General features: G+C 43.1%; 2 protein-coding genes across 2 annotated transcripts in view; one reads left to right on the top strand and one right to left on the bottom strand.

Annotated features, from left to right (window-relative positions):
• ZFP62 (ZFP62 zinc finger protein) overlaps positions 1-341 on the bottom strand; it is a 13,864-nt gene extending 13,523 nt beyond the window's left edge. Inside the window, exon 1 of the mRNA XM_032395752.1 lies at positions 1-341. This exon is cut by the window's left edge and continues 486 nt beyond it. The gene's annotated coding sequence lies outside the window, so the exon portion shown is untranslated.
• A 30,547-nt stretch (positions 342-30,888) lies between these two features.
• Positions 30,889-60,442, top strand: BTNL9 (butyrophilin like 9). The gene is made up of 12 exons (XM_032395823.1): positions 30,889-30,916; positions 31,034-31,091; positions 34,891-35,025; positions 36,840-37,187; positions 38,510-38,791; positions 44,891-45,019; positions 45,110-45,142; positions 45,487-45,507; positions 54,813-54,833; positions 55,042-55,068; positions 57,609-57,635; positions 58,475-60,442. The coding sequence occupies exons 3-12, from the start codon at positions 34,914-34,916 to the stop codon at positions 59,098-59,100; spliced, it is 1,626 nt and encodes a 541-aa protein (XP_032251714.1). The 5' UTR covers positions 30,889-30,916; positions 31,034-31,091; positions 34,891-34,913; the 3' UTR covers positions 59,101-60,442.
• The last annotated feature ends 11,647 nt before the right edge of the window (positions 60,443-72,089 follow it).

The raw sequence follows: 72,089 nt of genomic DNA, 5'->3' as shown, positions 1-72,089 counted from the left end.
GGGCGGGAGCGCCCCGGGACCGGGCTGCACCCCCCGGCCGGGAGGACTTTAAAACTGATCCTCTTTACATGAAGTAACATCTAGATGTTTTTCCTCTGAAGTCTGAGTAATTGCAAGGGACGTACTTTGGCTCGCTGGGAAGGCTGCCGTTTAAAAAAACAAAACCGCTGATTTCGGACGTATGCAACGGACTCTGAATCCACGGCGATGTAATACTCTCATTCGCTTTTAACAGAAAAATTTTACATCGTTTCAGATTTTTCCTTGAACCTATCTTTTTTATTTTATGTCCCTCACAGGATTTCTGTCTTAACCTGAAATATTTTCATTCTCACTGAACGTTAACCTAATGTAAAATAGTTTAATGCCTTAAATTTTATTGTTTAGCATACATCTCTGTAATGAAATTAGAAGTTTACTTTTTTTCTTCTCACTCAAATGTTAATTGTTTTCTGGATTATTAGTAAAATTATGTATATTGCTAAATTTTAATATCAGTTCTTAGACAAAAGTTGAAATGTTTGGAAGCAAACTTTTAATAAGGAACATTTTAAAAAACAAGTTAGGCAAAGTGCTTGGATGAAGGTCACTTCTAGCTGGAGTGAGCTCATGTTCAGCATCAATTCTGTCTAATTTTCAATTTTTATACACGTAGGTGCAAGGTAAATAGAGGGAATAGAGGGGGTTTCCTTGTAGCAATGGGTGCTTGATCACATTTGGCTCCATGCCAGAACTCCACGCCTCTCAGAGTGAGTCTGAGCCAATGTGATGTGTGCTGTGTTAGAGGAGACGAAGACAGCTGGGAGACCCTAAGAAGGAGTGGAGACCCGGCCCTTTCTCAAGCCGTGCAGTTTTAGGCAAAAGCACATGCAGGGATTGAAGCTTGGGAGTGGATTCCCCTAGAGCTACCCCAACAGGTACCCTGGCCAGTATGTAGCCATACACAGCCCTTCACATGGGACTCGTGTAGCTGAGGATCTGTTTTTTTGTGTTTTTTTTTTTTTTAGATTTTATTTATTTATTTTTATTTAAGAGAGAAGGACAGAGATAGAGCATGAGCAGGGAGGAGAGGGAGACGCAGGCTCCCTGCTGAGCAGGCAACCCGAGGTGGAGCTGGATCCCAGGACACTGGGGTCATGAGCTGAGCAGAAGGCATGTGATTAACCAGCTGAGCCACCCGGGTGCCCCTGAGGATCTGTTTTTAATTATCTTTTATTCCAATATGCACATGTAGGGGTGCCTGGGTGGCTCAGTCCCTTAAGCGTGGGACTTGGTTTCGGTTGGGGTCATGATCTCAGGGTTGTGAGATCAAGCCCTGCCTGGGGCTCCCTGCTCATCAGGAAGTCTGCTTCCCCTCTCCTTCTCCCTCCCCCCCTCATTGGGGCATTCTCTCTCTCTCTCTCTAAAATAAATCTTAATCAATCAATCTTAAATAAATAAATAAATAAATTGGCACATGTAGCTAATGTTCTCCATACTGGAGAGCGCGGCCCTAGAAGTTGCTTCAGGCGGTCCTCAGGAAATGCTGCCCGAAGAATTCACACGATGAAAGCTTCTGGTGTTAGTCGGCCTGTCACCTATGGCAGGGAAGACTGGGTTTTTCTCTTTAGGCAGCAAGGTGCCTAATATTTATGCCCAGGTTGGGAGGTTTTGCTCAATGAAAGATTGTATGCGTGTGGGAGGAATCACTGGGAAGCTGAATAAGTCATCTTAATTAAAGTGATATTATTTTATTTATTTATATTATTTTAGGTGATAGTTTTTCCTCCATGAGCTTTGTCATACTTCAGGCACCCTTTGTTTGGCCTTGTGTCTACACACACACATGCTAGCCTTTTCCAGTACGTGTCTTTTCTGGATATCTACAAATCAGAGCAGAACGTCTACCCTGCCCAGATCAGTATGCAAGCCATTTTTTATATATGGCTACTAAGCACATGAAATGAAAAAAAAATAAGCACATTGAAATGTGTCCAGTCTAAATTGAGATGCGCTGTAAATATAAAATCCACATCTGATATGTAAGACTTCGTAGAAAAAGAGAATGTGAAATAATATTTTTAAATGTTGATTACATGCTGAAATAATATTTTGGTTTTATAGGGTTTGATAAATATATAAAAAATACATATCATTAAAATGATATCATTTTATGATAAATCATTCAAATGAATTTCACCTATTTCTTTTTATTTTAGGTGTGTTTACCAAAAAATCGGAAGTCATTTATAAGGCTCACATTACATTCTATTAGATGGTGCAGCTCTAAGAGCCCAGTAGGTACAGCGATGACATCGTCCTGAGTTTGCTCTTGCTCTGGAGCCCATCTACCTCCTTTGAAGTAGTTCAAGTACAGATGAATGTTAAGTCCCAAAGGAACTTAATACCAGCTCCACTTTTAGTCATTGAATGTGGTCACGAATTATTAAAATAAAAGTCCCCCTCCCACTATAACATGTATCAAGCTCATTATATAAAATTTGGAAAAGAAAGAAAAATTAGAAACATTCACCACTTTTAATCCTGTTACCTAGTGACTACTGTTAACATCTTAAGAAACTTCCTTTTCTACTATCAATTTGCAGATGTTTTTCAGATGGTTGTAAGAGCACTACATCTGCAGTTTTTAGGTACTGTTTTTACAAATATTATACAGTATCATTTTCATGTAACAACTCTTTGTGATGCTCCATTGAACTATGATCTCTTTAACTCTTCTGTTGTTGATCTTTGAGATGCTTTCCAACGGGGTCTCAATCAATCAATCAATCAATCAATCTGTGCTGTAATAAATAGTATACAAAAGCTTTTACCATGCTTTCCTTGGAACAGTTGTCAAGAAGATTAGAGAATCAGACAAGGATGAAACCCATCACTACCATTATTTCCTACTACAGATGGATAAGGGGGAAAAAAGTAGAATATAAATAATGGAAAGCAGGAGTATAATTATCCTATTTGTAGATAAGAGGATTTTATTTGTGGAAAGCCCATGAGACTCATCAAAAAAACACAAACCAAAAAACCTCTAGAATAAACAATAAAAGAATTCTGTAAGGGGTGTGGTTTCAAAATTAACATGAAGAAATCAATATTTTCTTTATGTACAAACTACAATTAAAGTAATGGAAGGAAAGATTACATTAACAACAGAAGCCAACAAGCAAAAGACCAAATACCCAGGAATTAAGAAGACACATCCAAGACCTACGCAAAGAAAAGTTGCAATGCTCTAGGAGTCACAAAAGATGAAATAAATTTATGGAAACATTCTGGATGCACTATTTGCATGAATGGAAAGACTTGTTATCAGAATGATGTCATCTCTTTCTAAGTTAATCTATAACTGTAACGTTCCCAATAAACAATAGCAATGAAATCTTCAGCAACACACAGTTGATTCTAAAGTTCATGTGGAAAAAAAGATCATTTGTTTCTATCTAGAAAGTGCCTGAAAAAATAATACACGTGATGAGGTTGGGGCGTTATTATAGCATATGAACAAGCTGGTGTAATTCAAAGACACAAAGTCTAAAAATAAATCCAGTCAGGTCTTTAGTGTTTGATAAAGGTAGCATTTCAAATCAGTGGGGAATAGATGGTGTAAGGACAACTATGAAGCATTAAGGAAAAATGAGGTTGGATTTAAACCTCAGTCTTTATATCAGGATAAACTCCAGATGTATCAAAGACATAAAATGTGCCCACATTATGGGGCGCCTGGGTGGCTCAGTCGTTAAGCGTCTGCCTTCGGCTCAGGTCATGATCCCAGGGTCCTGGGATCGAGCCCTGCATTGGGCTCCCTGCTCAGAGGGAAGCCTGCTTCTCCCTCTCCCTCTTCTCCTCCCCTCTGCTCACATGCTCATGTGATCTCTCATGAGTGAATAAGCAAATTTTTTTTTTTTTTAAATGTGCCCACATTAATGATCCATAAAAGTAAAAACATACTGCTGCTTCTACCGCCTCCATAAAAGTATTAGGGAAAAAAAGAACCACAGACACACATACACAGGAGATTTCTTTGATCATTTTAGAGTGGGGAAGGTTTTGTTTTGTTCTCTTCTCTGCTATAACACAAAATCCAGAAATCATAAAAGTAAAAACTAATTAATTCATATACATAAAAACAAAATATTTTTGTATGACAAAACCACCATAAGTAAAAAAAATATTGGGGTCTTATATCAAAAAAGATAAATTGAAGGAGCTTGGGAAGATGTCAGACTAGGAGGACCCTAAGCTCACCCCCTCCCACATTTACAACTAGAGATCATCCACATCCAAGTCAATAAACAGGAAAGCAATCTGAAGACTAGCAGAACAAACTCCACAACTAAATACAAAGAAGATGCTGCAGTTGAAAGTTTGGGAAGGTCAGTGAGGTAGAAGGAGACTGTCTGCAGGGGGGAGGGAGCTGGATACATGGAGAGGGCAGAGAAACAGGCCCTGGCACCAGAAAGCTCACATGGGTTAGACTAATCCCCATAATGTTTGGCTGTAAAATCCAGAGGGACTGAATTCCATGAGTTTGTAAAACAGTGGGACTTGAAAAGTCAGTTAAAACCTGGAACTTTGAAAGTCAGCTCACCCCGCACTGGACAGGCGGGGAGGGTAAGTGACCGTGGGGTCACCACCCTTAAAGAGATAGCAGCCTGTGTGGAGAGGCAACCTAAAAATGGCAGTTTGCACAATTCGAGGGGCAAACAGGAGACAGATCTGTTCACACTGATTTCAGAGAGTGCTGGGAGCCTTCTCCAAACACAAGGGAGCTGGCAGGTGCCATTCTCCTCCCTCCAACCCCAGAATAAACACAGAGCCATCTAAGGGAGTCTGAAGACACCTGCTACCTAACTTGCTAGCAGTGCACCAAGCCCCACCCGTTCTCCTAAAGACTCACCCACTCCAAGCCTGCTAGCCTCAGCCCCGAGCTCTGGGTGAATTTTTTTTAAAGCCATGCCAACATCCAGACCAGTCACCTGGCACACAGCTCCACCCACTGTAGGGCTTTGGGGGAGCTGACATAGGACCAGTGGCCCAACTCAAATTTTACTAACACTGCGGCCCCACTCCCAAATTCCCCAGCAGCCATGCCCCCTCGGAGCTGGCCTGCTTGGGTCCTCCTAACACCACAGAGAGCAAGCACGACCCACAACAGGAAGACAGTCAGCACAGACAACAAGGGCACTGAAAAGAAAAGTGTCTCAGACACAACAGCAGGGTGTAAGCAACACACACAGGATACTCTCCTGAAATGCCAGGTTCTGGGGAACAGGGGGCACCGAATGCCAGGGCACTCCAGGATCTCTTCTTCATAAAGTCATTACTTTCAAGAGTGGAAGACACAGCTGACTTTCTTTCTTTCTTTTTTTTTTTCTTAAGATTTTATTTATTTATTTGTCAGAGAGAGAGAGAGACAGAGAGAAAGAGAGCGAGCACAAGCAGGTGGAGCTGGAGCGACAGGCAGAGGGAGAAGCAGACTCCCCGCGGAGCAGGCTCCCCGATGCGGGGCTCCATCCCAGGACCCCGGGATCATGACCTGAGCCGAAGGCAGACGCCTAACGACTGAGCCCCCCAGGCATCCCATAGAGCTGACTTTCTTAACGTACATAAACAGAGAGGCAGACAAAATGAGCAGACAAAGAAATTTATCTCATATGAAAGAATAGGACAAGGCCACAGCCAGAAATCTAAGTGAAACAAATATAAATAACATGCCTGATAGATAATTTAAAACATAAGGAACTCACTGGACTTGAGAAAAAAAGTGGAAGACGTGAGAGAGACCTTTAACACAGATAAAAGGAAAAAACATAGCAGAGATAAAGAGCACAATAAACGAAATGAAAACCCAGTTGATGGAATGAACAGCAGGCTGGAAGAAGCAGAGGAATGAATTAATGATCTAGAAGACGGAATAACGGAAAGAAAGGAAGCTGAACGAGAGAGAGAGAAAAGAGTTATGTAAAATGAGAAGAGACCCAGGGAACTCAGGGACTGCATCAACCATAGTAACATTTGTATTATAGGAGTCCCAAAGAAGAAGGAAGAGGGGAACCTGGTGGCCAAGTTGGTTAAGCATCTGACTTGATTTCAGCTCAGGTCGTGATCTCAGGGTCGTGAGATGGAGGCCCCTGTGGGGCTTCATGCTCAGCAGGGAGTCTGCCTGAGGATTCTCTTTCTCCCACTGCCCCTCCCACTCCTGCTCTCTCTCTCTAAATAAATAAATCTTTTTTTAAAAATGGGCAGAAAGGGGCGCCTGGGTGGCTCAGATGGTTAAGCGTCTGCCTTTGGCTCGGGTCATGATCCCAGGGTCCTGGGATGGAGTCCTGCATTGGGCTCCTGCTTAGCAGGGAGCCTGCTTCCCCCTCTGCCTGCCACTCCCCCTGCTTGTGCTCTCTCTCTTGCTCTCTCTCTCTAATAAATAAATAAAATCTTTTAAAAAAATGGGCAGAAAACATGAATAGACATTTTTTCAAGAGAAGACATACAGATGGCCAACACACACATGAAAAGATGCTCAGCATCACTCCTCATCAGGGAGATGCAAATCAAAACTACAATACCACCTAACACTTGTCAGAATGGCTAAAGTTCATAACACAAGAAAGAACAGGTGTTGGTGAGGATGTGGAGAAAGAGGAACCCTCTCACACTGTTGGGGGGAATGCAAGCTGGTGCAGCCACTGTGGAAAACAGTGTGGAGGTTCCTCAAAAAATTAAAAACAGAACTACCTTGGGGCACCTGGGTGACTCGGTTGGCTGTCTGACTCTTGTTTTCAGCTCAGGTCATGGTCTCAGGGTCATGAGATCAAGCCCTGCATTGGGCTCCTTGCTGAGCGTGGAACCTGCTTGGGATTTTCTCTCCCCCTCTCCCTTTGCCCTTCCCCCACTTGTTCTCTCTCTCAAAAAAAAAAAAAAATAGAACTACCTTATGACCCAATAATTGCACTGCTGTCTATTTACCCAAAGAGTGCAAGAACACTAATTCAGAGGGATACATGCACTCCTGAGTTTATACCAGTATTATTTACAATAGCCAAGATATGGAGGCAGCCCAAGTGTCCACCCACTGATGAATAGATAAAAAAAAGTGGCGTGTATATATATACATATATATGTATGTATATATGGAATGCAATTTTCTTCAGCCATAAAAAAGGAATGAAATCCTGCCATTTGCAATGACATGGATGAAGCTAGAGAGTACTGTGCTAAGTGACATAAGTCAGTCCGAGAAAGACAAATGCCATATAATTTCACTCATATGTAGAATTTAAGAAACAAAGCAAACAAGCAAAGGGAAAAAGGGCGGGGGGAAGAGACAGAGAGATAAATCAAGAAACAGACTCTTAACTAAAGAAAACAAACTGATGGTCACCAGGGGGGGGGGGGGGGGGGGGGGGGGGGGAGATGGGGGGTGGGGATTAAAGACGGCACTTGTCATGATGAGCACCAAGTGTGTATGGAATTGTTGCATCACTAAATTACACACCTGAAACTAATATAACACTGTATGTTAACTGGAATTAAAATAAAAACTTTTAAAAAAAGGGTAAGTGTCCCCGATACACAAAGAGTTCCTCCAAAACTGATAAGCAAGACCAACAACCCAATAGAAAAATACATTCACAGAAAAGTATTCAAATGACTCATAATAAAAAATGCAAACCCAAAAAAGCACAGAGATACCATTTTTTTCTCTTATCAGAATGGCAAATATCCAAAAGTTTGATAACAAACTGTGGTCGTGAGAACAGAGGGAAAGCCCTCTCCCTGCCCTGCTGGTGGGAGTGCAGACTGTCTCAACCTCCAAGGAGGTACTGGGCAGAATGGGTCACCACACACACACACACACACACACACACACACACACACACACCTTTTGCTGCATCAGTTCTGCTCTAGAAATCCACCAGTGCTGGTGTAGTTATACACCCGTGAAATCGTGTGTGGAAATTTTTGTCACCGAAGCATTTTTAAAAGTAAAGATTGAAAAAAACTCTGAACATCCAAGGTAAGGAAGTGATAAAAGAAATTATTATAGTTCTGTGTGTATTAGTTTGCTCGGGCTGCCATAACAGAGCACCACAGACTGGGCGGCTTAAACAAGAGAAACATACTGACTCAAAATTTTGGAGGCTAGAAGACCAAAAGCAAGGGGTCAAGAGGGTTGGTTCCTCCTGAGAGCTGGGAGGGAGCACCTGTTCCATGCGTCTCGCCCGTGGTGGGTTGCTGGCAATCTTTGGCGTTCCTCGGCTCGGTTCGTAACAACCCATCTTTGCCTTCATCACCGTACAGAATTCTCCCTGTGTGCATGTCTGTGCCCAGGTTTCCAATCATACTGGGTTAGGATCCCAACTACTCCCAAATGACCTCATCTTAAATAATGACGCCTACAGTGACACTATTTCCCAATGAGGTCACACTCTGAGATACTCAGGACTTCAAAATGTGAAATTTCGGGGGGACGTGATACAACCCATAACACCATGCAAAGGGCTAATATTCAGCCATAAAAAGAACCAGAAGGCTCTTTATGAGATGGTGGGAAAGTCTGTAAGATGCAAAGAAATCAATTCCAAATTACACTATGCTATACTTTGTGTAAGAAAGGATGAAAAGGACATGTACATATTTGTATGTGTTCATAAAAATATCCCTGAAAGTTTGCACCAGAAATCACTAACATGGGTGTCTGTGGGGAGGTACACGGGTTGCTGGAGTAGAAGGATGAAGCAGAATTTTTAGTGCATATCTTTTTTATACTCCTTGCATTTTGGACCATGAGAATGTACTATTTATTAAAAAATACATTTATGCATAATAAAATAAATTTAATCAGATTGCTAAACTATTCTCAAGAAGAATTATACCAATTTATGAAGCCCCCAACCATGAGTACAGAGTGTTTTATATGCTCGACTCTCCAGGATTGGGTTTTAGCAGGTTTGTTTTTTCCTAAATCTGCAGGTAAAAAAAAAAAAAAAAATCATATATGATTGTTTAATTTACTTACCCTTACAGTGATATCCTCCAGGGACCACCTTCCCTCCTTAGATCAAGTATAGTCTTTTTGTCTGACATAAGAACACATTCTGTTATCAAAGAAATTCACCTTTTGAATTTGCCATAAATGTTGCTAATGTTTTTAATGTCAGTGAGTTCCTTTCACATATGGAAGATTTAAAGGGATATGTAAAATCTGTGTGTGGCAGGTACACCGTTGAGCTGCCAGAGAGATAGGAATGAACCTGGAGTTACTTGAATTATCAGCGGTTCTTAAGGATTACTCACAATCCCTGGAAAAAGATCTAGAAGGAAGAGCAGCCCAACTACCATTCTCATTTGTGGGCCCTGTGCGAAAGGGGATGTGTCTTTTTTGCAGAAGTCCTGACTGAAACTGCATCTACAATGATAATTAACAATAGTGAGCACTTTTGGGTGCTTATTTGGTGCAAGGTTCTGTTCTAAGTGGTCTGCATATATGGGTAAACTACTTCTTAACAACCCTACGATGAAGGTACTGTCTATATAATCCTATTCTACAGGTGAGGAAACAGAGAAGGTAAGCAATTGCCCAAGGACACACAGCTGGGCAGTTTTGACACTGGGATCTTTAACATCTTTCGGGGACACCTGGATGGCTCAGTCGGTTAAGTGTCGGAGTCGGTTTCGGTTCAGGTCATGATCTCAGGGTTCTGAGATCCAGCCCCACATCGGGCTCCGCGCTCAGCGCAGTCTGCTTGAGATTCTCTCCTTCTCCCTGTGCCCCTCCCCCTTCTCTCTCTCTCTCTCAAATCAATCAATCAATCAATCAATCTTTAACATCTTTCAAATGCTCTGTCCTGAGAACATCTTTGGCACCTGCTGGTCCAAGCCCAGCTGCCTGGTCTCCTCCTGGAGATGCCATTCTTCTCCATTCGTCACTCACAGACCACAGGGCACCAATACCAAAAGGCCATGGAGATGCCACTTGGCAGGAGGAAGGAAATGTTTTTTAAAAAGAGGCAGAATTGAACTTCCTGTTGTATACATGGGCCAACTCACAGTTATATAAGGCTTTGGAGAAGTTGAAAATCAGAGGAATTGTACTTCATTCCCCTAATTCGGAGGGTGAGCTCTTGGAAAATGACATCCTGCTCTAAGGCATTTGTCTTGAGTCAGTGTTGGGCTCTGGGTTTCTTTTTTTTTTTTAGTTCTTTATTTAAATTCAATTTAGCTAACATATACTATATTATTAGTCTCAGAGATAGAATTTAGTGATTCATCAGTTGCATATAACACCCAGTGCTCATTCATCACGTGCCCTCCTTAATGCCCATTGCCCAATTATCCCTCGCCCCCCCCCACCCTCCAGCAACCTGTGGTCTGTTTCCTAGAGTTCAGTGTCTCTTATAGCTTGTCTCCGTCTCTATCTTTATCTTATTTTATTTTTCCTTCCCTTCCCCCATGTTCACCTGTTTTGTTTCTTAAATTCCACATATGAGTGAAAACATATGCTATTTGTCTTTCTCTGACTTATTTCACTTAGCACAATACCTTCTAGTTCCATCCATGTTGTTGCAAATGGCAAGATTTCATTCTTTTTGATGGCTGAGTAAGATTCCATTGTGTATGTATGTGTGTGTATATATATATACCACTTTATCCATTTCATCTGTCAGTGGACATCTTGGCTCTTTCCGTTTGGGTTCTGGGTTTCTTATGGGGCTAGGTAGCTGTGTAAACCTACACTGGTACTTCACTTCGCTGGGTCTCAGCTTCCTCACGAGGATAATAGGTAGGAACAATACCTACTCTGTAGGGTTGTTGTGAAAATGAAATTAGTATATGTAAAGCACTTACAACAGGCCTACCATACAATAAGCATTACATCAGTATTAACTATCATTGTTGCTGTGGTCACATTCCTACAGACACTGGGTCTTGAAGGGAGTGGATCATCCCCCTTTATCCACTGGGGAAGAGATAGGACCCAAGGACTTGGAAGAGAGACTTTATGCTGGGTCATAATTTGACTCCTTCTTCTCCTTGGATCTGGCTCTTTCGGAGTCCAGAGAAGCATGTAGGGGAGCAGGCCAGGAGCTAGCAGGGGGTGCCCTGTAGGGGCCCTTAAGACTGCCCAGGGTCTGTAGGTGTTGAGTCTTGTGAAACATGATAGCCTGGTCTTGCCTGGGCTATGGACAATCATGGTCAAGGCTCAGGTCCATATTTGTACCTGCATGATGGGCATGGTCCCTACAACCCTGGTGATAATCTGTCTATACAAAGAACCATAACTAAGCTGGAGCGAACAGCAGTGTAGACACACGCACAACCTGGGGAATATATGGAATACCCCAGTGACCCAGAGACAAGCTCTAGAAAGTACTAGTCCTAGAAGTACCAGAGCTACTACTTGTTACAGGTACTAGAAAGGGGCAATGGTTCCATCAGGATAGGCTAGACTAAGTGGCAGTAACAAATAAACCCTCTATCTCAGTGGCTGAACACAAGGTTTATCTGTTACTCATGTAAAGTTCTGTGCAGACCAGACTGTCCTTCTCCATCTTGCAGTCATGAAATCTGGAACATGTGAACTTCAGTGTTGTCACGGTAGGGGGACAGAAAGCTGGAAGATCCTCTGGGATATTTTTAAGGGACAGGCCTAGAAGTGCCTTATATCCCTGAGGCCCACGTCTCTTGGGCCGGAACCAAGTCATAAAGCTCCCTTCTAACTGCAAAGGCGGCTGGGGGTACGGAGCTTGTGGATGTTTGGTGAACACTAATAATCTTGCCACGGTCAGGGAATCTCAAAAAGGGGGAAAGAGAGAGGCCCTACGGCCACACTGAACTCTTGCACCCTGACCTGGCATCATCCAACGAGGTGGTCAGGAGGCCTCATCCATTACATGGGATGGTGACACTTACATTCAGGTACTCAGGAATCTTTCATTAAACTTTGGAGGGTTCTTTCCCCTCCAAGGCCCACTTATGTTATATTTTCATTTATTTTTTTTATATCTTGCTGTTTGTTCTTTGTATTAGCTGTGTGTGGCTGTGTAACAGACTACTTGGTAGCTTAAAACCACTAACATTTGTTAACTCACAGTCTCTTTGGGTCAGGATTTGAAAGCATCTTAACCGAGTGGTTCTGACTCAAGTTATCGCATGAGACTGTCGTCAAGATGTTGACTGGGGATGCATCCCCTCGGAGGTGCGCCTGGGGGTGGAGAATCTGCTTCCAGGATGGCTCCTCACATGGCTGTTTGCAGGCAGCCTCCGCTCCTCACCCTGGGTCTCTCCGTGGGCCTGCTAGAGTGTCCCCCTGGAATGGCAGCATGTGATCAGAGAGAGAGCAAGGCAGAAGCCATAGTGCTTTTTATGCTCTAGTTTCTGAAGTTGCACTATGCTCTTTGTTAGAAGCAAATCACTAAGTCCAGCCCACCCTCAAGGAGAAGGGAATTAAGCTCCATTGCTTGAAAGGAAGAATGTAAAAGAACTTGTGAACATATTTCAAAACCACAACAGTCTTCCTAGAATTCATTTTAGAATATGAATCTCTTTCCCTTTCGAAGAGCTGATTGCCGCATTTTTGTATCCCCTATTGATTTGAAATACTTTATTTCATCATATAAATTATTATTTAGAGGGGCGCCTGGGTGGCTCAGTTGGTTAAGCATTGGACTCTTGGTTTCGGCTCAGGTCATAGTCTTAGGGCCATGAGATTAAGCCTTGTCGGGTGCCACGGTCAGTGGCGAGTCTGCTGGAGATCCTCTCTCTCCCTCCGTCCCTCCCCTGCTCTCTTCCTCTCTCTCTGTCTTAAATGAATGAATGAATGAATGAATGAATGAATCTTTTAAAAAAATTCTTATTTAGAAAAGGGTCTGCTATAGGCATTGACCTGTTAGCTAGTCTCATGTTTAAGTAGCATTATTTAGTGCAGCAGTCCTAAAACTAACCCAGACCACAAATTCCAAGTATTCTAGGCTTTAGACATATAAGTTATTGCAATATACAGTACTGAGTGCAACAATAAAGTGGTAGGATGGGAATTGGGAGAGGTGGAATGTAAAGGCTCCCCAAGAGAGAAAGTTAACGCCAACTATCCTTGAGGGCGTAGCAACTAGAGTAGGCCTGGCAGCGATCATGCCCAGGGTGAGGTAAACCAGGTGTGTGTGTGCGTGTGTGTGTGTGTGTGTGTGTGTGTTTTGAAGGAAAGCTCCACATACAGGACTTGGTGATAGATCAGACAGACTATGGGGGAGGTGGCAGGAAGAATTGCAGTTGGACTCCATCTTTTGTTAGAAATTCTGAACTTTAGGTCCTGGGACTTCATTCTTCAGGTGTGGGGCACCATAAAAGATCTGAATCATGAAAGCAGCAACATCTCATCTGCATCCCGCAGAAATGGCCCCTGGTCCAGTCTAAGACGAGGCACTGCGTGGGGCACCGGGTCAGAAGATGGGATGGTAGGGGGAGAGAGGTGACTCAGGCTTCACCTGTGAGCACATCCAGGCCATTTGCCAGGACCAGCATGGGAGGGTAAGGTGGGAGTCTTCTGACTGCAACAGGGAGGGACCTGCTCTGGAAATGAGTGGTTTGCCCCGGGATCTGGGCAGATCCACAGAGCCACCAAGACAGATGGTCAGTGCCAGGACCCCCATCTTCCACTTTGAGAAGGACACCCTCCCCCAACCCCAAGAGACACAGAAACAGGAGAAAGAAGGCTGCCATCTGGGAATGAAACTATTGAAGTTCAAACATAATAAAGAGAATTAAGTTTTAGAAATAAGCCAAGAAATTGTCTATACAAATGTGATTGAGTTTATAAACATCTCAAACCCTAAAGATGCTAAGAATGCAGTCTCAGAGACGCAGGGCTAGACTGGGATTTCTGTTTGTGAACTATGTCTGATACTGTTGTATGCCCCACCCCTCCCTTAGCCATTCCATCTCCCTTCTCAGCTAATGGAGCCCCCAGATTATAAAGGGTAGCAATACTCCCAAGCCAATCATGATTAGTGTAAGATGACCAAATACAATGATTCTTACTCTCCTTTAACTGATACTCAATTTCCCACCCCCCACCCCACCTTTTTGCAACCAAAGGCCAGGTGACCATTTGGGGCCATTGGGGTGTGTGAGGAAGTCTGCTGTGGACCTCGGGAATGGTTTTTCTTAAAACAAAAACAAAAACAAAAGAAAAAAAAGAAAAGCAGCGCAGGAGAGAGCCGGCTGGTACTGCCTATTCCCTCTTCTTCCTGCTTCAGGGTCCGAATGATGCCTAGAGCTCCTCCTGCCTCCCTGTAAGCATAAGGCAGCACAGCACGATCTGAAGGCAACTCGCTGGGGATGGGGTGTGACGGTTAGTTTTGTGTCCACCTGACCAGGCCACAGGATGCCCAGATATTTGGTCAAACGTTACTCACATGTCTGTGAGGGTGTTTCTGGATGAAATTCACATTTGAATGGGTAGACTGAGCAAAGCAGATTACCCTTCCTGATTTCATCCAATCGGTTGAAGGCCTACATTGAACAAAAAGGCCGACCCTTCTGCAAGTAAGAGAGAATTCTTCCTGCCTGGTGGCCTTCAAACTGGGACACTGGCCTTTTCCATACCTTTGCCTTGGAACTGAAATGGTGGCTTTTTCTGGGTCTTAAGGATGCTGACCGGGGCTGGCTGCAGATTTTGGGACTTCCTGGCCTCCATAATCGCCTGAGCCTCTGTCTCTGTCCCCTATTGTTCCTGGCTCTCTGGAGAACTCTAATGCATGGGGCAAGCCTGATTCTCCATTGGTGCAAAGATAAAAACGCACGAGGAAATGCGGAAGCTACAGAAATACGAAGTGTTGGGAGAACAGACAGGTTTTCCGTGGAAACCACCGCAGACTTTGCAGATACTAGAGCACTCTCCAGCACCCTCAAGGACGGATTTGGCCCGCGAGCTTAAAAGGAATTTGTGGACTGGTGACTACGCGTCACACGTGTCAAGGGGACAAAAACTTTCCCTCTGTGCTTAGACGTGGCGGCCAGTAGCACGTGAACTCACAGAAGACAGACAAACAGGAGGAAAACGGCATAGAATTTTATTCAAACTCCGCCCACAATTCTACTCTGCCGCGCGGGACGCTTTCTCCGCCGACGCCGCCCCGCGCGGCCCCAGCGCAGGCGACTCTGCGGACCCCCCGGAGGGACGCGGCGGGGGCGGGGCAGAGGCAGCTTCCGGGCCAGGCCCCGCCCCTTCCCCGCCGCTTCCCCGCCGCCCCGCGCTGGGGTTGGGGGCGCCGGCCTCCCCCAGCCCTGCGCGCCGCTCGGCGCAGTCAGAGCGTGCAGCCGCCCTGGGAGACGTGTGCCCGCGCCCGGCCTCCGCAGCCCCGACGGCGCCCCGGCTCCCGCCTTGCGCACGCGGAACCAAGGCAGAGGGGCTGCTGCGGCGCAGCGCTCGCGAGGCCCGCCGGCGCAGTTCCGGTGCCGCTCTAGGAGGGTGGGCGGACCGCATCTCGCTGGTTCTGGCCGCCCTGCTGCCCTCAGACGCAGAGAGCGTAGGGTTCCTGGTCCGAGGTCTAGTTTAGGATGTCTTAGAGTTAAACCTAAAATGGAGGGTGGCTGTCATACTGTTAGGAATGGTATCGTAACTAGGGGTGGAGAAGTGAAAGGTTTGTGGATAAGAATGACTATGTAAATCCCGTTTTGCACACAAAGGAACTAGGGGTCTCCAGGAGTAATGGCTGACTGGGGAGGGGACGAGCCTGACATCCCTGCTGCAGGCAAGAGGAATTGGGGTCGGCCTGAAGCGGCTCCCTTCGGGCGAACGGATCTGAGCTTCAGCGAGAATTATAAGTGCAGTGGACTGAAACCCATCTAGTATGTTTAAATCTACCACCTCATAATGGCACTAAAAAAAAATACCTAAAACCTCATTTGGTGCTAGGGAACCACGTCATTATTTAGAAAACTGGTAAATAAAGGGAGGAAAAGTCAAGCATTTATCCTGTACATGAGTATAACCAAATACTTAACCAGAAGTTTCTTCTCTAAACGCTTCCCTGATAATCAGTGGGGGAAGGATGAAGTTAGGATTGTCACTGAACAAAAAGTGCACGCTGTTTGCAGGACATCAGCCAGTGGACCAGCCCAAGTCTCTCGGTTTGAGAAAAAAACTTTTTTACTACTTGCAACAAGTAAGGAGACAGGGAAATAGTTCTGAAAGCACTGTTTCCCTTTGGGGTTAGTGCAGGAAAATTTTATTCACTGCGCTAGGGGGCAGGGACAGGGTGCTTGATACAATAGGGAACTTCTCAATATTTTGTTAGTTAGGCACTTTGGTTCACCTCTGCAAACTTAGCATGTCAACATGCTAGTGCATACACGATGTTCAATAAATAGCAGAAAACCCTGCGCATAGGAGATCTTAGTATTAGGAGCTAAAAGGGTCTTCTGCACAGGTCCTCAGCTCCAAACAGGCTCATGCAAGGCTGTATCCGTTAGAACTCCTAGCCATATGTCTCCTTGGCGGGAGCTGCTTGTTCTGCAAAACAGAGACATTCTTTCTCTGTTTCTGCCCCTTCTCCCTCCTCCCCTGTGCAGATAGCCTTCTGATCTGAGTAACCCCCCACTGCATCCTAGCTAACAGGATGTCCTTGCCACTGCTAAAAAATGGATGGATGTAGGGCAAACAAAAACAAAAAGACAAGATAAAACAACAAAAAACAACCAACCAAACAGAAAAACCCTGAATCTTATCAAGCCTCTAGATCCAGTTACCAATTTTCAGGAAATACAGGGACAGAGAAACATGTTAAAAGCGATCAAGCCAGTGACCTACGGCAACATCCAGACTACCAGAAAAATTTCATTTTCTTTCACAAAAAATTGCAAGGAAAAATAAAAGGAGAGAGAACTAACAGATTACAAGATACTTAAGAAATGTAGCAACTAATTATAATTTATTATAAATTTGGAATTTATTTGCATGCCAATTAAACATACAGACCAAATATACCTATATATTGTCTGTGGAAGAAAGTGGGGGAAATGAGAATAATAACTGGATATTTGATGATAGAAAAGAGGTATTATTACTTTTTTAAAGATAAGTTATGGCTACTATCACGTAATATCTCTAAAAGGTGATACTTTTATTTTTTAAGATTTTATTTATTTATTTATTTGACAGAGAGAGACACAGCGAGAGGGAACACAAGCAGGGGGAGTGGGAGAGGGAGAAGCAGGCTTCCCGCAGAACAGGGAGCCCGATGTGGGGCTCGATCCCAGGACCCTGGGATCATGACCTGAGCCAAAGGCGGACGCTTAACAACTGAGCCACCCAGGCGCCCCTAAAAGGTGATACTTTTATTTTATTTTATTTTTTTTTTTTAAAGATTTTATTTATTTACTTGAGACAGAATGAGAGAAAGAGAGACAGCACATGAGGGGGGGAGGGTCAGAGGGAGAAGCAGGCTCCCTGCCGAGCAGGGAGCCCGATGCGGGACTCGATCCAGGGACTCCAGGATCATGACCTGAGCCGAAGGCAGTCGCTTAACCAACTGAGCCACCCAGGCGCCCCAAAAGGTGATACTTTTAGAGATATACACTGAAATATTTATGGGTGAAATAATGTCTGAAATTTGCTTCAAAATTATGTGGAGGGTTGAGGGGTTAGACGAGCATTTAGATGACGGGAGATGACCAGGAACTGGTGATTTAAAAAAAATATATATATATATTTTATTTATTCATTTGAGAGGGAGAGAGAGAGAGCACAAGCAGGGAGAGTCAATGCGGGGCTCGATCCCAGGACTCCAGGATCATGACCTGAGCCGAAGGCAGACACTTAACCGACTGAGCCCCCCAAGCACCCTTGGAATTGGTGATTTTTGAAGCTAGTGATGGATAGGAATATCGGGGTTCATTATATTTTCCTTTCTATATATCCAAACAATCCGAATTAAAAGTTAAAAAGCAGCTCAGGGAAGGTGTGGTTAGGGGAAGGAACCTTGTCACAGCAATCCCTGCTCTTCAGCTAAGGGACCCTGCACACAGTTCAGCTCTGAGCAGGGAAGGATGAAGGCGAAGGCCTTTCCCAAGTTCAAGAGCTTCAGAGGGTGTGTTAAATGAGAAAAGCCTCAATCACATTTTGGAAAGAGGAAGACAGAAGTGAAAGTATTTGGTGGATACACAGACAGACTCTGCACCTTCACCCTCCAGGGTAGGCCTCTGGGTCTCTGCTCTCACAGTCCTTTTCAAATCCACAGCAAGGGGTGCTCTTGTCGATGCAAAAGGAACAAACCTTTTAGAATTTCTGAAAAGAAAGGAAGAGAGTTTTATGTGATCACAAGTGCAAGTGAGGACAGCTGCTCGGATACACAAAGAAGAGAGTGCTCCAGAGAGGGAATGTTTAATCCTGGGTTATATATGTTTTTTTGTTACATCAAGAGTTACAAATCATCATGATGAAAGACATTTCAGAAAAATATAAACTTTATCTTTTGCTTTTAGTCGGTGCGAGGTTGCAGGCTTTGGAGACATGGGAACAGAACATAGGGAGATTTTTACTCTTATCTTTAGTTTGAAATGTTTCTTTTAGGTCATTGGCTAACGAAGCAGAGGTACAATGTGTGCTCAGGGCAGAAAGAGAGCCCGTACTTTGAAGTTTGATGAAGACATTCTGACCTTGGTAAAAGTGTTAGCTTCCTTGGGAGACCAGGCGCAGGGACTACAAATATTAAAACTTGAAATTTTCCTTTATCAGGCTCAGGGTTCCAGCTGGCAGATGGGGCCACATCTCTGCCGCAGGAGAGACACCGAGAGATGGTGGATGGCTTGAGGGGCCACAGGGGTCCCCAGAGCAGAGTCCCGTGCCCCTGGTGCAAGGACCTTAGAACAACTGACGTAGGACCCAGAGGGGGACACACAGGACCAGCGAAGAGGGTCCTTGGGTTTGCTCAGGAGAGACGTCAAACTCAAACCAGGAGGAAGTGAAAGCAGAGTTTATTAAATAGCGTAAATGATAGAGTATATCAGGTGGACTGTTTGGGAGACTTGGAAAGGAAAGGAGAGTAAGTCTCTCTGTTGCCTGGGGCTAGGAGTTTATATTGGAAAGAGGTCCAGGGTGCATGTTCATTCAGGAGTCCAGGGTAGGTTCTGATCAAGGGCAAATGACAGGTAACCAACAGGTGTTATTTTATAAATCCTAGAAGGTAGTGGGTATTGATGCCATTGTCAGCTGAGGTTTGTTCAAAGCTAGTGTCCGGGAACATGTTTGGGATCCAGTTCTCAGATGTTATCAGGTGTTTGGGGGCCTAGGATGAACTCAGAATGATTTAACTTTCTTGCTTTCCCTTTGGAGTAGGAACATAGCTTCTTTGGTTTAATTCAGATGCAAGGTGAAATACAGAACATGAGTAAATAGGGTCTATTATAGAAACAGCAGAGAGGGAGCCTTTCTAAAAATGGAGTCCCTGCAGTCTCCCTACCTCACAACAACAACATTCTTCAATCTACACCAGCCTTCCTGTTCCCAGAAGGGACATACAGCCACGAAGTGCGGCCTTGTACCTGCTCTCGGATTCATGATGCCATTAGACTAGTCATGAGTCTGAGAATCCTGCAGTAACTGTAATTTTATTTAATGATTTTCCCATTTTTTCCCCATGGAAACCTCTTTTGCATAGGGCACCTACTCATATCTCTTTACCCATATGGGCATCTTATCTAAATCACCTCCCCAGTCCTGCTCTGCCGCAATCCAGCCTGGGACTCTGCTTTAGTGTCTCTTTAGCACACATCAACTCCCGAAATCATGTTAGATATTTGCCTATTTGTTTTCCCCTAGTCTTCAGTAAACAGCACTATTACTGTTGAACCAGTTGCTCAGGTACCAAACATGAACTCCTTTCTTTCTTTCATACCCCAAGTGCAATCCATCACAACATCGTGAAAAAAGTGTGAGAATAAACTGGCAGCTAAGGTCAAGGCTCCCGTCCCGTATCCGTGAAGTGCACGGAGACTAGTTTCTGAAACAGCATGTTGCTGCGATCCCCGGGCTTTCTCAAGACCCTCAAGGTGATGACAGAACTAAAGGTGGGAACATGAGTATTTACATGTGTATGTATTTTTAAAATTTGTATTAAACAATCTTTTTATTTTGAGATATTTGGGGATTCACATGTAGTTGTAAAAAATAATACAGCAATATCAACCCAATGGTAACATCTTGCAGAGCCGTAGTACAGTATCATAACTGGCTCTTTAACATTGATAAAAAGCACAGGAGAGTTCTATGATCACAGGGATTCCTCCTGTTGTCCTTTTATAGCTACAACCACCCCCTTCCCTGACCCTCACATCCCTGACAACTGGCAAACACCAAAACGTTCTCCATCAGTATAATATTGGTACTTCAAGAATGCCAATGACAATTCAGTTATGTGCATTGTATGTAGAAGATAAGTCCTATACATGTTTGGGGAGATTTATAACACAGTGTTTCTCTTTTCTTGAGCAGTTGTAAGTGGTATTGTATTTTAAATTTCAGTGCCCACATGTTTATTGAGACATAGCCTGAGAAATCTTGAGAAAGAAGAACAAAACTAGAGATGATCACAATCTCAGATTTCAAGATATATGACAAAGCTATAGTAATCAAAGCATTATGGTACTGGCATAAAATAGTTGTATAGACCAATAGAACAGAATTGAGATCCCAAAAGTAAATCCATGCTTATATGGCCAATTAATCTACAATAAAGGAGGCAAGAATATACAACAGTCTCTTCAAGTTTTGATTTGCATCTCCCTGATGAGGAGTGATGTTGAGCATATTTTCCTGTGTGTGTTGGGAAAACTGGACAGCTATATACAAAAGGATAAAACCACTCTCTTTTCTTTTTTAAAAAACTGGGTCACTTTCTTACATGATTCACAAAAATAAACTCAAAAACGGATTAAAGACCTAAATATGAGACCTGAAACCATAAAACTCCTAAAAGAAAACATAGGCAGTAATTTCTTGGACATCAACCTTAGCAATACTTTTCTAGATATGTTTCTTCAAGCAAGGGAAACATATGCAAAAACAGCCTATTGGGACTACATCAAAATAAAAAGCTTTTGTACAGTGAAGGAAACTATCAGCAAAACACAAAAGTAACCTACTGAATGGAAGAAAATATTTGCAAGGCATATATCTGATGAGGGGTGATGCCCAGAACAAATAAAGAACTTATCCAACTCCACACCAAAAAACAAACAGACAAATAACCTGATTATAAAATGGGCAGAAGACCTGAATAGACATTTTTCCAAAGAAGAGGTACAGATGGTCAACAGACACATGAAAAGATGCTCAACATCACATAATCAGGGAAATATAAATCATAATCACAATGTAATATTACCTTACATGAGTCAGGATGGCTAGACAAGAAATAGCAAGTGTTGGTGAGGATGTGGAGAGGGAACCCTTGTGCACTGTTGGTGGGAATATAAATTGGTGCAGCTACTGTGGAAAACAGTATAGAAGTTCCTCCCCAAATTAAAAATAGAACTATATATGATTCAATAATTCCACCACTGGGTATTTACCCAAAGAAAATGAAAACACTAATTCAAAAAGATATATGTACCCCTATGTTCATCACAGCATTATTTACAACAGCCAAGATATGGCAGCAACCTAAATGTCCATCAATAGATGAATAAAGAAGATGTCTCACACACACACACACACACACACACACACACAGAGGAATATTACTCAGCCATAAAAAAAGAATGCAATCTTGCCACTTGTGACAACATGGATAGACCTAGAAGTTATTATGCTAAGTGCAGTGTCTAGAATTGTCGAGTCACTGTGTTGTACACCTGAAACTAATATAACATTGTTTGTCAATTATATTTCAATAATAATAAAAAAAGATTTTGGAAACTTCTTTTAAGCGGACATATAAAACAATTATTATTGAAATAAAGTTTGTTAGAATGACTTTATTTGATTGGGTGCCTGGGTGACTCAGTTGGTTGGGCGACTGCCTTCGGCTCAGTCATGATCAGCTCAGGTCATGATCCTGGAATCTCAGGATCGAGTCCCGCATCGGGCTCCCTGCTCAGCGGGGAGTCTGCTTCTCCCTCTGACCCTCCCCCTCTCATGCTCTCTCTCTCTCTCTCTCTCTCTCTCTCATTGTCTCTATCTAAAATAAGTAAATAAAATCTTTAAAAAAAAAGAATGACTTGATTTGATTAAGATCAAATTTATAATTTTTATAGTCTTACACATCTAACAAATATAATATTCACTTATTTGATTAGTAAGTTCAAGTAGAATAAGAATGTATGCCCGTATTTTATTTAATACTAACAATTAGGAAGACATGGCTGTTTTTTAATGAAACCTACAATATCAAAACAATCTTATTTATCAAAGATTTACTCAAATCAAGTGAATTTGAAAAATATTTCTGTATTCCCAGGAATTTTAGGAACATTTAATTTATATAAGCACTTATTTTTATCTAAACCAATTAGAATAGAGTTTCCTTAAGGGATTTTATAAATTAATTTGATAACACCATCTGGAGGTGGGAAAATATCACATACACATACTATACATACAGACAGACACAAGTAGAGATTTTATGGTTTTCATTCTAAAAATTTAACCATGAGTCGGGCATAAACACAGAATACAAAACTCACTAGTGTGTATAAGCCTTGATCCTCTCTCTGCCCTTCTTTATATTTTTATCAGAATTGTGTTTCTGCCAGATGGAGGAAGTTATGGTTACAGGCTCAATATGGGAGCTAAAACTCTTCACTGTATTTGTGGGAGGCGACTTTTAAGATTGCCTTTGTCCCGATATCTAATCTTACAGAAGCTGTGGACTAAATCTGGGCTGAGGACTGAGAAGACATTGGACATTTGGGTGTCTCCAAAGCCCATATGAGTGGGTAAAATAGCCAGTCTGCCTCCAATTAGTTTTTTTTTTTTTCAATGTCAAGTGGCTGCTTTTGGGGTCCCTGGGTCCTTGAGACCCCTGATGGGGGATCACGGAGTTTGAGTGACTACAAGGAGTTGAGGGGCTAGAATGGGAAGGGGCTCACAGGGGTGAGCAGAAGAATGCAGGAGGTAGGGGTATGAAGGGTGACTTATCAAAAGATCTAAGGGAGCTGAAGGGAAGATTGGAGGTGGTAAAAGGATGGGGGCATGAAGGTGACGGGAAAGGATACATCTTAGGTGAGATGGTTTGGGGAGATATTAAGTTTCCCAAAGAAGCCCTTGAAATGGCAAATTACCCACAGTAATGTAATGCCTCCGGGAAAGGAAGTAAACAGAATGAACACCATAGTGATGAAGCATATAGTTAGTAAGGGTTTGGAAAGGAGGGATTTCAGTTGACTGAAAAGCTGCCATATTCTTAATGGTATCTAGCAAACAAAGAAGCTTGCCTTTAACACAGGCTTTCTGTCTTATGAACAGGGAAGTCTGGGACTCTAACCCAGCCTCTGTTTGTCTGGGATTCTAATTCAGCTTCTAGAATATACTCAGAATCTGAAGAGTCCAAAAATCTGCCCTTACTGGCTTCAACAGACCTATTTTTCAGAGCCCTGGATCAGGAGTCAGATCCACCAACAGATTCCCAATCAGTAAATCAGGAGTGAAGACAAAGCCTTCAAAGTTATGCAGCTGGGGCGATTAGCTAAGTCACTCACATATAAAATCTGACCTCACAGCCCAGATCTGGATGGAACTAAGAAGCTCCTTTGTATTTTTCTTTGTATTTAAAAAGACTTATTCTAATGAAAGTAATACAGGCTCATGTTTGAAGAGTGAAATTGGACAAAAGCACTGTAATAAAAAGCAACAGTCCCCTAACCTCTTTCTCTCCTTTCCTCTGTTCCTCCCAATCTTTTTGCCCAGAGGGAGAGCTCTGTGGCTTTTGATTTTGATTTTTCTGTAGTTACTTCCTTATGTTGGTTGAATGAGAAAAAAGGAAGAGCTGAAATCAAACAAAAGCATTTATTTGAGGTCTTAGAATTACAGTTTGGGAAGCACAGATGTGGGGAGCAATACAAATTGTGTCCTCCTAGCAAACAAAAGTCAAGGGTTTTCAAAAGACAAAATGAAATGTTTCTATGGGTTGTTTCCAAAGACTTTTGGTTGGTGTTGGCAGCAGAAAACTAAGCTTGGCTGAATATAATTGGTTGCTAAGGCTATCACTAAGCACAGTCTCTTATTGTAGCAAGTTGCAGGTGTTTGGGCAGAGTCCTTGGAATATTTGCAGTTTAGCCCAGTTCAAATTTTATGGTTTCATCTGGTGAGAATGTGCAGAAAGCCCAGATCCTTAGTGACCTCTAGTGGCCTCTTGGCTCTCTTTAAAAACACCTTGACGTAAGTCACTCCGTTTCACTTACCTTTCACATGTCTACACTATGTGTTTTTACATCACAACTTCCTGTCGGTTGACTCTCTGCTCTGAGGGATCAGGATCATCTCTTTTATCCCATCCTGCACCTTCCCACTCCTCTTCCCACTTGACTCTGTTATGATCCTCTTTCCTCCCATGGTCACACCTACATTTTTAAACAATCATCTTCCAATTAAGAAAGTAAAAGAAAATCTTCAGAAATGAAGAGAATCAGAGAAATCATATTTCCAAAAGAAATTTATTGAAATAAAATACTGGAGGATTTTTCAAGCAATATAAACCCAAGGAAAGACAGACGAGATATGTAACTCAAGAAAGAGAGATAAGCAACAAAATTTCCCAAAGTGGTGATTGTTCTTATGACTGCTGCTAATGCACCTGTGATTTTTAATGTAATCCTAGAAAATAATTCCTAAAATGGAAAGACAATAGTATGTAAGAGCATCTGAAACAAAATTTTCAGATGGTTTCAACCAAACCTGGGAGGAAGAGCAGAAAGGAAGGGAAGAGAGAGAAAGGCAAGCTCAATATTTTGTCTCATTCAGAAGTGACCAGCACTTCTAGACATTGAGAAAAAATCTATATAAATGTATAAATTTTTAAGGGTAATTATAGATAAAAATAGGTTATAGAACTTTCAAACCACTAGAGGGGTCAGGAAGAAAGAACTCTATGACCCACCTAGTCAGGAAAGAAAATACACAAGAAGAAAGCATGTTTCATAGGAACATAAAATAAGAGGAGAATAAGTCCAAGAAAATCAATAACCATAATAAATATGACAACTTAAGTTCTCCTATTAAAAGATGGAGACTTTGGGGTACCTGGGTGGCTCAGTCATTAAGCGTCTGCCTTTGGCTCAGGTCATGATCCCAGGGTCCTGGGATTGAGTCCCGAATCGGACTCCCTGCTCAGCGGAAAGCTTGCTTCTCCCTCTCCCACTCCCCCTGCTTGTGTTCCCTCTCTCGCTGTGTCTCTCTCTGTCAAATAAATAAATAAATAAATAAATAAATAAATAAATAAATAAATAAATAGAAAATGGAGACTTTATCTTGTGGCAGAAAAAAATCTTATGTTTCTTATAATAGATCATACTCTGAAACAAATAATACATTGTGTGTTAATATAAAAAATAATAATGATGAAAATAGCAAACACTTATTAATTATATGCCTGACACTGTTCTACATACATTGTATATGGTAACTTATTTAGAGTAATATCTAAAACAAGATCACAGAGAAAGTTTATAAACAAAGGGGTGGGCAATCAAAAGTATTCTTCTAAATAATTCTTGCATTAAACAGGAAAACAGGGGCATCTGGGTGGCTCAGTCGGTGAAGCAGACTTTTTAATTTCAGCTCAGGTCATGATGTCAGGGTTCTGGGATGGAGCCCTGCATCGGGCTTCCCACTCAGCAGGGAGTCTACTTGTCCCTCTCCCTTCCTCTCCTCTCTCTCTCTTCCAAATAAATAAAATCTGCAAAAGAAAAGAAGAAAACAAAACTAAAATTACAGACTACTCGATAATAAACAACTATGAATAAACTATATATGGGATGTGGACTAGGGAATACACAGAGAATAATGACTAGTCTTACATGCATCTAGTAGAAAGCAAGAGTTACAAAATAAATGAGGTCACAGGCATGTCAATCAAATTGTCAGAAAAAGGATAATAAAACGATCCCTCCCAAAGTAAAACAAGAAAAACATCTAAAAGACAAAAACAGCTATCAAAGAAATAGGGAGATAGGCTCAGTGAAAACAATAGCATTTTCTTTCAAAACATCAGTAAAATAAACTTTTTAGCAAGACTTCAAAAGAATGAAAGAAGTCGGAGAGAAAAAAGAAGGAACACATTAATATCAGAAACAACAGATACAGAGGTTTAAACATCATGAGATTATCACACAGAGTTTAAACCAATAAATATGAAAATACAGGTGAAATCAATAATTTTCCAGGAAAATATAAAAGACCCAAATTGATTTGTTTATTCTGGTCTATTCATGTACTGAACAGACACTATCAGTATATATTTTTACAATAGTTATGCATCTATTGTCCCGAAAGCTCTTGTCCAGATGGTTCTGAGTTAATTCTAGCAAAACAACAGTTCTGTGGCACATAAAAAAAGTTCTTAGCAGAGAAGATGGAAAGTTTCCTTAGTTCTAAGTTAGCTGCACAATCTTTTCTTTTTTTTTTAAGATTTTTTTTTTTAAGTAGTCTCCACATCCAACATAGGGCTCCAACTCACGACCCTGAGGTCAAGAGTCTCATGCTCTACCAACTGAGCCCGCCAGAAGCCCCCGCCACACAATCTTTATTCCAAACTGAATGAGAATAACACTGGGGGTGGGGCTGGTGAGAGAGATAAATGAAGGGAAATTATATCCTACCTCACTAATGAATACAGAAGAAGCTGATATTAAATATTAGAATACAGAGAAGAATTTTGTAAAAATACTGCACCCTGACTACATAGAATTTATTCTAGGAACACAGGAATGGGTCAGCATTAAGGTCGATGACACAGCGGCCCCCACTTGGGGCTGGGGTAGGAAGCACAGGTTTGGTGCCCATGGGTGGGAAGCACCATCTTTGAGAACAGCCCAATCTTCTTCTTTTTTTTTTTATTACAATCTCTTTATATAATTCAATCTCTGTCCAACTGTAAGTTTGAGCTGGCTCTGTGAAAAAGCACAATCAAGGTACACTAACCAGAGTTCATGCGCTTCCCTCCTCCAGAGGGAAAGGGCTCGTGTGCACACGGTTCTCACGGGGCCTGCATTCAGCGGGTGGCTTCTTTACTTCCAGTTCTCATTCTATGCCATTCTGCATATTATGAGAAGGTGTTGGTTAACTCTTTACTGCAGGGGAAGTCTTCTGAGCCGGGAGTGCCCAGTGCTGATGCCTTTGGGCAGCACTCTCCAAGTCATCCCAGAAATGCCCATCGCCCTTGGAGACCTGGCTGGTTGCGCAGTACGAGCAGTCCTCGATGCTCCACAGCACCCCCTCCCCTGGGACCCAGCTAAACATGTGAGCCCGCAGCTCAGGGAGCGGTGCACTTCTCCCACTCTCAGTGCGTGTGTGTGCTTTTCCATTTGTGCGACAAAAGTACAACGGTGAGTGTGTGCTGGCTGGCAGGCACAGGACTTTCAGCCTGAGCTTTTTGGAGAACAACATAGGAAGTTATGTAATGAGGGAGGATCAGGGGGGCCATGCTTTGGGCTGAGTGGGGTGGGGGGAGCGGGTGATGAGAAATTAGAAAATCTGTTCTTCCCTTTTTGGAACTCCAGAAAGGATTTTTTTTTTTTTTATGTTCAGTTGGCCACCATATAGGACATCATTAGTTTTTGATGTAGTGTTCAGTGATTCATTAGCTGCGTATAACACCCAGTGCTGCTCATCACAACACATGCCCTCCTCAATACCCATCACCCTGTTACCCCGCCCCCCCATCCCCCTTCCCTCTGTAACCCTCAGTTTGTTTCCCAGAGTCCAGAGTCTCTCATGGTTTGTCTCCCTCTCTGATTTCTTCCCATTCAGTCTTCCCTTCCTTCCCCTATGGTCCTCCGAGCTATTCCTTATGTTCCACATATGAGTGAAACCATATGATAATTGTCTTTCTCTGCTTGACTTATTTCACTTAGCATAGGCAGAAGACATGAACAGACACTTCTCCAAAGAAGACATACAAATGGTTAACAGACACATGAAAAAATGTTCAAATCCATTCTTTCTGCCCCTGAGGAGAACAGAGGAAAATCCATCTCTGTTGATAACTGTCTCTTCTTTTGTATGCCAGTCCATGCAACTGACTAGCGTCCTTTGTAAGGGGTAATTTGCTGGTGTATGAGAATATGCCAAGGGCCAGGGAGACTTGATCCCTCAATTCCGGGAGCCAGAACTGGAGTTGAAAACACAGTCACATAAAGACATTTGCCAAGTGTGACACGTTTACACACGTTCAGACTCTAGGGGCAACTTGAAGAGGTTTGTACACCGAGAGAGGTGGAGTGCACCCATGAAGACACTGGAAGAAGGAGTTTTGAGCAGGATCTTGGGGAAAGAGTATGGGTTGGCAGAGAGAAGAAGTGGGTAGAATGCCGTATGAAAGAGATGGCGGCTGCAGGTGCTGACTGGGGAGGATCAGGGTGGGGGTAACAAGAGAGAAGGCTGGGAAAGTTAGGATGAGGACCGAGAGGAGAGGACAGAGGTGACACACAGGCCCGCATGGACCCTGACGAGGAGGGAAAACAGGTTTTTTCCAACTCGGGAGAGGACACGGCTCCCCAACCTTCCCAAGCCTGCCTCTGCACTCACAAGTTCATCCTAAGCCCCTCTTACTGCCACTTTTTTTTTTTTTTTTTTTTTTGCACTTTCCTGGGCAGAGAAGGATTGGCTCATCCACTTTTGAGTTCAGCATGACTCTTCGCTCCATGTCCTCTGGTGCCCCGTGCTGTGTTTGAGGATGACCCTTGTGCTGCAGAGGGGGTTCTCTCACTCCCCCACCCCCAAGTCCCCTCAGAAAACCCCCTGGGGAGGGCTGGTGGACACCAAGGAGAACTGGTCTGAATGACTCAATGGAGAGGCTTGAGCAGGGTGGGTTCTCCACTGTCCAAGGGCAGGTGGAAGGCCTTCCCTTCCCACTGACAGCCCTCCAGGAGTCCAGGGGTCATTCTCTTTTTGGATACAGGCCTTTGTGTGTTTCCTGAGGACTCTGAAATGGAGTAACCATATGCAGTTGGTGGGATGGCGCACAGGGTCCTGTCGCCACCAGAGACGCTGTGTAGGCAGAGTAGGAGGTGGGGTCTCCCTCCCACATCCCAGCAGGACTGTGTCCAGAGCCACAGACGTGGCTGTCACCTGTGGCTTTGGCATTTCTCATGGGACAGTCTCTCTTCTCCCCAGGCAATGTGGCGGACCCCAGGGGAAGGACAATGAAAAGGTCAAGATAAATGTTTCCAAATAGTCCATCAGGATGGTCACCATTTTTCTTCTCTGGACTGAATCACTTCAGGTTCTTTCAACTTCCAAATGGCTCCTGGCTGTCCATAGAATAACTGTGTGACGTGAAAAGTCCTTTGCAATTTGATCCCATCTATTTTTTTTTTTTACTTTAAGTTTTTATTTTAATTCCAGTTCTTTAATATACAGTGTAATATCAGTTTCAGGTGTAGAATATAGTGATTCAACAGTTCCATATATCATCCTGTGCTCATCACAAGTGCCCTCCTTAATCCCCATATAACCCAACCCCCCACCCATGTCCCCTCTGGTAACCATCAGTTTGTGCTCTATAGTTAAGGGTCTGTTTCTTGCTTTGACTCTCTCTTTCTCATTTTTCCCCTTTGCTTGTTTTGTTTCTTAAATTCCACATGAATGAAATCATATGGTATTTGTCTTTCTCTGTCTGACTTATTTCACTTAGCATACATTTGTCCAGCTTTCCCTTCCACTGGTGAGTTTCATAAACTATCAAGACAAGCCCATAACCTTTTCCTACCCTACACATGCTAACCACCTCCTTCCACTCAGAATGTCTGTTCCCCTCGCCCTCATCATTTTCCTGCTCCTGCTCCTGATCTTGTTCAGTGTTCATTTTATGCTTAATATGTTCCCAAGCTCTCCTCTGTTTCTCCATCTCCAGGTACCTGCACCACCCACCACCTGAGCTCACCACACAGCCCCTTTGCCATCCTAGGATATCTTTATGCATGCATAATCCTGTGATGCATGCACCAGCCTGCCTGAACATGGAGTGTCACCTTCAGCTCACTGTCCTCTCCTCCACCTACTTACTCTAAACCCTAGCTCCTGCACAAGCCCATCCCCCAAAATCAGGCAATTCTGGGAGTCCCTGAGGGTGTCCTGCATGTGAATGAGCTACACTGTGCCCCAGCTCTGACCTGTCCCCTAGGAAAGATGTCAGTGTGGGGCTCAACCAGGTCCCTGCACCATGGCCATGGCAATGGGGTGGTGTGAGGTAATGCTTACTTCCTCTTTGTTGAGCTCCACAGAGAAATCCCAGTACATTGCCCCACCCTACTTCCAAGTGGTATGTGAATAGCTCTTGCAGGCTTTACTTATGGCAATGTTCCCAGGCTATCTTCTTTACTTCCCTTGCCGTGCAGAGAAGGGCATAGCTGGTAACAGTTGAGCACCAGCCCTTTGTACATAGTCCAGCCTAGTCTCTGCATCCTTCACTGTGACACTGAGGAGAGAGGGGCCAGCTGGGGATGGCCATCCTGTCTCCCGGGGGCCCCAAAGATCCCAGGCAGCCAACTGGAGCATTTTCTCCCTGCTCCGAGTCTCTGCAATTCAGTCTGTGCAAAGCTACCTTTCCCCTCCTAATACCTTAGGGGGATATTGTCCATGGAAATTCAATTCATGATTTTTCTAACAGAGACAGGATGTGACAGAGACTTCCTCGTTTTGTTCTGTCTATCTTGGTTTTTATAGCAAAGGGCAGAGCACGCAATGTGTGTCTTAAGGTAGAAGGTGGGTAGGTAATTCTGTCACAGATGAGTTGGCCCCCTGAACTCAGCTGCCAGCTCATGTCCAGGGGACCTTAGTATCTGGGACCAAGACATTTTACTATAGCCATGCCTTTTGCAGGGAGCTGAGCTCACCAGGAATCATCTGCCACTTCAGACCCCTTGCTGCTACCTGCCAGGTACGTGGCTCATTCTCAACACTTGTCTAAACCTCCAACTTTCAGAAATGGGAAGCAGAAAATGATGGCTTTGGAGAGAGGACAAGATGGGTTGGCACCACCTTATAGGCTGAACCTGGCTGCAGAATGGGTTGTTTCAAGTATGGCTAAGGGGAGATATTCATTCAGGTAGTTTCACCTGAGGAGGTAGGATTCTGACCTCCCCCATTCCCTCTCCAACCTCCCTGAGGTCTCTTCTTGGGGCGGTTCATCCACCTTGGAGACTGGGGTGGAAATCATCTTGTGGGCCAATTGAAATCAAACCAGAGTAAACCAGTGAGCATTACTTGATAGCTTATGGAGGGCAAAACAGTGCAGCAGATACTGGAGGGGGAGAGGGTAGGAGAGTGCTCTACCTCTCAAGGTGACAGCTTAGGATGCAGGAATGGGAAAAGGACAACACACTGCTGTTACACAGCCCAAGCTCACAGAAGTGGCAAAAGCAAAAAATAATCTTTATAGAGACACTCAAGAGCTGAGGGACTGCAAATTAAGAAAACATCAGGTGTTGTTCAGGAATTGGAGATGCGGAAAGAGAAGATTGGGATGGGGTTGGAGTGAGGCCAGGGAGAGAATGCAAAGAAACAGGCTTGCCCTGGGTGGAGGGTGGAGGCTTTTCTTCATCATTCGTGTGTGCGACCCTTACTCTTCTGTGTGTCTTCAGGGGACATCCCAGAGGCTCCCAGGAGAGTATAGGGAATGTGCCCCACCTGCAAAGACTAGCTCCAGCCTGAAACCCTCTTTCTGGCTGTCCTTCTCCTCCCTGGGTCCTCCACCTTCTCCCAGTCTCCAGTGTGTCCAGACCCTGTTCCCAGTAAAACCTCCTCACGAGAAATAGTCTGCAATCCATTTACACTGTGGTGTGAATAGCTGAGATCTGAAAATGTTTCCCCTCACAGGTACTTGCACTTCAGTGAGGATCGGAGCCTTTAAGCTGGAGAGTGAGGTCAGAAAGGGCGGACTTCAGGCAGTAGATGGGCAAGAGGGGGGCCTTTTAGGGCATAAAGGGGCGTTCAGCCCCTCTGAAGTCCCTTCAGGAAATCGTCAGTCTCCCTCCAAGTTAAAGGCTTTTCAATGCCTGTGCATTGGGAGCAAAAGGACCACAGGGCATGTACCTCCGGTCCAAGAAGATGCTGTTGGTAAGGTCTGAGGAAGACTCCAGTTTTGAGTTGTTTTATCAGCAGCTGGAGTTTGGGATTTTTATTCATTTGTGGGTTGGTTGCTCGTGCTTGCTTGCTTGGTCTTGTGGCTGAGACCTGGGGACTCAGTCTGCTTCTTCAGAGCATGGGAGATGCTGTCAGGGTGAGTGCTGCGGTCTGGGGTCAGGTGGTCCCTAACTGGAGTCACGCTCTGGGAGATAGGAAAACAGAGGGTGCTCCAGCCCTGACACAGGACAAAGCTGGTGAGGAATCTCTATCCACACTGGTGCAGAGCTTAGGAGAGACCCCACTCCACCACCTCCTAACTGTACGTGCGGGCAAGTTGCCTAGCCTCCCTGTGCCTCAGTTTCCTGTGGTCTGTGATTCAGACCTATCAGTGATAATAATAATAATAAATACTTCTGGTATATGTAAGTGCTTGGTAGATAGTAAGTGCTCAAGTCGTATCAGTTTTTATTACTGTGGGCATAAGCACATGCATGCCTGTGTGTGTTTCGATGTTAACGACCTCCTTCCCCTGCAGCCTCAGTGATGGGATTCACATGGGTGTTTCGCACTACAAAACTGCGGTCCCACTAGTAATTCCAGGGTCTGGAACACACGGACTGCCCTCCAGGAGGTGGCAGCCTCCCAGCTCAGGGAAAGTGGGGCCCCCAGCTGTGAGCCCGTCTAATGCTCTGTCACTGTGCGGTAGGAGAACCCGAGTCACCACCCACACAGGTCTTGACTAATTCCTCAAAATCTGACTGATCTAAATGGACCCAGAAGTACCCCCCGAGCCCCTCTGGTTTTGGAAGGTACCAGCTGGTGCTGATACACAGTCATGGCTTTTGCCTTCACGGGGCTCTATCCTCAGAGTCCAGAAGAAAATACTGAGACACAAAAGAGAAGAGAAGGAAACAGGGAGATGGAGAGAAAAAGCAAAAGGAAACAGGGAGAGGGAGTCCAGGGTGGACTCCCTGCTCTGGAGCTCCTTTGCTGCCAGTTTCCTGTCATCAGCCAATAGGGCAAGAGGCTGGACTGTCTGGCCAGAGCCTCGACCTTGGCCCAGAGCCTGTGTTTAAGCTGACTATTGTGTGACTAGTAATTCCAATAGCTTTGGCCATGAAAGTGGCCGAGCCCCCTCCAGGGGGTCCTCTGACCTTCTCCTGCTGAGGGGTCCCTTTTGAAGCATTAATGGAGCTATTCCAACTTGCTCCTCTGCCTGCCTACCTGCATGTGAGCTCCAGGAGGGGAGAGCCCCAGCCCTGGCCCACTGGCTTCACCGGCCATTGCCCACTCCTTCCCACTGGCTGGGTCCTTGTATTCCCATTGGCCGGGTTCTTCTAGCTCAGGGATTTCCGCCCACACACACTGTTAACTCACCTGCATACCTCCTCTGACCATTCCTCTGCTACATGGCCCAGCAACTTCTAAAGTCTTTCGTCTACACCCTCATGATGCGTTTGCTGTGTGGATAGAGCTTGCAGCCACAGGACACCAAGAACATGTTTTCAGGAGAAGGAGAATGAAGCAAAGGGGTGGGGTGGCAGAAGAGGGGAGAAGGGGAGACTGGGGGCTGAAGAAATCTGCCTTCCTATGATGGGGTGAAAGGAGAGCGTGCAGGCTCTAAAAGATGGAGAGCAAGATGTCTGGCAGGTGGAGGCAGGGGCAGGTGGTTCGGGCTTTTATATACTAAAGAGCACTTAGCCCTCCCATGGAAGACTTAATGATCCCCCAAGTTGGCACTGGTTTCTTCCATCGTTCAGGCAAAGAAATCGAGGGTCAGTCAGTTATAGAATCTGCCTAAAGTCCCACCACTAAACAGAGGAGAAATGTGGAGAGGCTTGAATGTACCCCAAGATGTATGGGTTGCCCATGTTCACTGGCTATCAGACTGTGAGATGTCACCACAGGTCCCAAGGGGGTCTCAGGACTGAAAGGGGATAGCCCTTGCCTGGGCCAGGGCTGGGTAGAGTGGACCACTAATGGGGGATGTGGCTAGATGGGACTACTCTGTTAATGTGGCCTGGAAGACACAGTCTTGCAGCGATAGGGACAGTCACCAGCTGACCTCTTGAAGGCTCCGCCTGAGGTTTCAGGCCTGGAACAAGGTGTCTCAGCTGCGGTGGGAGCTGGCCGGCTGCTGCCAGTCATGCATCCCATTTCTGAAAGATCAGAACTCTGTGTTTGTTCCTCTGTTTGTGGACCTCATGTTCCAGGCCAAAGGGAAGTGGGGCAGGGAGAACGACAATATCTCCGAGTCCTTATAGATTTCCCTTTGTTCAGGGAAAGTCATTGAATCCTAGCTGAATCCCCACACAATGGGTGGCTCTATTCCTGGCTCTAAACAATGCAAAGCCAAGAAGCTGCTTCCTCTGGGACTCTTTGGCCTTGTCCCCTTGCAGCTCCATGAGTCTGAGCCAGGTCAGCGGTGACACCTGGTACAATCAGAAGCAGTGCTCACATCCAGCTATGGTTTAAAAGAAGCCAGGCCCTGGGAGTGGTAAGAACTAGTATAAAAAAAAAAAAAAAAATTGAAGCAGCAAGAGACATCAGGCCTGCTGGGCTGCGTTCTAGCTCTCCTGCATCCATTCCAGCATCTCTTTGTTCCTCTCCAGGTGGCCCCCACAGCTGAGAAGAAATGGTGGATTTCCCAGTCTTCCCGGACTTCTCCCAGCGAGTTCCTCTGCCCAGCAGTGTCTTCTTCCTCACCCTTCTCCTTCTTCTCCTCCAGCCCGGAGAGCTGAACTCAGGTAGTTGTCAAACCTGCAGCCCAGCCAGCCAGGCCATGAGCACCTCAGCTTCTGCCCACCCTCCTACCTGGTGCTCCCAGGCCTGAGATCTACAGCCTGCCAGGCCATGTCAGGTGCTGCCCTCCCACATAGAAGCTATAGCTTCTGAAGGGCAGGAAGGACCTCAGGCTCAACATCTCTCATGAAAGAAGCAGCCAAAAGCAAGTATAAACTAATTATGCAAATGCAATTCTCTGATTCCCTGAGCTGGAAACCAGGGATACCAAAATGACCAGGCTCATCCCAGGTCCTCAAGAAGGTCAAGGGAGGGGGACAGACGTGACATAAAAGCTGTTCAGCTGTATGGCTGCAAGAGAAATATATCCAAAGATCTGTGAGCACAGCTAAGAGAGAAATTTGTCTTCCAGAAAGCCAAGAAGAACCCTAGAGAGGAGGTACTGTTTGAGTAGACCCCTGAAGGAGACATAATTTCCAGGAAGATGACAGATGGAGGGTAAACTGAGGCAGGCCATGCTCCCAGGAAGAGGGCCAGGGACGAAGTGTGGGGGAAGAGACAGCTTGAGATATCCTGGAAAGGGAAGCTGGAAGGGAGGGTGTTGGGGTTATACCCAGTGGGCAACAAGATGTCTCAAATAGAGTGAACAAAAAAAAAACACCGCCATGTTCTATGAGCTAAGTGAAGGATGGGAGGGATCCATGAAGGGGGAGCTTTGGGAATGGGTTTTAGCTGAGCTTGAAAGGAAGAAAAGGAGGTACAAGAAAAGGCAAAGCCAGGGGGCACCTGGTGGCTCAGTTGGTTGAACGTCTGCCTTTGGCTCGGGTGGTGATCCCAGAGTCCTGGGATCGAGTCCCACGTTGGCTCTCTGCTCAGCAGGGGTGTGGCGGGGGGGGGGGGGTCCTGCTTCTCCCTCTCCCTCTGCCCCTCCCAGCTGCTGCTCTTGCGCACGGGCTCTCTCTCTCAAATAAATAAAAAAATCTTAAAAAAAAGAAAGAAAGAGAAAGAAAGAAAGAAAAGGTGAAGTCAGAAGAGTGAGGGCAACATCCTGAGTGGCAGGAAACAGCACATGCAAAGGGACTGCAACAGGAATAGCAACTCCCACGGGACTTGCAGAAAACAGGGAGTAGAGGAGCCACGTGGAGGCACCATTTAAGAGGATGATCAAATAAAAAAAAATTCTAATAAATAAAAATCTTGAAGACAAGATTTGGCCTTTAGATAGAAAAACCCATGAAGCGAGGAGACCCATAGATTACGTTAATACCCTTTGTTATTAACATAAACTGTACATGTGCATTATAAAAAATTAGAAAATCAGGCAAGGAAAAAACAAGAATATATCTATTCCCATCATGCAGAAATTACCACCATCAACCATTTGGTATATCTCATTTTGGACCTTTCTTTTCTGCACATGTTTTTATGCAAACATGTCATTTTGTAATCAAATAAGAGAATAGTGCACGTATTGTTTTGAAACTTGCTTTTTTTTTTGGTCAAGGATTCCCTTTCATTTAATGTCTTGGCCATATTTACATAACTGTCCCCAAAACAACATTTGCAGCTGGTTGGTTCAAACCAATTACTAGTCCAGCACCACACATTGTATCTGGTTGTAATATCCTTTGTGTATGTTTTAACCTGGCGTCTTCATGACAATTACTTGTTCAAGAAGCCAAGCCAACTGTCTTGCCAAATGTCTTTTTGTCATTTGAATGGTTTACTGTATGTAGATTCCTGAGCTGCAAAGGAATGGGATAAAAGCTCACCTTGGATGAGAGCTGATTTCGGCTGTCATTCTGGCTTCTCGTCCTAGAGGAGGTCAGGGTGGTGGGCCCTGGGGAGCCCATCCTGGCACTCGTGGGAGAAGAGGTGGAGTTCTCGTGCCACCTGTTGCCGTACCTGGATGCCGAGGACATGGAGATCCGCTGGTTCCGGAGTCAGACCTCCGATGTGGTGCACCTGTACGAGGGGCGCCGAGAGCTCCAGACCCGGCAAATGGCGCAGTTCCGGAACAGGACCAAACTCATCAAGGATTATATCGTGGACGGCAGCGTGAACTTGCAGCTCCGCGGTGTCATTCCTGCCGACGAGGGCCTGTACGGGTGCCGTTTCCTCTCCAGCAACTTCTCCAGGGAAGCGGTCTGGGAGCTGGAGGTAGCAGGTACGTGCCCCGGCCCAAGAGACAGAGTGAGGGGTCCGTCTGGACAGAGCCGCTTTGCTCAAGAGCAGACAGGGAAATGCAGAAAGGGGGAAACATACCTAATTTTAAAAATCCATCAAAAAGGAAGATTCATTACAAAATGAAAATAAATGTTCACAAAAAAGATATACAAATGGCCCTTGAACATATAAAAAGATGATCACCCTTACCCATCACGAAAGAAAGGCAAATTAAAGTTACACTGAGATGCAACTTTTTTTACCTCTGAGATTGGCAAAAACTCAACAGTTTGATCATACACCCATGGTGGAGCTGTGGGGAAGCAGGCCTTCTGCTTTGTACCCTGGTGATGGAAAGCAAAGCAAAGCTCCAGTGCATGGGAATTTGGCGATAGCTAACAGGACTGCCTATACATCTACCATTTGAACTGCAACTCCACCTCTAGTTTACCCTGAATATAAGCCTCCCACAGCTCCAATATGAAAAGGGCATCCATATAAGTTTAATCTTTGTAGCATCATTTGTAATTGTACAACAGTGGAATACCTAAATATCTAAGCAAAGGTGTTGAGTATGGTCCATCACGCAACGGAGTGATCCACGCTATGCACCTGAAAAAATGCGGAGGTGCTCTAGGAACTGATGTGGAGTGATTTCTAGGATGTTGGTAAGAGAAAAAAGCAAGGTGCAAAGAGGTTCTACAGTATGTAAACTTTGGTGTAAGAAAAAAGAAACGTTGCACGAAAGAAACACAGGAAGGATGCACTAGGAACTAATGAACTAATGAAATTGGTTACCTAAGGGAGAGGAGGGAGCAGTGGATGGAAAGGATGGAGAAAGGTCTGGGACTTTCCTGATGTATTGCTCTTTAAACATATCAATGTTTTGCATATTCAAAATATGAAGTTAGCTCCACAGGATGGAGACATGAAGGAGTGCATGTGACACACTCTGACCTCTGGTGGGATTCAAGAGAGACAGAGGACAATCTACGGAAATGTGGGGTGGGATTTTTCTTTACTTCAGGGGACTGTCTTTTGCATAATATGACTAAATGCCAGTAGTCCTTCTGGCCAAATGGCCCCCCACAATATTTCCAAATGTCCCTCATGGGTTCTACTGTCCCCATGTCCCACCTGCCACCACCAATTTAGACTGTCATTTATAGCCCACAGTTGGGGGTTGTGAGCCCACATGTGGGTTAAGAGCAGTCACAGTTTGTGATACCTTATAATGACTGCAGACATTGCATGGTGGCATGAACTTCAGGTACAACTTCTGCGAGGGAGCCTGATCTTTCCCACTTTTCCTGCCTCTCCCAGGGCTGGGCTCAGACCCTCACATCTCCCTTGAGGGCTTCAAGAAGGGAGGCGTTCAGCTGAGGTGCAGCTCCAGTGGCTGGTACCCCAAACCCCAGGCTCAGTGGAAAGATCATAAAGGACAGTGCCTGCCTCCAGAGATGGAAGCCATTGTCCAGGATGCCCGGGGCCTGTTCAATCTGGAAACATCCGTGGTTGTCCAAGGGGGTTCCCACAGCAATGTGTCTTGCTCCATCCAGAACTCCCTCCTGCTCCAGAAGAAAGAGTTCACCATCCAGATAGCAGGTTAGTAGATGCTGACTAACTCTCATCTTCTTACCCACCATGTCCTTCATGTGCATTGTTCCAAAGGCCATCTAAAAGGGCACAATGGTACTGGGGCCTGCTTGTCTCTGGGGTGGACTGACCTAGACACCTGAAAAGTCAGCACTTTGGATATCAGGAACCTACTGAGAGTACAACAGCTTACCACTCACCCAAACAGTATGCTGGGGAGGCCCCAGGGAATCAATATTATACACCAAAGGCTCTGCCCTAAAACCCAGAAACTACTCATTAGAGGTCATCATGAGAGCCCATGTGTTCCTAGTTTCATCCCTCAAACGATATTTATAAGTAATGTGCCCCAAACCCTTGCCCTCGGGTTGACATTCCTGTGGGGGAAACACAAGCAAAAGAGTGAATTATATTGTAAGATTAAAAGATGTAAGGTGCTGTACAGAAAAACAAAGCAGGGAAGGGTGCTAAGGTGTGGTGAGGTGTGCATGTGGATTTAAAAGTGGTAGGTTAGGGAAGAAGATAGTTAGGCAATGAGTTGAAGGGTGAGGCCGTTATCTAGGACCAAAGTCTCATCATGAGGCACAAACTGAAGGATCTGATGTTCGTGACTATTTTAAGTCTTGAGGATAAATCTAACCTATGGGTCATTCTTCACATTGGTACAAATCAATAGTTATATTACAGTTAGCCCTTGAACAATTCAGGGGGTTAAGGGTGCTGACCCCCCTCTGCCCTGAGCATTTGAAAATCCATGTATAACTTTTGACTCCCAAAAACTTAACTACTAATAATATACTGTTGACTGCTAACAGAAATAGAAGCTTAACACAGATTTTATGTATGTATTATATGCTGTATTCTTACAATCAGGTAAACTAGAGAAAAGAAAATGTTATTTTTTTAAAAAACCATAAGGAGGAGAGGATCTTGGGAAAATGGTGGAGTAGGAGGACCCTGAGCTCATCCTGTCTCACATTCACAACTAGATATCATCCACATCCAGGTCAATAAACCAGAGAGCAATCCGAAGATTGGCAGAACAAACTCTACAACTCAATATAGAGAAGCTGCAGCTGAAAGGTTAGGAAGGTCAAAAAGGCAGAGGGAGGCTGTGTGCACAGAGAAGGCAGAAAAATGGGCCCTCACACCAGGGAGTTCACCCAGGGAAGACTATTTCCTTTAACGTTTGTCATTAAAAACTACACAGGGTGCATTCTGTGAGTTTGTAAAAAAAAAAGTGGGATTTGGAGCCTGGAGCTTTAAAAGTCAGCTGAGTCAGCACTGGGTGAGCTGGGAGGGTGAGTGACCGCCGGGTCACTGCCTTTAGAGAGATAGCAGCCTGCACAGAGAGGCAATATAAAAAAGGCAATTTATACAGAGCCGGGGTAAATGGGAGTCAGATCTGTTCATCCTGATTTCAGAGAGTGTTGGGGGACTTCTCTAAAAATAAGGGAGCTGGCAGCTGCCATTTTCCTCCCCCGACCCCAGCATAAAAACGGAGCCACCTATGGGAGGTGGGGCTGCAGACACTCAGAGTCTTGACCCAGAGTTCAGGGCAAATTTTGTTAAAGCTGCACATGCACGCTGCCCAGACAACAGGTGCAAGGCTGCGACAGCACGCCCCCCGCCCAGCCGCAGCGCGATGCCCAGCCATGCACCACCAGCCACCCTCACATGCCAAGCCCGGCCGCATGTCAGCATCGAGCACTGAGACCGGCCTTGTACCCCCACCGGCCTGGCAAGAGCCCCCGGCCACCACAGAGCTTTAGGAGATCTGGCATTGGACTAGTGGCCCAATCAAATATTGCTAATACGACCCCCACACTCCCAAGTTCCCCAGTGGGCACACCCCCTCCGAGCGAGCAGGCCTGTGTCCCACTAACATCCCAGAGAGCGAATACAGCCACCACAGGAAGAGAGTGAGGGTAGACAACTGCACTGAAAAGAAAAGTGACTCAGACACAACAGCAAGACGTAAGTAAAAAACATAGGATGATTTGCTGAAGCGCCTGTTCCTGGTAAACAGGGACACTATCTTGCAAGGCACTCCAGGACCTACTCTTCATAAAGTCACTACTTTCAAAAGCAGAAAAGGTTCTTAACCCACAGAAATAGACACAGAGAGGCAGATAAAATGAGGAGACAGAGAAATTTATCACAAATGAGAGAATGAGATAAGGCCAGGGTAGAGATCTAAGTGAAACAGATGTAAGTATCATGTATGTTAGAGAATTTAAAGCAATGACCATAAGGATACTAACTGGACTTGAGAAAAGACTGGAGGACATGACTGAGACACTTAACACAGAGATAAGGAAAAACATAGCAGAGGGCACAAAAAATGAAATGAAAACATTACTTTGAATGTAAATGGACCAAACGTTCCAATCAAAAGACATAGGATGACAGAATGGATAAAAAACAAGACCCATCTCTATGCTGCCTACAAGAGATCCATTTTAGACCTAAAGACACCTGCACATTGAAAGTGAGGGGATGGAGAAACATCTATCATGCAAATGGATGTCAAAAGAAAATTGGAGCAATGATATTTACGTTGGAAAAAGTAAGCTTTAAAACAAAGACCGTAAAAGGAGACAAAGGACACTATTTAATAATAAAGGGGTCTATCCAACAAGAAGATATAACCATTGTACGTATTTATATACCCAACATAGGAGCACACAAATAGATGAATGGTTAGTAATAAACATAAAAGAACTCATTGATACAATAATAGTAGGGGACATTAACACCCCACTTATATCAATGGACAGATCACCTAAACAGAAAATCAACAAGGAAATAAGGGTTTTGAATGACACACTGGACCAGATGGACTTAACAGATGTATTCAGAACATTCCATCCTAAAAGAGAAGAATACATATTCTTTTTAAGTACACACAGAACATTCTCCAGAATAGATCACATATTAGCACACAAAAAACCTCAACAAGTTCAAGAAGATTGAAATCGCACCACGTATCTTTTCTGACCACAATGCCGTGAAACTTGACGTCAACAAGACAAAATCTGGAAAGAACACAAACATATGGAGATCAAATAACATGCTACTAGACAATGAATGGGTCAACCAGGAAATCAAAGAAGAACTTAAAAAGTACATGGAAACAAAGGAAAATGAAAACACAACAGTCTAAAACCTCTGGGATGCAGCGAAAGTGGATCTAAGAGGGAAGTACATAGCAAGACAGGCCTACTCCAAGAAGAAAGAGAAAGCTCAAAGGTAATGATTTCACCTTGCACCTAAAGGAGCTAAAGAAAGAACAAACAAAGCCGAAAACCAGCCAAAGGAAGGAAATACTAAAGACTAGAGCAAAAATAAATGATATGGAAACTACAAACAAAATAGAAAAGATACTCAACATCACTGGTCATCAGAGAAATGCAAATCAAAACTACAATGAGATATCACCTCCCACCTGTCAGAATGGCTTAAAATCAACAAAACAAGATTGTAACAACAGGTGTTGTCGAGGATGCGGAGAAAGGGGAACCCTCTTGCACTGTTGGTGGGAATGCAAACTGGTGCAGCCACTCTGGAAAACAGTAGGGAGGTTCCTGAAAAAGTTAAAAATAGAAATACCTTATTATCTTATAAGTGTTCTACTAGGTATTCACCCAAAGAATATAAGAACACTAATTTGAAGGGGTACCAGCACCTGATGTTTATAGCAGCATTATTTGCAATAGCCAGAGTATGGAAGCAGCCCAAATATCCATCGACTGATAAGTGGATAAAGAAGTGGTATATACATACACACACACACACAATGGAATATTATCAGCCATAAAAAAATGAAATCTTGCCATTTACAACACCATGGGTGGAGCTAGAGATATTATGCTAGGCAAATGTAAGCAAAAGTATTATGCTAAGTCCGAGAAAGACAAATACCATATGATTTCACTCATATGTGGAATTTAAGAAACAACACAAACGAGCAAAGGGAAAAAATAAGAGAGAGGGAGAGAGAGAAACCAAGAAACAATCTCTTAACTATAGAGAACAAACTGATGGTTACCAGAGGGGAGGTCGATCCGGGAGATGGGTTAAAGAGGTGATGGGGATTGAGGAGCATCTGGGTGATGCATGGAAGAATTGAATCACTATATTGTACACCTGAGACTGATATTACACTATATGTTAACTAACTGGAATTATATAAAAAAAATACATCTATATGGACCCACACAGTTTAAATCTGTGTTGTTCAAGGGTCAACTGTATAATAACAAAAAGAAATCTGACCCTTCTAAATGATAACTTGTCATTGGGTAAGAGGACTCAACAACACCATGCGCCACACATACTTCACTGAAAATTTACTGTGTCATTGGGGTGGTCATTTGGGTTAGCTAATTGTGTTATCCAAGGAAAAATAAAACGTCTTAAATCTCTATGACAAGCACATAGTCACAACTTGGAGCCAGGCACCTGAAACCCCCATGAGATAGGACATAGGGACACTCTCTCCTTGATGTTTACATTTCAAAGAAACGTCTCTGAACTCCTTAAGAAAAACATTCCTGGGTTGTAAAGCTAGCAAGAGCTTATTTAGCTTTCGAAAACATTTACATATATCTCAAAGGGATAGAGAAAGGATTTTTTTTTAGTTTTATGAAGGAAATGTTCTAAGAAAAGGGAAAAAAGAGGGAGTCTCTTTCCAAATCCAATTATTTCTTTTTTGATTTGCATTTATCCTTTTCAAAGGATGTGGTTCACGTGGATATCTGTGAGGAGCACATTCAGGTAGAGGGGACAGCGAGTGCAAAGTTCGTGCACTGGGAATGGGGCCGCATGTGGCCACTAGGGGAGTAGGAAGGAGGCAGGAGAAGCTTGAACAAAGGGACAAGGTCGAGGGTAGCATGTCAGGGAGGCACTGAACCCGGAGCTCTTGCTCTTAACCTGTAGGTCAGAGCTTGGCAAACCATCCGTAGTGAAGGACCAATCCCTTGTGGCCCAATATTTTGGTACAAGACAATAAAAATGCACTACTAGAAAAATTAAACTGAAAAAGGGAAAATGAACCACATAATGCTAAGTGAAATTAGCCAGACACCAAAAGACAAATATTGTTTGAAATTCACTTATAGGGAGGTACCTAGAGTAGTCAAATTCATAAAGATGCAAAGGGGAATAGAAGTTTCCAGTTGCTGGAGGCTGAGGTGGGTGGGGAGCAGGAAATGGGGAGTTAGTGTTCAATGGGTAGAATTTCAGTTTGGGAAGACCAAAAGAGTTCTGGATATGGATGGTGATGATGATCCACAACAATGCGAAAGTAACTTAATGCCACTGAATTGTACCTTTAAAAATGGTTAAGATGGTAAATTTTATGTTATATATTTTACTACAATACAAAAGAGAAAAATATATTTTTAAAAAGACCACTGAGATAAAGCCACCACTTTTAAAAATAATAATCTTCAGCAGACACCAAATTATTACGTTAAATTGCCACAGGAGTTTCTAAAGAGTTACTTTCCGTCTTGCGCGGATCTCTTTGCCGACTGGCCCCTGTCGGAGGGCGCCCGGGCCACACGCTGCCCTCGCGCAAAGCCTCCCCAGCGGGCCAATTCTTCCAAAGCTGTGATGAGAAGTAAACGGAAGTGTTTGCAAGAAGCGGAAAATGACTTGTGGGTTTGAGCGTGGGGGTAGAGAGCAAAAATTCACTGGTTTTCGGATACCAATGCCTTCGATTTTTGTGTTCTTCGGAAATAGGACAATTGTGGGGAAAAGTTTAGGGCGGGGTCGGGCGGGCAGGGCCATGGGCACGTAAGTTCAAAAGCTGGGGGTGTGTGGGGGGGGTCCATCAGCCCCTCCCTTCCAGATCCTTCAGTTTGCGTTTCCCGGTTGCTGCTGGGCAAGTTCAGAGCCCGGCCCTGCTCCCCAGGGTCCTCCCTGCGGAGGGCGCGCGCGGCCGCTCTCGTGCCCATTTTACAGATTGCCCTGGTGCTGCCCGCGAGGTTTAACGCCTGCCAGCCTGGAAGGATGTCCGGCACGCTAGGTCCAGAATAGGCTTGTCCCTTAGGCGTTTAGTGGCGCCTAAAGCGAGACAACTCCCTGTGAGGTGTTTTCCAGACGCCTTTTTACCCGGAAGCTCCCCTTGGAAGAGGGCTTTCCTCGGGACCCTGGTGGGGCTGCCTCTGCTCCTGGCTGTCCTCGTGTCGCTGGCGCTGTACTTCCTGCAGAAGCAACGGAGGTGCCAAGGTAGGGGGCAGGCTGGCGGGGGCGGGGGGGCGCGCACGGGAACGGCGAGCGCGCACCCTCACCTCTGCGCCCCTTCCTTCCATCCTTCAGAAAAGCTGAGGAAGCGGGCTGAGAAGGACAGAGGTAAGCGGGGAAAGAGGCAAGAGGCGCACTCTGCCCGCCTCCCTCAGTAGCACAAAGTGGTGGGGGGCGGGGGAGTTTGCTGGGGGTGGGGGGAGGCGAGTACCTCGGACCCCGGGCGCCCGGGAGCAGGACGGAGGCGCAGAGCGGCCGCAGGTTTGCGCAGCCACTTCCCCGCCGCGGAGCGCACTCCGCCAACGCGCGCAGCGGGTCCCGGTGCCCAGGACGCAGCGGGTCCGGGTGCCCAGGACGCAGCGGGCCGAGTCTGTGCGCTTCAGGCACGTGACGCCTCAGTGCTCATCACCTGAGATTTTTCCTCTTTTCTTCGTGTTTTTTCTTTTCTCCAGAGAGACTCACAGCGGAGCGCGGTAAGTTGTGGGCGCCACGCCCACCGTGCTGGCTGCGGCCCGGCGGGGTGACCCGGGCGTGCACTGCGCAGGGTGTTCAGTAGCTTTGGGCTCCCCGGGGCGAGCGGGGGGTGGCAGCAATCTAGGTCTGAATCCAGCCCCTGCACCTCCCACCGCGCCACTCGCGCACGATTCACGGTGCGCCTGCCGAGGGGGTCTGACTGCAGACCCCCGACAAACCCGGCCTGCCCCTTTCCTGCAACTTATACGATTCGGTTACGATTCCACCATTAAACGTTTACTCCCACTGGTTCACCTTCCCAGGATTTCTTTCTCTTTTTAATGCGAATGCCACTGGGAAGGAAGGCAACTTTAATTTGCACCAAAATGTGACTAATTTGTCAGGTTTGCTTTTCTCCCCAGGGGACTCAAGACCGTGAACCTGTGGGCTGTGTGTGTACGCAGGAGGGGAGAGTAAAGCCAAGGGAAGGGGGGCATGGAGGAAAAAGCTACCATGGGGGCGGGTGGGGCGGGGAAGACCTCAAGAACCACCTTGTGTGCCCCAGTAAAACTCCAGATGAAATCAGGAGGTTAGAGAAGCTTGTCCTGTAGTCCACCTAGTCCTGCGGAAGGCCAACTATAAAAAGTACTTAACACCATAGATTAAATTAGTGTACAGTGTTGCCTTTCCCGTGAGGGATTCTTTTTTTTAAGTTTTTATTTTAATTCCAGTTAGTTAACATACAGTGTAATATTAGTTTTACATGTACAAAATGGCGATTCCACACCTTCATTCATCACCCTGTGCTCACACACAGACAAGTGCACTCCTTAATCCCCATCCCCTATTTAACCCATCCCCCACCCACCTCCCCTCTGGTGACCGTCTGTAATTAAGTCTGTTTCTTGATTTGTCTTTCTCTCTATATATATTTTTCCCCTTTGTTTTTTTTTGTTTCTTAAATTCCACATGAGTGAAATCAGATGGTATTTGTCTTTCTCTGACTTATTTCCCTTAGCATTATACTCTCTAGTCTCTAGTTCCATCCATGACGTTGCAAATGGCAAGATTTCATTTTTATGGCTTAGTAATATTCCATTTTATATTTATATATATATGTGTGTGTGTGTGTATATATATATATATATATATATATATATATACCACATCTTGTTTATCCATTCATCAATCGATGTACACTTGGGCTGCTTCCATATTTTGGCTATTGTAAATAATACTGGTATAAATATTGGGGTGTATGTATCCCCTTCAATTAGTGTTCTTGTATCCTTTGGGTAAATACCCAGTAGTGCAATTGCTGGATCATAAGGTAGTTCTATTTTTAACGTTTTGAGGAACCTCCATACTATTTTCAGGAGTGGCTGCACCAGTTTGCATTCCCACCCACAATGCAAGAGGGTTTCTTTTTCTCCACATCCTCACCTGTTTTTTCTTGTATTGTTCATTTTAGCCATTCTGACAGGTGGGAGATGAATCTTATTGTAGATTTGTTTTCCATTTCCCTGATGATAAGTGATGATGAGCATCTTTTCACGTGTCTGTTGGCCATCTGTATGTCTTCTTTGGAAAAATGTGGGCTTTTTTTGCTTTCTGCCCATTTTTTAATTGGATTATTTGTTTTTTGGGTGTTGAGTTTTATACGTTCTTTCTAGATTTTGGATAGTAACCCTTTATCAGATATGTCATTTGCAAATATCTTTTCTCATTCAGTAGGTTGCCTTTTAGTTTTGTTGATTGTCTCCTATGCTGTGCAGATGCTTTTAATTTGATGAAGTCCCAAAAGTTTGATTTTGCTTTTATTTACTTCGACTCAGGAAACCTATCTAGAAGAAGTTGCTAAGGTCTATGTCAAAGAAGTTACTGCCCATGTTTTCTTCAAGCATTTCTGTCGTTTCCTGACACACATTTAGGTCTCTCATCCATTTTGAATTTATTTTTGTGTATGGTGTAAGAAAGTGGTCCAGTTTCATTCTTTTGCATGTTGCTGTCCAGTTTCCCCAACACCATTTCTTGAGAAGACCGTCTTTTTCCCATTGGATATTCTTTCCTGCTTTGTCGAAGATTAATGGACTGTGTAGTTATGGGTTCATTTCTGGGTTTTCTATTCTGTTCCATTGATTTTTGTGCCAGTACCAAACTGTTTTGATTACTACAATTTGTATTATACCTTAAAGTCCAGAATTCTGCTGCCTCTGGCTTTGCTTTTCCTTTTCAAGATGGTTTTGGCTATTCAGAGTCTTTTGTGGTTCCGTACAAATTTTAGAACTGTTTGTACTAGTTCTGTGAAAAAAAGCTGTTGGTATTTTGATAGGGATTGCATTAAATGTGTAGATTGATTTGGGTAATATAGATATTTTAACAATATTTGTTCTTCCAATCCATGAGCATGAAATATCTTTCCATTTCTTTGTGTCATCTTCAATTTTTTTCATCAGTGTATTAGAGTTTTCAGAGAACAGGTCTTTCACCTCTTTGGTTAGATTTATTCCTAGGCATCTTATTGTTTTGGGTGCAATTTTAAGTGGGATTGTTTCCTTAATTTCTCTCTCTGCCTTTTTATTGTTGGTGTATTGAAATACAACAGATTTCTGTACTTTGATTTTGTATCCTGTAACTTTGCTGAATTTGTGTATCAGTTTTAGCAGCTTTTTGGTGGACTCCTTTGGGTTTTCTATATAAAGTATCACGTCATCTGCGAATGGTGAAAGTTTGACTTCTTCCTTGCCAATTTGGATTCCTTTTATTTCTTTTTTGTTGTCTGCTTGCTGAGGCTAGGATATCTAGTATTATGTTAAATAACAGTGGTGAGAGTGGACATCCCTGCCTTGTTCCTGACCATAGAGGAAAAGTTCTCACCTTTTCTCCATTAAGGATGATATCCGCTGTGGGTTTTTCATAGGTGGCCGTTATTATGTTGAGGTATGTTCCCTCTAAACCTACTTAGTTGAGGGTTTTTGTCATGAATCACTGTTGTACTTTGTCTTTCTGTATCTATTGAAATGATCATATGGTTCTTACTCTTTCTCTTACTGATGTGATGTATCACATTGATTGATTATAGATGTTGAACCACCCTTGCAGCCCAGGAGTAAGTCCCACTTGATCATGGTGAATGATTTTTTTAATGTATTGTTGGATTCAGTTTGTTAGGATTTTGTTGAGGTTTTTTGCATCTATGTTCATCAGGGGCTTTGGCATGTACAGTTCTCTCTCTGTCTCTCTTTTGGTATCTTTATCTGGTTTTGGTATTGGGGTAATGCTGGCCTCACAGAATGAATTACCTTTTCTATTTTTTAAAATAGTTGGAGAAAAGTAGTATTAACTCGTCTTTTTTTTTTTTTTTTTTTAAAGATTTTATTTATTTATTTGACGTAGAGAGAGACAGCGAGAGAGGGAACACAAGCAGGGGAAGTGGGAGAGGGAGAAGCAGGCTTCCCGCCGAGCAGGGAGCCCGACATGGGGCTCGATCCCAGGACCCTGGGCTCATGACCTGAGCCGAAGGCAGACGCTCAACCAACTGAGCCACCCAGGCGCCCCTAACTCGTCTTTAAATGTTTGGTAGAATTGACCTGTGAAGCCATCTGGTCCTGAACTTTTGTTCATTGGGAGTTTTTTTTTTTTTAATTTAAAATCAATTAATTAACATATAGTGTATTATTAGTTTCAGAGGTAGAGTTTAATTATTCATCAGTTGCATATAACACCCAGTGCTCATTCCATCAGGTGCCTTTCTTAATGCCCATCACCCCCCCTTCCTCCCCTCCACCAACCCTCAATTTGTTTCCTATAGTTAAGAGTCACTAATGGTTTTGCCTCCCTCTGATTTCATCTTATTTTATTTTTCCCTCCCTTCCCCTATGTTCATCTGTTTTGTTTCTTAAATTCCACATATGAGTGAAATCATATGGTTTTTGTCTTTCTCTGACAGACTTATTTCACTTAGCATAATATCCTCTAGTTCCATCCACATCGTTGCAAATGGTAAGATTTCATTCTTTTTGATGGCTGAGTAAGATTCCGTTGTAGATACATACCACCCCTTCTTTATCCACTCATCTGTCGATGGACATCTCAGCTGTTTCCATAGTTTGGCTACTGTGGACATTGCTGCTATAAACATTGGGGTGCAGGTGCCCCTTTGAATCACTATGTTTGTATCCTTTCCGTAAATACCTAGTAGTGCAATTGCCGGGTCATAGGGTAGCTCTATTTTTAACTTTTTGAGGAACCTCCATACTGTTTTCCAGAGTGGCTGCACCAGTTTGCATTCCCACCAACAGTGTAGGAGGGTTCCCCTTTCTCCACATCCTCACCAATATCTGTTATTTCCTGACTTGTTAATTTTAGCCATTCTGACTGGTGTTGAGGTGGTATCTCATTGTGATTTTGATCTGCTGGGAGTTTTTTGATTACTGATTCAATTTCTTTGCTTGTTATTAGTCTGTTCAAGTTTTCCACTTCTTGCCTTTTCAGTTTTGGTATTTTATATATTTCTAAGAATTTATCCATTTCTTCTAGATTGTTCAATTTGTTGGTTTATAGTTTTTCATAACATTCTTTTATGACTGTATTTCTATGGTGTTGGTTGTTATTTCTCCCCTATTTGTGATTTTATTTATTTGAGTCCTTTCTCTTTTTTCTTTCTTTTTTTTTTTTTTAAGATTTTATTTATTTATTTGAGAGAGAGAGAATGAGAGACAGAGAGCATGAGAGGGAGGAGGGTCAGAGGGAGAAGCAGACTCCCTGCTGAGCAGGGAGCCCGATGTGGGACTCAATCCCGGGACTCCAGGATCGTGACCTGAGCCGAAGGCAGTCGCTTAACCAACTGAGCCACCCAGGCGCCCCTCTTTTTTCTTGATAAGCGTAGCTAGAGGGCTATAAATTTTATTGATTTTTTTCAAAGAACAGCTCCTGGTTTCATTGATCTGTTCTATTGTTTTTGTAGTTTCTATATCATTTATCTCTACTCTCATCTTAATTATTTCCTTCCCTCTGCTGGTTTTAGGTTTTGTTTGTTGTTCTTTTTCTAGCTCCTCTAGGTGCAAAGTTGGGATGTTTATTTGAGCTTTTTCTTGCTCCTTGAGGTAGGCCTGTATTGCTATATTATTTGCCTCTAAGGACCGCTTTTGCTGCATCCAAAAGGTTTGGACCATTGTGGTTTCATTTTCATTTGTTTCCATGTACTTTTTTATTTCTTCTTTGACTTCTGGTTGATCCATTCATTGTTCAATAACATGGTTTTTGTTTTGTTTGTTTTTTTTAATTTCCATGTGTTTGTGGTCTTTCCAGACTTTTTCTTCTGGTTGACTTCTCATTTCATAGCATTGTGGTCAGAAAAGTTGCATGGTATGACTTAGATCTTGAATTGTTCAGGCCTGATTTGTGACCCAGTATGTGATCTATTCTGGAGGAGGTTCCCTATGCACTTGAAAAGAATGTGTATTCTGCTGTTTTAGGATGAAATGTTCTGAATATACCTATTAAATCCATCTGTTCCATTGTGTCATTCAAAGCATTGTTTTCTTGTTGATTATCTCTTTCGATGATCTGTCCATTGCTGTAATTAGGATGTTAAAGTCCCCTACTATTACTGGATTATTATTGATTAGTTCCCTTATGTTTGTTATTAACTGTTTTATGAATTTGGGTGCTCCCATTTGGGGTATATAAGTATTTACAATTGTTATATCTCCTTGTTGGATTGTCCCCTTTATTATTACACAGTGTCCTTCTAAATCAAATTTTACAGTCTTTCTTTTAAGTATTTTGTCCAATATAAGTATTGCTACTCTGGCTGTCTTTGACATCCATTTGAATGACACATGTTTCTGTATCCTCTCACTTTCAATCTCAGGTGTGTTAGGCCTAAAATGGGTCTCTCTCTCTTTTTTTAAAGATTTTATTTATTCATTTGAGAGACAGTGAGTGAGAGAGAGTATGAGTGAGTGGGTGGGGTGGGGGGAGAAGCAGGCTTCCCGCTGAGCAGGGAGCCCAGTGTGGGACTCGATCCCAGGACCCTGGGATCATGACCTGAGCTGAAGGCAGATGCTTAACTGACTGAGCCACCCAGGCGCATAAAAATGGTTCTCTTGTAGGCAGCATATAGATGGGTCTTCTTTTTTTATCCATTTTGTCACCCTATGTCTTTTTTGTTGTTGTTTTTATTGAAATTCCAGTCAGTTAACATACATTGTAATATTAGTTTCAGGTGGACAATATAGTGATTCAGCACTTCCATACACCTCCCAGTGCTCATCACAAATGCACTCCTTAATCCCAATCATCTATTTAACCCATCTCCAACCCACCTCCCCTCTGGTAGCCATAGTTTTTTCTCTGTAGTTATGACCTGTTTCTTGGTTTGCCTCTCCCTCTCTTTTTTTGGTCCTTTGCTTTCTTTCTTAAATTCCACAAATGAGTGAAATCATATGGTATTCATCTTTCTCTGGCTGACTTACTTTGCTTCGCATAATACTTTCTAGCTCCATCTATGTCCATCTATATCTTGTAAATGGCAAGATTTCATTTTTTTAATGCCCGAGTAATATTCCATTATATATATATATATATATACTACATCTTCAAGAGTCTATTTTAATAATTCTTGCAGAGCTTGTTTAGTGGTCATGAAGTCCTTTAATTTTTGTTTGTCTGGGTAGGTCTTTATCTCTCCTTCTATTCTGAATGATAGTCTTGTTGGATAGGGTATTCTTGGCTGCAGATCTTTTCCACTCAGCATTTTGAATATATCATGCTACTCTCTTCTGGCTTGCAAAGTTTCTGTTGAAATATGTCTTGATAGTCTTACTGATTTTCCCTTCTAAGTTACTGACTTCTTTTGTCTTGCTGCTTTGAACATTTTTTCTTTATAACTATATTTTGTGAATTTAATTACTGTATGTCTTGGTTGGGTCTGCTCTTACTGATTTTGATGGGAGTTCTCTGTTCCTCCTGGACTGGATATCTATTCCCTTCCCCAGATTAGGGAAGTTTTCAGCTATAATTTCTTTAAATAAATTTTCTGCCCCCCTTTTCTCTCTCTTCTTATTCTGGGACTCCTGTAATACGAATGTTACTACGTTTGATGCAGTCCCTGAGTTCCCTAAGTCTGTTCTCATTTTGCAAAATACTTTTTTCTCTCTTTTGTTCAGCTTGTTGGCTTTCTGTTATTCTTTCTTCTAGGTCACTAATTCATTCTTCTGCTTCTTCCAGCCTGCTGTTCTTTCCATGAAATGTGTTTTCATTTCGTTTATTGTGCCCTTTATTTCTGCTATGTTTTTCCTTATCTCTCTGTTAAGGGTCTCAGTCACGTCTTCCAGTCTTTTCCCAAGTCCAGTGAGTTCCTTAGAATCATTGCTTTAAATTTTCTGTCAGGCATGTTACTTATATCTGTTTTACTTAGATCTCTGCCTTGGCCTTGTCCTGTTCTTTCATTTGTGATAAATTTCTCTGTCTCCTCATTTTGTCTGCCTCTCTGTGTGTGTTTCTGCATGTTATGAATGTCAAGAGGGTATCTTATGTGTGTTGCTTACACTCTGCTGTTGTGTCTGAGTCACTTTTCCTTTTAGTGTAGTCATTTGCAGTGACCCTCTGCCTGTTGTGGGCTGTTGTGGGCTGTGCTTGCTCTCTGTGATGTTAGTAGAACCCAGGCAGTCCAGCTCTGATGGGGTGTGCCTGCTGGGGAACTTAGGAGTGGGGCCGCTGTGCTAGGAAAATTTGCACTGGGCCACTGGTCCTATGTTGGACCCCCTAAAGTGCTGCAGTGGCTGGTGGTTGTTTGCTGGAGCTCCTGGGGCCATGAGGCTGGGTGCGGAGCGTGAGGATGGCTGGGCACAGCTGGGGCCAGTGCACGATGGTGGTTGGGGGTGCACAGCTGGGAGTGGTGTGGCTTTAACAATATTTCCCCTGAGCCTGTGGTCAAAGCTAGCAGACTTAGTGTGGGCTAGTCCTCAGGAGAACTTGTGGGAAGGGCACACTGCTAATGGGTTAGGTAGCAAGTGTCTGTGCAGCCCCACCTCCCACAGGTAGCTAGGGGTTCAGGAGAGGAAAACAATGCCTACCAGCTCCCTCATTTTTGAAGTCCCCTAACAAGCTGCAAAATCATTATGAACAGATCTGTCTCCCATTTGCCCCCAGTGTTGTGTAGACTGCCATTTTTATGTTACCTCTCTGTGCGGGCTGCTGTCTCCTTAAAGGCAGTGACTCAGTTATCACTTGCCCTCTGGGCTCATCCAGTGCTAAGTCAGCTGACCTTTAAAGCACAAGGCTTCAAGTCCCACTGGTTTTATAAACTCACAGAATTCAGCCCCTCTGGTTTTTAAAGCCAAGTGTTACGGGAATCAGCCTTCCCTGTGTGAGCTCCCTGGTGTGGGGGCCCATTTCTCTGCTCTCTCCACCTATCTGACCATCCTAACCTTTCAAATGCAGTTTTGTCTCTATATTTAGTTGTGGAATTTTTTCTGCCAGTCTTCAGATCTCTCTGCGAGTCTTGGATGTGGATGATATCTAGTTGAAAACATGGGAAGGGGTGAGCTCAGGGTCCTCCTACTCCACTATCTTCCCGAGCCTCTAGCCAGAATGATTTACTTTTAAAACAAGACATAAGAGGGGCGCCTGGGTGGCTTGGTTGGTTAAGCATCTGCCTTGGGCTCAGGTCATGATCCCAGGGTCCTGGGATTGAGTCCTGCATTGGGCTCCTTGCTCAGCGGGGAGCCTGCTTCTCCCTCTCTCCCCTGCTCGTGCTCTATCTCTCGCTATCTCTCTCTCTCTCAAAAAATAAATAAAATATTTTTAAAAATAAAAAAAAGTTTAAAAAAAGACAAAGTGGAGAAGTCAAAGGAATGCATTCCTGGTGGCAAAATATCAAAGTCTTAATATCTGGCCAGGGGAAATAATTGAGTGTGATGTCCTCCCAGTCCTTAAAATAATGTACACAGCAAGTGACCCCGAGGTTTACACCAGCTGTGCTCAGTGCTTGGATTTATGAAGGACCTCCTCCCCAGGAAAAGTTTCTGATTTTGGGGCAAATGAAAAGTAGCCTTTCAAACTAGACATGAGCCCTGGGAAGAGGCCCCTCAGTACCGGGACCTGTTTTCCTTTTCTAGCCCTGTGCAGATTTCTGCCTTAGAGCAAAGAATAGGATGAGGCATAAGAATCATGCAGATGGGTGGTACAGAGACTAAGATGGGATTGGGGTGAGCAGTGGTTTAAGACTAAGGAACCTCCTCCCAGTGACCCAACTGCCTTGGGAAGGTGGTTCCCCTCACCCAGAGACTGATGTTTTCTCTGTGTGTTTTGCTTACAGAGAAGCTTCAGACAGAGCTCGGTAAGTGACCCTTCTTCAGATTATTTCTTCTTGTGCACGTTTTAGCATCTGATTTTCCATGTATGTTCTTCTCGTTTCCCAACCCTGCTAGCCATATGGGTGGCAGGAAAAAGGGGAGAAAGGCAGGGGTGGGTACAAAATGCAATGTGGGAGCAGGGAAGCAGCACTGACGTGGTGTTCTAATTCTGTTTTTCCATGGCTGCTTCAGACTGGAGAAGGGCTGAAGGCCAGGCTGGTGAGTGAAGCTCGTCTCCCTCCCACTGTCCACTTTGATCTCAACATCCCAGTCACTCACTCTGACTCAGCAACCATACTTCATTCTGGTTTCTTTCATAGGCATATGGCATGTATTAATGTATGTCACTTAGTAGAGGTTATATTCAAGTTTTACTTTTCTGTTTACTTTTCTATTGTTCTGAGGTGTAAACATATTATAAACCATTGATGCCAATTCTAGTTGCACATCAGAATCACCTAGATCCTGACACCCACCCTCAAAGACTGACTTGTGGGTCTAGAGTGGGCATGTTACTCTATGTGTAAATATTTTTCCCTGTCCCTTCCTCCATTCCCCACATAAAGCAAACAGTCTGATGTGTAGCTTTATTTTGTATGTATTTTTGCAAAAGGTGAATTTTCGGCTTTGTGCACAAGCATTTTCGTTTCTGTAAATGATGTTTACATTCTTGTGCTGTTCCTTGCTTTTCTCACTCATCACTGTTTTAGTGTCCATCCCTGCCACCCTATCTGGTCCGTCTCTCCTTGCTGCAGGGTACTCCATTTTAGCCAGCCACATTCTTCAAATAGACGTCCAGCCCGCCTCTGACCCCACACCACCACACACAACACTGAATGAATAGCTTCAAATATGTCACCTTCTGGCTTTATGTGGAGATTTCTCTGGGATGTATACCCACAAAGGGAATTGCTGGCCCGTGGGGGATATGTCACTAAGTGGGATAGAGGGATCCCCCGAAGGCAGTGTCATCATCCTGCCATTGGCAGTGCGTGGAGACTCCCAGGAGCCCACATCCCACATAAGGCACTTTCTGAGTCAGCCAGTCGATGGGGATGAGTGATTGCTCCTTGTTCTTTCAGTCTGTTCTCCCTGAATACTAAGTTTGGGCATCTCTTCATATGCTAGTTGACTTTTGGGGCTTCCTCTTTTGAATATTGCCAGTTCATGTCCTTTAGCCATTGTTTTAAGTAGAATCCATGCCAGGTGTGGAGCCCAATGTGGGGCTCAAACTCATGACCCTGAGATCAAGATCTGAGCTGAGATCAAAAGCAGAAGCTTAACCGACTGAGCTACTCAGGTGCCCCTTTTGGCTGTTTTTAGTATGAGGTTGCTATCTTTCTTTTATCGATTCAAGGGGACATGACACATATATGTACATAATGACAATATATTGTTACATATATGACATATATATACACATATATATACATCAACAAAGTTTTAAAAACACAAGTCATTAGGTAAAAATTTGATGAATTAGATTTTATCAAAATTAATGGTTTCTTTTCAGTGGGAAACCAAGGACATAGCTAATAGCAGGTGGCAGACTAGAAGAAGGAATTCACAGTCTTTAATACCAGTGAGGGATTAATATCCTTATGCAGATATATATTTATCAAATTTGTACCGTATGGCATGTGTTTTTGAAGGTTTGTTGAAGAAAACCTTCCTCACACTTAGGTCGTAAAGATACTCTCTTCCACTTTCTTCGATTCACTTCACATGTGTTCTATGTATATCTTTAATCCATCTGAAATTTGCCATTGTATTTGGTGCTAGGTGAGAATACAGCTATTTTTCTTCATATAGTGAGTCAGTTTTCCCAGTGCCATCTACTACACCGTGCATGATTTCCCCATTGATGTGGGTATTGCCTTTAGTTCATATCTGGTTCTCATGTGTAGATGGATCTATCTGTTGACCACCTATTACTTCATTGTTTTCACTGTTGTGGCTTTTATAGTACCCAAAAGTACAAGTTTTCCTCCATTTCTGCTTCCTTTTAGAAGTGAATGGACTTTTTAGGCCCATTTTAAATTTTAGGATACATTTATAAAATTCCTTTAAAAAATCCAAAAGCAATTTTGCATGGATTGCTTTGAATTTATAGATACATTTAGAAAGAATCAACATCTTTATAGAATTGAGTTATTCTATGCAAGAATAACTACTAGTTATTCTGATGTAAACTCAGGACTTAAAGGCCCTGCTATAAATTTATGGAGCTCTGAAAATTTCTATTACTTTTGCTATTTTGTGACTTGTTGATCTCTCTGTTGTAAAGCAGATTAAGATAAAAGAGAAATCCACTCAGAACAGTTCATGTTAAGAAAGGAGGCAAAACAGGATATCTAAATGACATTTTAGGACAGGAGCCATGCTCAGCCAGGCTTTCTCAGACTGAGCCTGCTGGTCAGAGATTTAAAAACTTATTGTGCAGTCTTCAGGGCATCCCGGCCACCTGTATTGGTTCTCTTTGCCCACATGCTTTGTTCTCCTGCCTTTTTCAGTACAAGGTTAGATTGCATGCAGATTTGATAAAACCCAGCACTGACACCAGCCACTTAACCTAATCCTAAATTCCCAGAGAAATGCCATTGTGAACCCAGACCAGTCTGGACTCCCAACTCGCTGTCATGGTGGGAATGGGATCATTGGGTTTGTAGCATCCCTCATTGCATTTTGAGCCTCCCTCAAGGTTGCAGAGTTACTGACTCAGATCTTTGGGTCTCTTTTTCCTTTCTGTTTGGTTTCAGAGTGGAGAGCAGCCCAACAATATGCAGGTAACTGAAGTCAAGGGATTGTGACTTGTGACTGGGGTTGGTTGGATCTTAAACAGAAGGAATGTAGACAGATCTGAGATTGGAGGAAGGATCTGTCCAGGATCCAAGTATGGAGCCTACACACACAAGCACATAAGCCTAATTTTGCACATACACAACATGACACATACGCCTGCATGCACACATCTGATTACACTCACACATGCACTTTTTTGTGTGCACACACCTCCTCCTAAAAGCACATTACTTTCTGGGTTTTACTAGATTTGTTTCCATCTAGCAGGAAGACTGCTAGGGCCAGTTTGTAGGAACCTCTCATTTGACAGAAGAGATCCTTGGGGTTCCCATCTATCAAATGGGTGTGCTTTGAGGGGTGGGTGTTAGAGTGCAGGGCACGGGACTGGATCATCTCAGAGGTCCCTTTCAGTTTTAAAATGCTAGCATTGCTATAAAACTGAGGCTCAGAGCTCACATGATGGTCTCAAGGTCACACAGGGTGGTGGCATCAGTGAGGAATTGAACCAGCCTGGAGCCCCTTCCCCTTGACCGGGAATTGGGGGAAATGAGCCCCCCTCTATCCCCACAAATCTGCCTTGTTTTCTATCTCTGCTCTCCATAGCACCTAGAATGGCAGTTAGGAAACTTCCAGTTCAGGAAAGAAATGATTCTTCTAATGGCTTTCAAGTGCTCAGGAGTGCCTTGCAAGCTGCTTCAGTACACAGGGGTGGTGTCAGGGGTGGGAGTGACCGCCAGGAGCACTAGAAGTTTACCTGTTGGGGAAGGGGACAGGCAGGGCCCAGAACCGCCCTTCCAGGCACTAACCCTGTGCCTCCGCACAGTGGATGTAACCCTCGATCCGGCCTCGGCGCACCACAGCCTGGAAGTCTCTGAGGATGGCAAGAGCGTGTCCTCCTGCACAGCAGTGCCTGGCCCTGTGGTGCAGGACCCCCAGCGGTTCTCTGAGCAGACGTGTGTGCTGAGCTGTCAGCGCTTCTCTGCTGGCCGCCACTACTGGGAAGTGCACGTGGGCAGGCGCAGCCGCTGGTTCCTGGGTGTGTGTTTGGCCTCAGTGCCTCGCATGGGGCCGGGGCACCTAAGCCCAGCCAATGGCTACTGGGTGATGGGGCTGTGGAACCGCTGTGAGTACTTCATCCTGGACCCACACCGCGTTGCGCTCACCCTGCGTGTGCCGCCACGGCGTGTGGGCATCTTCCTGGATTGGGAGGCAGGAAAACTGTCCTTCTTCAATGCATCAGACGGCTCCCACATCTTCACCTTCACCCACACCTTCTCAGGGACGCTCTGTGCGTATTTCAGGCCCAGAGCTCACGACGGTGGTGAACACCCAGATCCCCTCACCATCTGCCCATTGCCTGTTAGAAGGACATGCCTCCTTGAAGAAGATGAGACTGATACCTGGTTACAGCCCTATGAGCCCTCGGATCCCACCCTGGGCCTGTGGTGAGGCATTCTCTTTCCTGCCTGGGTCCTTGGCAGCTTCCTGGACACCTGGCTGGGATTTGCTCTCACATTTCCTCTAGAGTGGAGGAAACATCACCAAAATGTCAGCAAAGGCTAAAGCCTCAGCACAGCAGAAGCAAACAAAAAGAGGAACCTTTACCTATAGATGTATGCATATATATGCATGAATATATATATACATATATGATTTTCTTTAATGAAAAGAGGGAATTCCAAAGCTTGTTTGTGTGTATGATAGGACTAAGCAAAGGAGGAACAATAAATTCATGTTGTTGGGAGCCACAGTGTGTACTGTGGGAGACCAGAAAGAAACTGGAATGGGGGAACAATGGTGGGAAACCTTACTGGATTGGATAAGAAGTATCAGTTAACTTGTATTTTTTAAATACTTTCTATATATGTATTCTAGCTCTAAAATGTCTAGAAGCAATGATACCTCAAAGTAGTGAGTTCACTTAGGGCTTAGATCCCAGTTTTAAAATGTCATTTCCCACTGAAATGAACTTGGAGAAATGGCTGATTCCAGGGTTGGATCAGAGAAAGTACAGGTGAATCTGGAACATCTTGTGTTCAAATGTGCTCAGAAACTGATGGGGCCATAGGAACCAGGGTGAAGATGCTCCACTGACCAGTTATGGGACAGTTTGAACTTTAAAATGAACCATGACAAGGATGAATAATGACAAGAATGGATTAACAAGGGATTGGGCAAATAAGAAAATTCCCTCTGTGTGCTGAGAGGTTTTTCAGTCAGAGATGAAATACAGAACTACAGAAAGAGGAAAGAAGAAAATGAAAGAGTAGCTCTGTGAACTCACAGTTTTTACAATGTACAGATAGATGGAGCACATGCACACACATGATAAGTAGGGAGACAGATAGATTTGTGTGTGCACACGCATGGTTCCTGGCTCTGTCAGTTTTGACAGGAACAATAACACTCCAGTACCAATGAGCGCAGCTAGCATCCAGAACTTAGTTTTTAGTACTATTTTCTGCTAAAAGGAACCAAGGCTCCTTCGAGAAGTGATGGACTCCAAGGCTGAGTCAGGGAAAATACAAGATAGGTGTGATATTATGATTAATGAGAAGTATATGGTCTTCCACCTAGATTCTGGCACAGAACTAAAACCCTTAGAATTTCCTAAGTGGTAAGAGCTATCAGGGTGTCTTTTGATATTCATAACAAGCCCCTTTCAACCACACCTCATTTATGTTAGTGAAATGACTTCTAGAAAGCCCCCTAAGGGTGGAGCTGGTTTTCAGGGGAACCAAGTATGTGATTAAAAGGTTGAAATTTAGCCCCCCGCCCCACCCCCACCATCCACCCCTAAACTCAGAGAGTGAAGAGAGGCTGGAGATTAAGTTCAGTCACCAGCTGTGGACCCACACCTATGTGGTCAATTAATCTTCCACAAAGCAGGAAAGAATATCCGATAGAAAAAAGACAGTCTATTCAAAACATTGTATTGGGAAACCTGGACAACAACATGAAAAAATGAAACTGGACCATTTTCTTAAACCACACACAGAAATAAACTCAAAATGGATGAAAGACCTAAATTTGAGACAGGAGTCCATCAAAATCCTACAGGAGAACACAGGCAGTAACTTCTTTGACATTGGCCACAGCAACTTCTTACTGGACATGTCTCTGGAGGCAAGGGAAACAAAAGCAAAAATAAACTATTGGGACTTCATCCTGATAAGAAGCTTCTGCACAGTGAAGGAAATAATCAACAAAACTAAAAAGGCAATCTACTGAATGGGAGAAGATATTTGCAAATGACATATCTGATAAAGGGTTAGTATCCAAAATCTAGAAAGAACTTATAAAACTCAACACCCCAAAAAACAAATAATCCAGTTAAAAAATGGGCAGAAGACATGAAGAGACATTTTTCTGAAGGAGACATACAGATGGCCAACAGACACATGAAAAAATGCTCAACATCGCTCGGCATCAGGGAAATGCAAATCAAAACTACAGGGAGCTATCACCTCACACCTGTCAGAATGGCTAAAATGAACAACAGGAAACAACAGGTGTTGGTGAAGATGTGGAGAAAGGGGAACCCTCTTACACTGTTGGGGGAAATGCAAACAGGTGCAGCCACTCTGGAGAACAGTATGGAGGTTCCTCAAAAACTTAAAAATAGAACTACCTTATGATCCAGCGATGGCAGTACTGGGTATTTACCCAAAGATACAAGAACACTAATTCAAAGGGACACATGCACCCCCATGTTTACTGCAACGTTATTTACAACAGCCAAGATATGGAAGCAATCCAAATGTCCATCAGTTGATGAATGGATAAAGAAGAGGTGGTATATATGTGCAATGGAATATTACTCGGCCATAAAAAATGAAATCTTGCCATTTGCAATGACATGGATGGAGCTGGAGAGTATAAAGCAAAGGGAAGTAAGTCAGTCAGAGAAAGACAGATAACATACGATTTCATTCATATGAGTAATTTAAGAAACAAAACAAATGAGCAAAGGGAAAAAAGACAAACCAAGAAACACTCTTAATTATAGAGAACAAACTGGTGGTTACCAGAGTGGGAGAGGGGGAATGGGTTAAACATGTGATGGGGATTAAGGAGGGCACTTGCAGTGATGGGCACCGCTGTCATATGGAAGTACTGAATCACTTATTGTACACCTGAAACTAATATTACCCTGTATGTTAACTAACTGGACTTTAAATAAAAACTTTGAAAAAATAAAAAAAAAACAGGGGTGTCTAGGTGGCTCAGTCGTTAAGCATCTGCCTTTGGCTCAGGTCATGATCCCAGGGTCCTGGGATCGAACCCCGCATCAGGCTCCCTGCTCAGTGGGAAGCCTGCTTCTCCTTCTCCCACTCCCCCTGCTTGTGTTCCCTCTCTCACTGTGTCTCTCTCTGTCAAATAAAATCTTTTAAAAAATAGTAAAATAAAAACTTTTTAAAATGCTAAGTGAAATAAGTCAGAGAAGACAAATACCATATGATTTCACTCATATATGGAATTTAAGAAACAAATGAACAAAGGGGGAATAAAGAGAGACAAACCAAGAGAGAGACCTTAATTACAGAGAACAAATTGATGGTTACCAGAGGGGAGAGGGTTGATGGGATGGGTGAAATAGATTATGGGGATTAAGGAGGGCACTTGTGATGAGTACCTGGTGATGTATGAATTGTTGAATCACTATATTGTACACTTGAAACTAATATAACACTATATTAACAACTGGAATTAAAATAAAAACTTTTTAAAAAATAATAGCCTTGTTAACATACCATGTATGATATTCAGAATGGGTTGGTTTTCTATAATCATTTGCATTAGTGTGCAAATATTTTGGGGTCCTACTCACAAATGTTATATGATAGCATTAAAAATATGTTCCTTGACTGTATACAGTGATTATCTATTCTTTTGATTGTTTTTATACATTAAATAAGAAAAACAAACATATAGCTGATGCAAAATGCAAGTTAAATTATTTTTAAATAACTGATAGCTCTACTGGTGCATTTTAAATAATGGGGAAGCCCAGGGATCTTAGACAGTCAGCTACATGTTTTGTGAACCATAAAGGCTAAGCTGGAGGCCACCCAAGAGGCCAGAATATTCAGAGTAGAAACCCAAGCCTCCTTCTGGTCAAACCCCATTACTCTCTTGAAAATTTCTAAAAAAATAAGACATGGTATGTTCAATTCTCCCCACTGTTTACATTTTCCATGGAGCTATTCCTCAACCTGGGAAATGGTGAACACAGCACTTGTGTGTGGATCCCAATCCAGTGTACAAAATACAACTGTGAACTGAGGCTGCCCTTGCTTGAAGCAGCCCAGGTCTGGCTAATTCACAGGGGCAGGAAGAGCTGAGAGAGGACCTTAACTTCAACAGTGGGTAGGAGTCATCATTGGCCCCATGGGAATCTTACAGGGGGAGACAAATATTCCCATAGACTGAGCATTTCCACACATCTTTGGTGGGATTATAAATTGGCACATTTTGAGGTCAATTTTGCTAATTTCTACCAATTTCTAAATGTGAGCATCCTCTGACCCAACAGTTCCAAATACAGGAATCTGATCTACAGAAATATTCACACCAGCACCTGAAAATATGAGGATATTCATTGCAAACATTGAAAGCAGGGATGGAATACCACCTACTTGCTATTAGGAGAACAGATAACATATAGTCTATTTATACTATGGGTACTGTGGCATGATAAATTTTTCCAGGGAGTGTGTGTTATTGCTTTTGTAATTAAAAAAGTAAGCCACTGTTTTTTCCTTCTGCCTCATGCCAGTGGGAAACAATCACAAGAAAATATTTTAAAAATATATAATTGAAGATCAAAACCATCTGATTGAATAATCTTAACACTACAAGGTAGTGACATGACATGTTTTCATGTCTTTCATAGTTTTTAAATCCCTGCCTTTGATTGCCTCCATAGAGCCCTTCTTTCTTGTTCTTCAATAATACAGTCCAAAGTGTTTGTATAACTTTAATTATTAAATGATCTGTCCAGTTTGCAAACTCTGGTCTCATACCCAATTCTGGCATCTGGCAGGCTGTGTGCCTGCTCTAGGGAGGGGGCTGTTCTGCCCCTAGAGACCTCCACTTCCTGTCTCTGACAGACTTTTGCTGTTCTCTCAATGCTGAGGCAAGGAGAGATGAAGGAAACAGTGCAGCCACAACCTCCCCTGGGTCCTCCGCATTCCTCAGTTCCCCCAGCTTTAGCTGAACCCGTAACCTCTGCTTTATTTGTTCATGCAAGAACACTCCAATGCTCCTGTGATGTTGGGTCCCCTCACTTGTCAGACTACATGCTTGGGAAGGATGGTGCAGCAAAATAGTTCAATTTAGATAGCTTTCCAGATACTCTTTTGACAGAGGAAACTCAAACCTTGTGTGTGTGTGCTGTGTTAAATGGGAGTTAGGCAGGCTATCTCCAAGGACCACACCCTTTAGTTTCTCTTTCTCTGGGCAGATCAACAATCATATCAAACAAGATGCCAACAATCATATCAAATAAGATTTTGGGTGGCATCCCCCCAAATTATATATAATTCTTTTAGGGTTGGCTTAGGGGAGTGGCAAATACCCCCACCCTCCTGTCAATGGAGGACAGGGAATTGCCTCTCACCATTCCACTCCCAAGGCCTTGGTGACCCCCTCACCTCACCCAGTGTCTTTCCCATCCTCTGCCCCCCAAAACAAATGAGCTCCTCTTTTAGCCACATACTTATTTCACACTTTTATTTTTTAAATTTATTTTATTATGTTATGTTAGTCACCATACAGTACATCTTTAGTTTTTGATGTAGTGATCCATGATTCATTGTTTGTGTATAACACCCAGTGCTCCATGCAATACATGCCCTCCTTAATACCCATCTCTGGGCTAACCCATCCCCCCACCCCCCTCCCCTCTAAAACCCTCTGTTTCTCAGAGTCCATAGTCTCTCTTGGTTTTGCCCCCCCCCTCGTTCCCCCCCCCCCGCTTCATTTTTCCCTTCTTTCTCCTAATGTCCTCCATGCTATTCCTTATGTTCCACAAATTAGTGAAACGATATGATAATTGACTTTCTCTGCTTGACTTACACCCTTCAGCAGATGAATGGATAAAGATGTGGTTCATATATACAATGGAATATTACTCAGCCGTCAGAAAGGATGAATAACCAACTTTCACATCAACATGGATGGGACTGGAGGAGATTATGCTAAGTGAAATATTTCACACTTTTTAGTTTACGGTTTATGCTCAATGCAAATCAATTCTATACAATAAGAAATTATGAGGAATCAAAGCATAATTATGCAAATTCAAAATAGATATTCAACACAAAAGAATACAAGCATAAAAGCAGACTCATTCATGCACACACAGCAACATGAGATCCAGGAGATGTTGTTTCAAAGGACAACAATGCTTGCCTTTCCTCTTAAAGACTGCAGCCACATCAGAAGTAGAAAACCTCAGCTTATCAGTATGTGTTCACACATGAGCCAAAATTTGTTTTTAAAAATGCTTTTTACATCAAAACTATTGTAAAAGATACATTTTCCAGAATTAAGCCTCCTCTCAGGCTAGTTTCTAACATCTAAAAACTGACTGATACGAAAAGTATTCCAAATATAATCATCTGACTCTTAGAGGTTAAAAAAAGTTTTTTCAAAAATAGTTTAACTACAAATTGAAACAGTGCAATATCACTACACACCTATTAGAATGGCTAAAATCTCTCTCTGTCAAATAAATAAAATCTTTAAAAATAAAAAAATAAAATTAAAAAAAAGAAAACATGAAAATGTAAATCTCATCGGTAGAGGTAAATATATAGTAAAGGTAGTGGATTAATCACAAAGTTAGTGTAGAGGTTAAAAAACAAAAGTAGTAAAAATAGCTACAACTACATTAATCATCAGTTAAATGATACAAAAAAAGATGTACAAGTGATATCAAAAACATAAAAATGGGGAGTAAAAATATAGTTTTAGAATGCATTCAAATTTAGTTGCTAGCAACTTAAAAGAGACTGTGTACCTACACACACACTCTAGTATATGTTAGCCTCATGGTATCCATAAAGCAAAAACCTGTAATAGTACACAAAAGATAATAAAGGAATTTAAGCATGACACTAAAGAAAATCACCAAACCACAAAGGAAGAGAGTAAGAAGAAAGGAACAGAAAAGAATCACAAAACAACCAGAAAACAATTAACAAAATGGCAATAAGTACATATGTATAAATTATTACTTTGAATGAAAATGAACTAAATTCTCCAATCAAAACACATAGGATCAATGAAGGGATTAAAAAAAATTCCATACACACATGCACCCCAATGTTTATAGCAGCAATGTCCACAATTGCTAAACTATGGAAAGAGCCCAGATGTCCATCAATAGATGAATGGATAAAGAAGATGTGGTATGGAATATTACTCAGATGTACAATGGAATATTACTCAGCCATCAAAAAGAATGAAGTCTTGCCATTTGCAATGACATAGCTGGAACTAGAGTGTATTATGCTAAATGAAATAAGTCAGTCAGAGAAAGACAAATACCATATGATTTCACTTATATGTGGAATTTAAGAAAAACAGATGAACGTAGGGGAATGGAAAGAAAAATAAGATAAAAACAGAAAGAGAGGCAAACCATAGAGACTCTTTTTTTTTTTTTAGAGAGAGAGCACCTGTGGGGAGGGGGGGCGTGGAGGAGCAGAGGGAGAGGGAGAGAGAGAACCCAAGCAGACTCCATGCTGAGCATGGAGCCTTACACGGGGCTCGATTTCAGGACCCTGAGATCACAACCTGAGCCAAAACCAAGAATTAGATGCCTAAATGACTATGCCACCCAGGTGCCCCACTGTAAGAGACTCTTAACTATAGGGAACAAACTGAGGGTTGCTAGAGAGGAGGTGGGTGGAGGGATGGGGTAATTGGGTGATGGGCATTAAGGAGGGCACTTGTGATGCACACTGGGTGATGTATGTAACTGATGAATCACTGGATTTTACACCTGAAACTAATGTTACACTGTATGTTAACTAACTGGAATTTAAATAAAAACTTGAAAAAAATGGCAGGGGACCTGAATAAACATTTTTCAAAAGAAGACATACAGGATGGCCAAGACACATGAAAACATGCTCAATATCACTAATCATTAGGGAAATGCAAATTAAAACCACAATCAGGTATCAACTTACACCTGTCAGAATGGCCAGAATGAAAAAGACAAGAAATAACAAGAGTTGGTGAGGATGTGAAGAAAAAGAAAACCTTGTGCACTGTTGGTGGGATTGTAAGCTCATGTAGCCACTGTGATAAACAAATCAAAATTACCATATGATCCAATAATTCCACTATTTGATATTATCCCAAAGAAAACAAAAAACACTAGTAAATTAAGATATTTGCACCCCTATGTTTATTGCAGCATTATTTACAGTAGCCAAGATATGGAAGCTATATATATTTATTTATATAAAATATAAATGGAAGCTATTTATATAAAATATTAGTCATAAAAAAAATTAAATCTTGCCATTTGCAACATCATGGATAGATCTAGAGGATATAATGCGAAGCAAAGTAAGTTAGAGAAAGAAATACCATATGATTTCACTCATATGTGGAATTTAAGAAACAAAACAAAACAAACAAAATAAGAGACAAACAAAAAACCAGACTCTTAACTCTTAACTATAGGAAGCAAAATGAGGGTTGCTGGAGGGAAAGTGGGGGTGGGGTGGGGTATTTGGGTGATGGGCAATAAGGAGGGCACTTGAAGTAATGAGCACTGGGTGTTATATACAACTGATGGGTCACTGAATTCTACCTCTGAAACTAATAATACAGTATGTTAATTAAACTGAATTTAAATAAAAAAATTGAAAAACAGACTCTTAAATATAGAGAATAAACCATTGGTTGCCAGAAAGAAGGTGTGTGTGTGGTGGGGTGGGGGGGTGAGATAGGTGAAAGGCATTAAGAGTATACTTACTATGATGAGTACTGAGTAATGTATAGAATTGTTGAATCACTATATTGTACACTTGAAACTAATATAACACTGTATGTTAATTGCACTTGAATAAAAAAAAAAAGAATATATACATGATAAGGACTTATATCCAAAGTATACAAAGAACTCTTAAGACTTGACAATTAAAAAAAATCCAAAATAAAATGGGCAAAGATCTGGACAGGCACCTCACCAAAGATGTACAGATGGGAAATAAGCATATAAAGAAGATGTGGTTCATATACATAAAGGAATATTACTCAGCCATCAGAAAGAATGAATACCTATCATTTACATCGATGTGGATGGAACTGGAGGGTATTATGCTAAGTGAAATAAGTCAATCAGAGAAAGACAATTATCATATGGTTTCACTTATATGTGGAATATAAGAAATAGCACAGAGAATCATAGGGGAAAGGAGGGAAAACTAAATGGGAAGAAATCAGAAAGGGAGACAAACCTTTAGAGACTCTTGACTCTGGGAAATAAACTGAGGGTTGTGGAGGGGGAGGTGGGTGGAGGGTTGGGGTAACTAGGTGATGAGCATTAAGGAGGGCACATGATGTGATGAGAACTGGGTGTTATACACAACTAATGAATCATTGAACACATCAAAAAGTAATGATGTACTATATGTTGGTTAATTGAACATAATAATAAAAAAGAGAATTGTCAAGATAAAAAAATAAAATATTTTTAAAAAGAAAAAAATATGCTAAACATCATATTCCATTTGAGAACTGCAAATTGAAACAGTGCAATATCACTACACACTTATTAGAATGGCTAAAATCCAAAACACTGATGAACACAAAGATTAACAAGGATATGGGACAACAGGACCTTTCATTCATTGCTGGTTGGAAATGCAAAATGATATAGTCATCTTGAAAGACGGTTTGGCAATTTCTTACACAGCCAAACAATCCTATGACCATGGAACAGTCATATATGATCCGGTCTTAACATACGATCAGGAAATCACACTTCTAGGCATTTACCTAAATGATTTGAAAACTTACATCCACATTAAAACCTGAATATGGATATTTATAGCAGCTTTATTCATGATTACCAAAAACTGGAAGCAACAAGATGTCCTTCCAAAGGTTAGCACATAAACAGACTGTGGTACATTTATAAAATGTAAACTTATTTACAGCAGTAAAAGAAATGATCTATTAAGCCATAAAAAGATGAAAACACCTTAGATGCATATTACTAAGTGAAAGAAGCCAGTCTAAAAGGCTGTATGATTCCAACTATATGACATCCTGGAAGAAACATAACAACTCAGTAAAAAGATCATTAGTGAAAGGGTTCTGGAGGGAGATAGGGAGGGAAGAGTAGCTGGAACAGGGAGATTTTTATGACAGTGATACTATTCTGTACAATAAGGTGATGATGGATACATATTATTCATTTGGCAAAACACATAGAATATGCACCACCAAGGATGAACCTCAATGTAAACTATGGACTTTGGTTAATAACATAGTATCAATATGTGTTTGTCAGTTGTAACAGATGTACCACACAAATACAAGATGCTAATCATATGGGAAACTGTGATGGGTGGCAGGAGGGTTTGAGAGAAGTGGTATATAGGAGCACTCTATACTTTCTGCTCAATTTTCTGTAAACCTAAATCTTCTCTAAAAAAGTCTATTGAGGCACCTTGGTGACTCAGTTGGTTAAATGTCCAATTCTTGATTTTCGCTCAGGTCATGATCTCAGGGTCATAAGATTGGGCTCCAATCAGCGTGTGGACAGTGAATGTCACTGTCAATGTGGAAAAACTGAGAGCTTTTCCCATAAGGTCAGGACATGACAGGGATGCCCACTCTTGCCATTATTGTTCAACGTAACAGTAGAAGTCCTAGCCTCAGCAATCAGTCAACAAAAAGAAATAAAAGACATTTAAATTGGCAAAGAAGAAGTCCAACTCTCACTCTTCGCAGATGACATGGATACTTTACATGGAAAACCCAAAAGATTCCACCCCAAAATTACCAGAACTCATACAGCAATTCACCAAAGTGGCAGGATACAAAGTCAATGCACAGAAATCAGTTGCATTTCTATACACTAACAATGTGACTGAAGAAAGAGAAATTAAGGAATCGATCCCATTTATAATTGCACCAAAAAAACCACAAGATACCTAGGAATAAACCTAACCAAAGAGGTAAAGGATCTGTACTCTAGAAACTACAGAACACTTAATGAAAGAAATTGAGGAAGACACAAAGAGATGGAAAGACAGTCCATGCTCATGGGTTAGAAGAATAAATGTTGTTAAAATGTCTATGCCATCCAGAGGAGAAGGAAAGATGGTGGAGGAGTAAGGGACCCTATTTCAATTGGTCCCCGGAATTGAGCTGGATATCTACCAGACCACTCTGAGCACCCACGAAACCAGCCTGAGATGTAAGAAGATCTGGATCTCTACAAACATAATATTGCAGGTGGTTGGTTTTGAGGTACGAAGTGGGGAGCCCTGATTCTGGGGGCAGATATTGGAGGATAAACGGCAGCGGAAGGGAGCCTGTCCGTGGGGATCCTACACCGCTGGTGAGTGACAGCTTTGTGCACTGGGAACTGGGCACAGACTCGCAGACCCCTAGCGGTGGGGAAAGGACTTTAGGGCAACCCCTGGGGCAGAAACCCAGAGCGGCGGGGTCACGCATGCAGACTAGGAGGTGCTGGTGGTTTTAGAAGCACAAAGGGCAGAGACACGCCCCGACCTGGAGGCAGGACTGGGAGCGCTGCGGAGGGGCGCACAACCCAGGCCGCTGTAGTTTATAGCAGCACAGACAGAAACGGAGACAGTGTGGCCTGGAGAGCTCACTGAAGAACAGAGTGCGATCTCTCTGCTCTGAGGCAGAGGGTTGGAAATAGTCTCTTCTGCTCTGACTCTTGGAAGAGACGCGGAAAGTCACCAGGGAAAGACAGCAGAGAACAAAAGTCCCCAAACACTGGTTCCCACTGAGTCCATCCCCCACCACAGGGGGGCAGGGCAACTCTGCCCAAACAGGGTTGCCTGAGTAACAGCGCGGCAGGCCCCTCCCCCAGAAGACAGGCTGGGAAAACAAGAGGCCAGCAACCTTAAGGTCCGAAGAAAACAGGTGCATCTTGCTTGGGTTCTGGTCAATAATTTGGACTCTGTACATTCCCTCAAACACTGATCAACAGAATGACTAGAAGGAGGAACCCCCAAAATAGAAAAGACTCAGAGATTATGACTTATGCTGCAGATTTACAAATGGATGCAGATATAACCAAGATGTCGGAGATGGAATTCAGGCTAGCAATTGTGAAGACAATAGCTAGAATGCAGAAATCAATTAATGGCAACATAGAGTCTTTAAGGGCAGAAATGAAGGCGGAACTGGCAGAACTTAAAAATGCTATCAGTGAGATCCAATCCAATCTAGATAATCTAACAGCTAGGGTAATGAGGCAGAAGAATGAATAAGTGACGTGGAAGACAATATAATAGATCAAAAGGGAAAAGAGGAGACCAGGGAAAAACAACTCAGAATCCATGAAAATAGAATCAGAGAAATAAGTGACACCATGAAGCGTTCCAATGTCAGAATAATTGGAATCCCGGAGGGAGTGGAGAGAGAGAGGACTAGAAGATGTATTTGAGCAAATTGTAGCTGAAAACTTCCTTAATCTGGGGAATGAAACAAACATTCATGTCCTAGAGGCAGAGAGGACCCCTCCCAAGATCAAGGAAAACAGGCCAACACCCTGGCATGTAATAGTAAAAAACATGCAATGGAAAAAAGACAGTCTCTTCAATAAATGATGCTGGGAAAATTGGACAGCCACATGCAGAAGAATGAAACTCGACCATTCTCTAACACCATTCACAAAGATAAACTCAAAGTGGATGAAAGACCTCAATGTGAGACAAGAATCCATCAAAATCCTAGAGGAGAACATAGGCAGTAACCTCTTTGACATCGGCCACAGCAACTTCTTTCAAGATACATCTCCAAAGGGAGAGAAACAAAAGCAAAAATGAACTTTTGGGACTTCATCAAGATAAAAACTTCTGCAAAGCAAAAGAAACAGTCAACAAAACAAAGAGTCAACCCACAGAATAGGAGAAGATATTTGCAAATGACACTACAGATAAAGGGCTGGCATCCAAGATCTATAAAGAACTTCTCAAACTCAACACCCAAAAAACAAAGAATCAAGTCAAAAAGTGGGCAGAAGACATGAACAGACACTTCTCCAAAGAAGACATACAAATGGCTAACAGACACATGAAAAAATGTTCATCATCATTAGCCATCAGGGAAATTCTAATAAAAACCACATTGAGATATCACCTTACACCAGATAGAATGGCAAAAATTGACAAGCCAGGAAACAACAAATGTAGGAGTGGTTGTAG

Source organism: Phoca vitulina, unplaced genomic scaffold, assembly GCF_004348235.1.
Source record: "Phoca vitulina isolate PV1807 unplaced genomic scaffold, GSC_HSeal_1.0 scaffold87, whole genome shotgun sequence".
In the NCBI taxonomy this organism is placed as follows: Eukaryota; Metazoa; Chordata; class Mammalia; order Carnivora; family Phocidae; genus Phoca; species Phoca vitulina.
The sequence above is the reverse complement of the archived record's forward strand: the minus strand, read 5'-3'. Positions and strand labels throughout refer to the sequence as shown.

Excerpts from the sequence above, each read along its gene's own strand:
- BTNL9 (XM_032395823.1), top strand. The coding sequence starts at position 34,914 with ATGGTGGATTTCCCAGTCTTCCCGGACTTCTCCCAGCGAGTTCCTCTG. Across the intron at positions 35,026-36,839 it reads GCCCGGAGAGCTGAACTCAG|AGGAGGTCAGGGTGGTGGGC; the intron begins GTAGTTGTCAAA and ends TTCTCGTCCTAG. Across the intron at positions 45,020-45,109 it reads GAAGCAACGGAGGTGCCAAG|AAAAGCTGAGGAAGCGGGCT; the intron begins GTAGGGGGCAGG and ends TCCATCCTTCAG.